This window comes from Sarcophilus harrisii, chromosome 4 (genome assembly GCF_902635505.1).
Source record: "Sarcophilus harrisii chromosome 4, mSarHar1.11, whole genome shotgun sequence".
Lineage (NCBI taxonomy): Eukaryota > Metazoa > Chordata > Mammalia > Dasyuromorphia > Dasyuridae > Sarcophilus > Sarcophilus harrisii.
The window spans coordinates 83,645,068-83,717,156 of NC_045429.1; the positions used below are offsets into that span (position 1 = coordinate 83,645,068).

General features: G+C 32.9%; 1 protein-coding gene across 1 annotated transcript; it reads left to right on the forward strand.

The window, feature by feature from the left end:
• The first annotated feature begins 25,285 nt into the window (after positions 1 to 25,285).
• Positions 25,286 to 52,542, forward strand: RGS13 (regulator of G protein signaling 13). The gene is made up of 3 exons (XM_003767538.3): positions 25,286 to 25,376; positions 43,261 to 43,427; positions 47,888 to 52,542. The coding sequence occupies exons 1-3, from the start codon at positions 25,286 to 25,288 to the stop codon at positions 48,071 to 48,073; spliced, it is 444 nt and encodes a 147-aa protein (XP_003767586.1). The 3' UTR covers positions 48,074 to 52,542.
• Positions 52,543 to 72,089: the final 19,547 nt, after the last annotated feature.

A 72,089-nucleotide genomic window follows, 5' to 3' on the forward strand; every position in this document is an offset into this window, starting at 1 on the left:
AGAGCAAATTCAAATCATGCTTTTTACTCATACCATGAGTCATATGGATATCAATGGAAACTTTACAATGCAATTATCTGATTCTTTAAGTGTCATAGGAAGATAGAACTCATAAGAGGAATAAGTTGCTTGATTCCTAAGAAAATCTAAATATTAAAAAATCATTTTCTGTTAATTTTTCTTTTATTGTAGAAAATCAAGAGTGGTAACAATTAGTCGTGATGTTTGTCCTCAAAATAGGTTGGGACCCACAAAAGGTAAAGTTCTCTTGTCTATTTGAGGCCTCAGAAGGTACTTAAGTTTACATCTTCGCTCTCTTATTTATTACTACCTATGAGATTTAGGCAGAGGCAAAATCACTTCACTTCCTGAGTCCTGGATTTCTTCAACTATAAAATAAAGGTTAGATCAGATGATCTCAAATGTAACTTACAACTCTTGCTCTATGATACTATAAGTCCATATATGAACAGATGCTAAATGAAATGAGCAGAACCAAGAAATCATTCTACACAGCAACAGCAATATTATATGATGATTAATTCTGATAGACATGACTCTTTCCAATAATAATATGATAAAGTCAGTTCCAATGATCTTGTGATGAAAAGAGCCATTTATACCCAGAGAGAATATTGTGGGAACGGATCACAACATAGCATTTTCACTCTTTTGTTGTTGTTTGCTTGCATATTGTTTTCTTTCTCATTATTTTTCCCTTTTTGATCCAATTTTTCTTGTGCAGCAAAATAATTGTATAAATATATATATATATACATATATTGGATTTAATATATACTTTAACATGTTTAACATATGTTGGAGAAGGAGGGGAAAATTTGGAAAAAGGTTTTCCAAGAGTCAATGTTGAAAAATTATCCATGGATATGTTTTGAAAATAAAAAGCTTTAATAAACAAAAGATAATTATTGGAGCCATAAGGGCCCAGATCAATATACTCCAGTCAGAAGCAATAACAGAGTTGATCTGATAATAGTTAACAGTTAATGAACTGGAGATGAAAGATTAGGAATGATAGGAGATTATGGATGAATTAAACAGAGAGCAAGAAGTGAAATATAGCCTGGCCACGGCTAAAATGGTTTTCAAAAACAATCACCAATCAGGAAAGACCCAAAGCAGAAGTTTCTTTAGGATACTTCTCAAAAACCATCTAAATATCAACTGAAATAATATAGGAAAAATGTTTTGCAAACTTTAAAGGGTTAACATTAATCATTATAATTGATGTATGGTTTTTAACTGGCATATATTCCATCTAACTATAATATTATTCCATTCAATTTTTTTTCTATTTCATCTATAGAGATTATAGATTTTGATATTAAACTATATTAACATAAAAATGCTGAATCCAGAACAAAGGAGGAATAGTCCTAATGAATTTTCTATTCACATTAGACTATACTTGAAATAATGTGTGCCACATATCAGAAACAGATGAATAAGCTAGCTTGGAGGAAAAAAAAATTAGGGAGGTAAGCATAACAAGTTCACATAAATTAAGGATTGTCTAGTGAAAGAAGAATTTGATTTGCTCTGCTTGAGATGAGAAATGGATATAAATTCCTAGAAGGCAAGTTTTGGTTCAATAAGCGGGAGAACTTCCTAACAATTAGAGCTATTCAGTGTGATCCTATGCAAGTCATTTAACCCCCATTGCTTCAACAAACAAACAAACAAAACAATCAGAACTATTCAGAACATAAATGGGCTACTTTGGAAGGTAGTAAGGAAGAAAATGACTAGTAATGTTCAAGCAAAACCCAGGAGACTGTTTATAGTTTTGGAAAGAGTTGGACAAGACTTTCAAAGTGCTTACTGACCATAAAATTATGTAAGAACGTTTTTATCTTAAACAGTTATTCATCAAATTATAGCTATAACTGAACAAAAAGACAAAGAGAGATATAACATACCTTGGGGAAACTGCAAGCAGAACCACGGTAGGTCTAGATATCTACTCTGTGGCATTTTATATTTTAGAGTTCACAATATCACTATGGGCTTTCCCCAGAAGGGTAGAATTAAATATGCACACAATTAATCAGTCTGAAGCAATACAAAGAGCTAGGAAAGCCAAATATAATTATACCTACGAATTATATTTGCATGTCTCTCTATTTGTAGTGGCAACTTGAAATGTCGCTGTAAAGAGACAGGAACTGATTAACAGTACTGCAACACAGATGTCCTTGTTTCGCCTTTTCAAAAAGCTGTTTTTTTCATTTTCTAAAATAGTATGCTATTTTAAAGTGGCAACATAAATCAAGCACATACAGCATTGTCAATAGAAAAATTAAAGCTCATCAGGCCATTTTCATCTTAAGTGGCCCCATGGGAGTGATGAGAAACTGGTACTTGGCCTGGCAAACAGGAACCAGTGTCCTGTTTTACATGCTGTATTGCTTAAAACCACCAAAAAAAAATCAAGAAAACAAAAAAAAAAAATCTGATTCCTGTCCAATTCTAATACCTGTTTCCTTTAACATGAATCCACAAATGTGATACAGCAATCTTAGGCTGATTAAGAGAGGCTCTTTAGAGAGACTATCGTGCAATACTGAGAAAGAATTACATGTAATATGTGTCTCCCTACACATCATCATCTCCTTCAGTCTTGTTGAGCAGAAAACAGGAAAGTTAATATTAAGGTGCTTACCACTAGGGGCTCACAGATTTTCCTGTCCCTCTAACAACTCTATATTGAGACTGTTTCACTTGGTGTATGCTTTCTGGACAGAGACATTGATTTCCTAAAGCCACAAATTTAGAGTGGAAAATCATCTAGTCTAAACCCCTAAATTTACAGGTAAGGAAAATGGAGTCCAGAGGAGTCACACAAGTAATTAGAGGCAGAGATAGGCTTTTTGTCCAGATCTTTTCACTTTTGCACTCTTTAGGGACATCTAATTTGCCAAGAATATTAGGACTTCATTCTCATAATTTATAATATTTTTGTCTTTTAGAAACTATGGCATCACAATGAAAAATGTGTTTACCTGTTGCATTTAAAATGGAAAACAGTTATATGGTTCTATTGTTGCATTTGTAAATTTTAAACCTTAAAATTTAAATTTTAGTTGAATTTTAAAATGAATCATTTATATACTATTTTAGAACCTAACAAAATATGAAGACTATAAAAAATTAGATTCAGAAAATAAAATTATATCAATTATGTTGTAAATATATGATTCTATGAATTTATCAATGCAATAGATTAATATAATTAATGAAATAAATCATTTATAAATTAATATGATAATGTAGTACATATAATATAAAAGCAAAAATTAATTTTGAGGAAATTTGTTGCTAGTCTGTTGAAGGATATAATTTAAAGAAAAGGACATGTCCAATCTGAGCTCAGGATTCATAGAAGCTGATGTGAAGTTTAGATATGATAGTGCCTGGGGGACCTCTCCAATCTTGGTAAAAGTTTACTTCCTCAGTGATATTGTCCACCCACAGATGTCACAGGATATCAAAAGCCAAAGTAAGGTTGCACTTGAAGGATGATGATTGAAGAGGGTGAGTTTGAATACAACATATAAGCAAAAAGTTCAAAAACCTTTGCAATTATCAAAAGAAAACAACATTAAAAGATAGCAGAACCCAAATTATTTGAAGTGAATAGTCTTGTTTCTTGTTCATGTTGGTGGTGGTAATGGTAATGGTGGCCTTTAATTATCAAAAAAATTTTTTAAAAAGGATCGATGATATCAGGAAGGTTGATATCTTGACTTGCAAGGAAATTAGATTTAAGTGAATCAGAGATGTGCAAAGTTAGCAACTTCACCCTCTCCTTCTGTCAGTTGAGTCCAGTGGCAAGACATGTCAGAATTCAATGAGAGACCTTGGCTCTTTTAAGCTAAGGTCTTTCTCAGGTCCCAGTTTGTCTGAGTCAAAGTCCATTCACTGATTAAAAGGAGGTTAGGATTGAGATAAATGACGGCTTAGTTTTTCTTCCCCAAAATTCTCTTGTTTCTTAAGAGAGGGCAAAATACATTTTCTTACTAGAGACATGGGTGATTACAAATGTGGAATGGATATAACACTATCAGATTTGATTACTTTGTTGTTCTGTTTAATGGTTTTTCCTAGTTAAAATAGGGTGTGTGGAAGGAAGGAAGATCAGGCAATAACTATAATATATATATATATATATATATATATATATATATATTTAAAGGACCAATTCTTTTTAAACTTTTATTTAACAGAAAAAAGACAAATAAAAGCCAATTTAGTTTATGTTTATTAAGCGATATATTTCCACTAACCTTGGGGAATCTATAACTAGTACATCTATTAGATAAATTTATAGAATCATTTGATAGAAAAGTAGTTGAGCTCAAAACACTAAACATTCTCTTATCATCAAAAATATTCAAAAGTTGGCTGTTTATGTTATTCAAATTAATGATTTATACATATATTTCACCATTTTCCTACATAAAATGGATCTGTCAGTCAACAAGCATGGTTTTCTGGTAATAAGTTACTATATTCATTTTCCAAATAGATACCAAACTGATAGACCTAAAACAAAGATAGGACACATCCAGTTTAGAATTTCTCATTTTATCCTGGAGTCTCTAAAGAGCCATTGAAGATTTTTGATTTGGAGTAGGGGAGGGTATGATAAGGTCATATCTGTATATCCAGACTCAAAATTGTTATCTGTGTGGAAGTTGGAGGGAGTAACTTATTGCCATAGAATTATGTTATAAATTAGAGAAAGGGGAAAAAGTGAGAATTATTAAGCTATACCTCTGAAATCTAGTTCCCAATTATCATCTTAAACTAATTTCATAATATTTACCTTTGTACAATTTGCATAGTAATAAAAACAATCTTGAAACTGTTTGCTATAAACAACTATTCCTCTATTGGTTCCATGTTTCAGTACAAATAGATCTGTATTTGGTATGCATTTTCTCCTTTTTAGGTCTTTTTGTTCATTTTTCTTTTTCATTCTAGGTGAAGAGAGTGGAATCTCTAATGTAGACCTAGAGAACTATGCAAACCATACAGATATAGAAATACAGGGAATCTAACTCTTGTGTTGTAGCCAGCTCAGTACTGGAAGCCTCAAGGAACATAAGATAAATCTTTTGTATTGACCTTTGAGACTGTAGCTCAGCAGAAGCCACTCTCTCAAATCAAATCTATTACATTCTCATTCTCCCTGATTCACTGAGAGATTTGGGGTTGATATTGTTTTTTTTCTTTGTCATACTCATGAGCCCCCATCAGTCAATTCCCCTGGGTCACTTTAGGGACCCAATAATTAACACACCCAGTTTCACTGAACTACTTAATGTCAAATTAACTTTTAAAAGTTTTTTTTAACTTCAAAGATATAGCAACAACAACAAAAAATAATAAAACAAAACATGAAAATGTTTTTTAGCAATTTTTTCCCACAATGCCTCCAAAATATAATCCTCTCTTAACTCCCATATCACCTTCATCCATTAAAAAAAAATTAGTCCCCTGCATTCGCTGATCTAGGCCACATTTCTTTTAACCTCACAGTTAGCAGCAGATATTATCTTATTAATATGTTGTGGAAAATTAGATGACAGGGGGCGCACAGGAACTCACCCTTTATCTATAGATAAGGAAATTGAGAAACTGAAAGGTCAAGTGACTTAAAAGGGATTGCAGTGAGTCAGCAAAGAGACCCAAACTCAGTTACTTTTCATAGCCCAGGGCTCACAAACTGATCAAATGTTACTGGTCAGGAGATCTTAACAACTCACATGATTGTTCTCCAATCTTACTGGCACTAAATGACCTTCCCTTCAGTTTCCATGGTATGGTTGACTGCTGTATCCCTTCTACATCTCCACTCAGTTTCTCCTCTGTTATGACTCCCTAATTTTCTCAGCAATAAATGATCTTCCCTTCATTTTCCATGGTATGGTTGACGGTCATATCCCTTCTACATCTTCATTCAGTTTCTCCTCTGTTATGACTCTTTAATTTTCTAAGCACTAAATCACCTTCTCTTTATTTTCCATGGTATGGTTGACAGTTGCATGCCATCTATAGTTCCACTCAATTTCTCCTCTGTCATGACTCCCTAACCTGCTCAGCCCTAAATTACCTTCTCTTCAGTTTCCATGGTATGGAAACTGCATCCCTTCTACATCTTCAGTCAATTTCCCCCCCTATTTTGACTGCCTAACTTGCTCAGCTCAGGTTCCTCATAAACAATAAGTTTCTCCACCATCATCAGACCACTTCACACACCTTTCTCCTCAGCAAACTTAGGAAGTGCTCATTAGCAAGAATAATACCTGTGACAGGAATACAATGGTGTTAACTTCAGGGGAAGTATCCCCAATTCTATGAATGATAACTGTCAGAAATCCAAATATATTTTAGCACTGAGAACCCATAATCATGAAGGCTGGAATCTACTATTGTTCTACTGGTCTCACCCCTCCTTTGGTATTAGGAAAAGTAAATATGAAAATTCTAATCACTTACAAATACACTAATCTGTCTACCTCCTGTGCCCAGGCTCTTAGATTCATAGAAAATTCGAGCAGGAAATGGGTCTTAGAGATGATCCAGTCCTGTTCAGTAAATGGCAGTTGTTCCCTATTATGTGGAGAGTTGAACATAAAAATGTCTCAGTTTAGCATATAAAGGCCTTCACAGCCTGGCTCCAACTTACCTTTCTAGTCTTATGATACATTTCCTTTTCACTCATTCTATACTTCAGTCAAACTGGCCTTCTTGCTCACAAATAATTTCCTGTTGTTCAGTTGTTTGTCACGTCTGACTCCTCATGACCCCATTTGAAATTTTCTTGGCAAAGTTACTGGAATGGTTAGTCATTTCTTTCTCTAGCTCATTTTACAGATGAGGAAACTGAGGAAACAGAATTAAGGGACTTGCCCAGGAAATGTCTGGAATGAGATTTGAACTCAGGAAAATGAGTCTTCCTGAGTGAAGGCCTGATTCACTATCCAATGAACCCTGTAATTGCTGTCATAAATGACATTTCATCACAATTTTCTGTTTCCTTCTTTCTAGGCTATCCCTTCTTTCTAGGAATACATTCCAACACATTCCAACATCAACTTCAGTTACTTCAAAACCCCAGTTCAAGTACCATGATTCAGATGAAACTTTGCCTGATTCTCATGTCTTCCAGACAGTCAGACCACCACAGATTTAGAGTTGGATTTTGAAGTCCTCTATGTCAAACATCCTCATTTTATAGAGTTGGAAACTAAGGTTTGATTATGCAAAATCACTTCCTGAAGATCAGGCTGTTAATGAGTGAGAAAGCCTAGTTTTGAAGGAAGGTCTTCTAACTTTAGGACAAGTGCTATATCCTATAGCTTTCCATATATTTTTACGGAGACTTTTCAGGAAATCTTTCAAGAATACCAGGACAACTATTCCATTATTTGGGAATACACAACTTGTATTTTCCCAAACATATTCTATGACTTTTCTGGTTCTATGAATTGCCTGCCTTCTACCACTGCATCTATTTCTAGTGTTAATGGTGACAATTCACATTTGTATTTAATTATATAGAGCTTTATTGCTGAAATATTCCTGGTTTCTGCTGTCTCCTAGATCCTCCATGTTCTTTCCTCCCATATAACCAATTTTTTAAACCTCCTGGGCAAAAGAAAATCTCTTTATTAAAATTAATTTTTCTGGATACAAGCAATGTGTCCCAAATCCATATATGTGAATATTCATTTAATAAGAAGTTGGGTTTCCCTTCAGTTGATCTTTTCATCAGTCTTCCTTATAAAAAGTCTAACTAAAAAACACTAACTAGATTCTTATGATGAAAATAATCTTTTCTGGATAAAGTTTATCTTATGGAGTCTCTACCTGACTCATTTAATTGCTCTCTCCGTATCTTCCTTCCCTTAAGGAAGCTCTACAAAGCATAGGTACCCTATATTCATTCTAGTAGATCAAGAGAACATTAGAGCTGAAGGGACTCTTCTATGAACTCTAAACTGTTTGTTCTTCCTAACCTCAGTATCTTCATACTATTTCTGTTCTACCTTTGTCTCAAAGATTATATACTTATATGACACAGGTAGATGATGGAAGATGCACCAGAATTAGAAACAAAAATCAAAGAAAATCTAGCTGTTACTTTGTGACTGTTACCACACTCTTTGAGTCTCAGGAGTGTTGTGAGTAAGCTATGACAAAGACAGATAGAGAGAGAGAGAGACAGAGACAGAGACAGAGAGAAACAGAGAGAGAGACAGAGACAGAGAGACAGAGAGAGACAGAGAAAGAGAGAGAGAGAGAGAGAGAGAGAGAGAGATGTGTGATATATAGCTAAAATAGGTGTTCAGTACTTACTACTTCGCAGTCACTGTGCTAAATTTTGAGGCTAAAAAGATAAATAAACAAGATAGCCCCAACCCTCAAAGAACTTACACTATGTAGATGCAAATTTATAGCCTCCTTTTTCATTTCTCTAAAAATCCTAGCATAACATAAATATGATACATACTTAAATTACCTAAAATATCATCACCCACACTGGAGATCCCATGGAACTGCTTCTGGGGAGCAGGAATCATGTAAGCATGGACTTTATGTTTTAGTCTATCATGCAGTTGGAAGCAGCCTTTTTCCACTAGCTGTATAGCTGGAACTGGCTGGGTCTTTTAAAATTACCTGACAGGGAGACTTTCTCTCTTTCTAGTAGCTCCCAGGATTAAAGACTCTCAACAGGTGATAAGATGTTATAAGAAAAAAAAGGGCTTGAGGCCATCTCCACTTCCTCCATATGAGCCCAAGAAATAGCCTACAGCACTTGATTAGGAGTCTGAAGACCCATATTCTAGTCCCTATCCTGGCTTTACCTTGCCATGTGACCTTGAGTCACATAATACCTCTTTAGAACCGAGTTTCATTATGAATGAAAAGGGGAAAAAAAGATGAATGAAACAACATATACTAAGAACATACTAAATGTCAGGCATTGTGCTAAACTCTGGGTATATAAAGGTAAAAGACTGATTCCTGCCCTTAAGGAGGTTGTATTTTATTGGGGGAGATCACACATATGGAGGAGTGGTCTAGGGAAAGGTATTTTGTAAAAAAGGGCAGTGAGTAGAGCCCTATGAGTAATTAAATTCAACATTAAGATCTTCAGAGAAAATAGAATACATCTATACCATGAGGAGATTGGGCTAGCTGATCTGTAAGGTCTCCTTCCAATTCTGAAACTAGCTGGTTCACTTTTTTTTTTCCATTTGACTCTTAAGTTTCTTCATCTCTGAAACGGAGATAATACTCTACCTGCCTTACAGGAGTATTGGGACAAAAATGCTTTGTGATCTTAAAAGGAAATATAAATGTGGATTTCTATTATAATTTCAATCACACTAACCATAATTTTCATCACTTAGCTCTCTTCCAACTCTAAATAATTATGTCTATAAATGAATTTTGTTAATGTGTGAGCACCAGAAGGGAATCCTTAGAAAGTCCCACATGTACATTTTAAATATAGTATTGTGGAAAAATAACTTTGTCTTTATTAATAAAAATCATGAGTGTCTCTCATGATGCTTATTTTAAGTCTCTGGAAATGTTTTTGGGGAAAGAGCATCCTTTCAGCATTCATCAAATATTATTGAGTGCCATTCACATATTAATTCAGCCTGCCCTCTTAAAAATTAAAAAAAAATTAAATACAGAAAAGACTGATGATAGTTTAATGATTTGGAAACCCTCATCTCTCTTCCAGGAAAACAGTCATTTAATGTCTCATCATGCTGCACCAACAGACCATCTGTAAGCTTAGACAGGACTGCTGTATAGCAGATGTGCCAGCCTATGGCAATAAATGGCAAGCTGGAAATAGATTCTCTTCATCCCTGGGGAATATAATTCTAGTAGCTATGCAGAACAATGAAATATTCCTTATTTTTCAATTGTTTCATAATGCCCTTTTTTTAGTCTCCTTTCTTAGGAATGTTTGTCTCTGAATAGTATTTCTGGGTTTTGTGGAGTACTACTTTATATCTGTTTCTAAACTACAGAGCTTATCATTCTTCCTATCAGTCATTCACATGATTAAGACTTGTAAAAAAAAGTAATATTATCAGATTTATGAATATCTGAAGCTGCTGCATACATTTAGACATTTTTGGATGTCTACATTTATTTTTCAAATACAGATATACCTTGTTTCATGCCTATGTTTAATGAAGGGGAACTTAGCAAAACCCAAAAGATTGGGTTTTGGAGACAGGGAGCCCTGGGTTCAAAACCTACCTTCAAGATTATTAGCAATGTGACCTCTTAACTTCTCAATATTCCATGAGTCTCTAAGCTACAAATACTGCATTATATTCATACTGCACTGTTGGAGGGAGGTTTTACACTAGCAGTTCTCACTGCCCCCCCCAAAATGACTGTGGGAAAGAAAGAATTCCATTTTCTCAATTAAAGCATATTTTAAATGTGTTAAGGGAGTTCCCTATTTTCGAGTAAGTCTACAGTGATTCTTTTTATAAATCCAATGCTTTGGTAAAGAATAACCCCCTACCTGATTATTTCATAAAACAAAATTCTATAAAATTAGTGAGCTTTCCTTAAATAGATTGCAATAAATAATACCCAGAAATGTTCCTTTAGCTATGTACAATCCTGTCTAACTCTACTTTCATTCCCTCCCTCACAAATCATTCTTCACAATACTGACAGATAAATTTTCCTTAGCTATGCTTCTGTTCACTCTTCTATAAACTTTATGATACCTCTTTATTTCCCACCAAATATAGTTCAGACTCTGATTTCTGGCATTCAAGACACTGATTAATGGGGCAAATGACATCATTACCCCATTCCTCATTTTTTTCTTGCTCTAGCTCTTCCTTTTAGGAGACTGAGATTTCAGAGCTCTTACTTTTGAAAGGGAAAATATCTCAGTTTTTGGATTTTGTCATGTTTTCATCATTTTGTTGGGTTTTTTTTTTGTCTTTTGTCTTTAAAAAATAAAGTTATACAAAGCTTGTGGATTAAACAAAATAAATTTCTAAATTTAAACAAAAATAAATAAATAATACCCAGATATCTTCCATTTTCTTCAGAAACATACTTAAGTTTAAAATGGATATTCATTTTAGTTCATTTCAGTGACAAATAAGGGAAGAAGCAATTTATTATAAATGAACCCACAATAAGTTTGATAGTCCAAATATTAGGCATAATTTGTGTAGACATAGCCTTATAGTTACTTGCTTTTTTCCCCCAAGAAGTTTTATATTGACATATGTGGTTTTTACTCTAAGCTGCACATTTCACAAAGTGAAATGAGCATATAAGATATACAATGCTTCCTGTTTTGAACCAGCAGGAAATAAAAGGGATGTTTTCATCTGCCATGCCCCAGCATGTATCTCTCATCCAGCCAGATCTCCAAAGTGCAGAGACTTATAAACATTTATGTTAATTCCATCAGTGTAAAAGGATGAAAATGTTAACATGTGAAGAAAAGTATTAGGTCCCAGAAAAAAAAAAAAAACTTACTCTTAACAGCTGACCTTAAAGAGACTAGGCACCTCTCCAAAGTTATAAATCTCTAAAAAGGAACATTTTGATAAAATGCTCAGAATGGGAATTGTAAAAAAGGATTTTATGTTCAATTTGGGTTAGGTTATAGGGGAAAGTTGACATTTTTATTTTATTAACATCAATTAGTATTCCATTCTAAAACCACATGGAATGATTAAATATCTAAACATATACACAAAGCTTGATTATTTCTGGGTTTTTTTCAATAACCACCTAAAAGAAAATTTTACTACCATAAGCCATTCTAGACAATCAGACACCATATAGCCCAAACTGAGTTTATCAGGTTTCCCCACAACTCTGCTCCTGATTTTGAATTTATTATCAGGGGCCTGTCATCGAGTCTTCCCAGTTTCAGAAAACTTTTTCTTGCTTTCCTATCCCTCATCTATCATCAAAATCAGTTACTGAATCTTATTTATTCTGCCTCAACCAAATCTAGCTCCTTCTCTTTATTTCAGATGCATATAGTCAACCATAGGTTCTCACAATTACATGGTTGTACAACAACCTTCTATTATTATTCTATTAAGTCATTCTAACTCTATCTTAATTTCCTTCCCTACAAATCATTCTTCACAATACTGACAGATAAATTTTCCTTAACTATACTTCTTCTACAAATTCTAGGATATCTCTTTATTTCCTACCAAATATAGTGCAGACTCTGATTCCTGGTATTCAAGGAACTAATTAATTACCACTGTACCTTTTGGATCTTCAATTCAATTCAGGAAGGGAAGAAGCATGCGTTTTATAAAATAAATACCTACTAGATTCAGGTACTGTGCTAATTGCTTTATAAATATCGTTCACTCTTTTTTCTTCTAACATTCCTTCAAGATAGTGCCATTATTGTCTCCATCTCTTTTCTTAAAATTGGAGAAACTTAGGCAAACAAAGCTAGTTTGGTAGAAACCATTTAACTAGAAAGATGGGGATAATTATAAGGAATATTATGAAAGTGGAATCAGTAAGATGTGGGAACTGATGGGATATGGGGGTGAAAGATAATAAAGAGCCAGTAATGACCTGAAGCTTGTAGTTCCCAATGTTTGGAAGTGTTTAACTAGAAATAAGGAGGAAATGTGGATTTAAGAGTATTCTATTTTGAACATGTTGAGTTTGAGATCCTTGGGCACTCACAGGTAATATTTGTCAAATGGCTGAAGTCTAGAAACTCAGGAAAGATATCAGGATTAAATCTACAGATTTTGAAGTTTATAACATAGAGATAATGGTTGAATAGAGAGGTACTGATAAAATAACCAAGGTGAAGGTATAAAGAAAAAAGAAGAAAAGAGAACTTAATAAAGTAGGGCCAAGATGATAGAACAGAGAAAGCACTCAGCTGAGCTCTCTCTCAACACTCCTCTCCAAATAACTTTAAAATAATGACTCAAATCAAATTTTGTACTGTCAGAGTCAAGAAAAAAGACAGAGTAAGACACCTCAAGGCAACTTAAGAAGTCAGGAAGGAGAGATCTCTGACTGCTAGTCCAGAGCCTATGTGAATGTTATATCTGTGATGGAACTAAGTGTGATGACAGTAGCATCAGTAGCAATAAAAACCTTGGGAACTCTCAAGTCAAGTTGAAAGCCATGATCAAAGAAAAGGCCTATACATCATCTTTCAAAAAGTCAAAACTATGCTGAAGGAATATAAAATTGTATATCTGATCCTGTAATATCACTAGTAGTTTTCTTTCCCAAAGGGATCAAAGAAAAGGGAAAATAATTGATTAGTACAAAATATTTATAGCAGCTCATTGTGGTGACAAAGAATTGTAAATTGAGGGGATACACAGCAATTCAGCAATGACTGAACAAGTTGTAGTATAAAATTCCGTAGGAATACTATTGTGCTATAAGAAATGATGAGTAGGATGGATTCAAAAAAAAAAAAAAAAACAACTGAGAATATATATGAACTTATTCAAAGTGAAGTGAATAGACCAGAAAAATATTGTACATAGTAACAGCAATGTTATAAGGTTGATCAACTTTGAAAATCTTAGCTACTCTTATCAAGACAATGACCCAAGACAATTTGAGTCCAGGAGAATAAATAAGAGGTGTTAGAATAGTCTAGACAAGAATTGGGGAAGGATGTGAGCTGGTTTGGTAGAAGTCATTTAACTAGAAAGAGGGGGGTAGTTATTCTGAATATTATGAAAGTGGAATCAATAAGATGTGGCAACTGATGAGCTATGAGGGAACCCATGATTTAAAAAACCTAAAAAGAGAACTGATGATTTATCAGTGAAGATTGAAAAATACTTTTTTTAAAGCTTTCTTATATTTTTCTTATGTGTGTATGTTTTCTTTTGCAACATGCCTAATATGAACATATGTTTAATCAGTCTCATATTGCCTGCCTTCTCAAAGTATAGGGACAGACAAAAGAGAGTGAAAGAAATTGGAATTCAATTTTTTAAAATGTTTAAAAATATATATGATTGAGAAATATTTAAATAAATAAATAATTTTTTTTAAAAAAAGTAAAGTTGACAGCACAGAGTTCTAGGATACATGCAGTGCAGGAGTAACTATCCCAATATGGATTCAGAAAAGGAAACAGAAGAAAAGATTTCACCAAAACAAAAAGACAAAGAAAACATTGTTATAAAAACCCAAGGAGAAAAGAGTATCCAGGAATAAGAGGTGGTCAGTAATGTCAGATAAATTAAGAAGATGAAGACTGAGAAAATCCATTGGATTTCTCAAATAAGAAATCACTGGTAATCTTAGTAAAATAAGTTTTTGTTGAATAAGTTCAGGAGACAGAGCACAAGGGGTTATAAAATGAATAGATATATGAAACAAGGAACTAAAATAACCAGTCTAGACAACTTTTTTGCCCCCTAGGAGTTTGATGAAGAAGAAAAAGATAGATATATATAGAATAATAGCCTGGGGGAGGGGGAAGGCCAACAGGCTCAATTGAAAACAATTTAAGAATGTAGCAATTCTGGGCATGTGTGTTAGACAGCAAAGAAAGAGCTAATCTCTTTATTAAAAGGTTTTGAAAACTAAAAGAGATTATGGAAGAAGCAAACTATTCACCTTCATATTTATCTCAGGAAAAATGTAGTCCTAGGAGATCTTCTTCCCTCCTTTCAATTAAGCTGTTTTTATACTTAGAATGCCCTCCAATCCTCTCCAGCACATCATTACATTTACTGAATTCGTAACCACCCTTAAAAAAAATTAAAACTCTGACACCTTCAGGAAGCCTAAACTTAGCTAATAATCTCTAGCTGTCCTATATTCCTGGATTCCACTCTCTTCTCACCTTATAGATCTAGCATCATCTATTTCAGTTCTTAAATATTACAAAAGAAGAAACAGAAATGCTGGGATTTAAAGCAAAGCCTCACAGGTAGTAACTGGAAGAATCATGATTTGAGCTCAGGCATTGATGAATATGCAGATAACTACAATATTATGCTACAGCAAATATCCTTCTTCTAGACTAAAAGCTCCATGAATCAAGCAAGCAACAAGGATTTATTAAGCATCTACCTTATTTGGGGTACTTTGCTAGCCATTAGAGATACAAGAACAGAGGTCCCAGTCCTGGAGGAGTTTACATTCTTGCTAAAGGAGAGAAAATGTTCATATTATAGGTCCATAGCAAATAGAACCAAGTTTATTTGGGGAACAAGATACTAGCAACTGAGGGATTAAGAAAAGCTTCATGTATCAGGTGTTCAGAGATGGGTGTGAAAAAAGGGTAGAATCCAAGAATACAGCAACGCTGGTACAGAGGCATAGAAATAAGATTTGGAGGTCCACTTATGAAAAACAGTAAAAAGACCAGTTTTGTGGGAACATAGTAAATGAGAAAAATCAATAATATATAATAAAGTTAAAAATATAGGTTGGAACCAATGTATAAACAGACTCTCAATGCCAAACAATAAAGTTTATGTTTGATACTAGAGATTAGAAAGCCTTTGGAGTTTATTGAGTAGGGGAATAGCATAGTCAGACCTCAGCTGTGAGAAAAATCACTTTGATACATGAAGAGTGAGGAGAGACTTAATGGTAAATCAATTAGTAAGCTATTGGTGATAATGAAATGCTGTAAAGTACTGAATTAGGACCGTGACTATGAGTGGAAAGACACTGACAGTCAGTCGCAAGAGATAACATGGAAACAAAAAGTAAGATTTGACAAATGACTGGAATGGTCTAGGTGTTCAGAAATCAATAATGACAATGAGGTTGTACATCTACGTGACAGGAAACAGAGGTATTATTGAAACAAACAGGGAAGTTCAGAAGAGGGGTGGGTTTGGGGACAATATACTGAGGTATGTTTTCAACACTCTTGAGATGCCCACAGGACTTCAAATTTGAAGTGTCAAGGAAACAATTAGAGATGTAGTATTGGACCTCAGAAGAGAAACTAAAGCTGAATAAATAGATCTGAGAGTCATCAGCATAAAGCTAATAATTAAATCCATGGGAACTTGAGATCACTAAAAGAGAGTAAAGAAAGAAGAAAAAAGGGTTCTAGTTCTGGTCTTGAGAGTACAATCAGGTGTCTGCTGGAACCAGCTGCAAGACTTGAGAGAGCTGACTGAAATTTTTCTGAAAAGTTGTTAAACATTTACCAAGATGTTTCTGTGTTCTTCTATAAATATCCATTTAACTCAACAGGACTACAATAGAAGGCTCAGAGAATGTAGTCATTACCAAACTGGAAGCCTAGTGACAATAAGATAGTAATTAATAATAACAATAAAACAAAATTAAAAGCCATTTATATAGTGCTTTAAGTTTTTCAAAGTGCTTTATATTCATTATCTTATTTAAGTCTCACAGTACTCCTGGGTATATCCACAGTTAAGTAATAAATTAAGGATAATGATTATAGTCAGAGCAATATCCTACTTGCTCTCTCCATGAAAGTTAAAATAATTTTGTTTTGTTTTTCCTTAAACGTTATTGAGACTTTCCTTGAAACTTGGTTAGCTTCAAAAAGTTATCAAACTGTGCATACCCTTTGATCCAGCAGTGTTACTACTGGCCTTATATCCCAAAGAGATCATAAAGAAGGGAAAGGGACCTGTATGTGCATGAATGTTTGTGGCAGCCCTTTTTGTAGTAGCCAGAAAATGGAAAATGAATGGATGCCCATCAATTGGAGAATGGTTGAATAAATTGTGGTATATGAATATTATGGAATATTATTGTCTGGTAAGAAATGACCAACAGGATGATTTCAGAAAGGCCTGGAGACACCAGTGAGGAGACTGGTGAAGTGAGAGAACACTGGAGTGGTGAGGTAATAGGAGTCAAGTATCACTTATGGTATGATTTCCATGGGAGCTGGAGACAGCCTTTAAAAGTATTTCATTTGAAGGGGAAATTAACAATGCTATTTGCCACCAGTCTTATGATAGGGTGCCTTTAATTAAAGCAGAAACTGATACTGAGTGAAACAATCAGGGCCAGGAGATCGTTATATACTTTAACAATAACACTATATGATGACCAATTCTGATGGACCTGACCATCCTCAGCAATAAGATCAACCAAATCAGTTCCAATGGAGCAATAATGAACTGAACCAGCTACACCCAGAGAAAGAACTCTGGGAGATGACTAAAAACCATTACATTGAATTCCCAATCCCTATATTTTTGCCCACCTGCATTTTTTATTTCCTTCACAGGCTAATTGTACAATATTTCAGAGTCCAATTCTTTTTGTACAGCAAAATAACGGTTTGGTCATGTATACTTATTGTGTATCTAATTTATATTTTAATATATTTAATATCTACTGGTCATCCTGCCATCTGGGGGAAGAGGTCGGGGGAAGGAGGGGAAAAATTGGAACAAGAGGTTTGGCGATTGTCAATGCTGTAAAGTTACTTAAACATATAACCTGTAAATAAAAGGCTATTAAATTTTTTTAAAGAAGAAGAAGAAGAAGAAGGAGGAGGAGGAGGAGGAGGAGGAGGAAGAGGAAGAAGAGGAAGAGGAAGAGGAAGAAGAAGAAGAAGAAGGGGAAGGAGAAGAAGGAGAAGGAGAAGGAGAAGGAGAAGGAGAAGGAGGAAGAAGAAGGAAGAGGAGAAGAAGGAAGAGGAAGAAGAGGAAGAAGAATAGGAAGAAGAGGAAGAAGAGGAAGAAGGAGAAGGAGAAGAAGGAGGAGAAGAAGGAAGAGGAAGAAGAAGGAAGAGGAGAAGAAGGAAGAGGAAGAGGAAGAAGAAGAAGAAGAAACTTGGTTAGCTTAAGTAAGGGCTGAGATGTTATTGCTACTTTCTCATCTCCTCGACATTAAGCAACCTCAAGAAGCTTCATACACTCAAGAAATTTTTAATGCCTATCCTTGCTCTTATAGCTAAATAAATCTTCTTTTATTAATTATCTACAAATATTTCATTTTATTCCAATGTTGAAGCTAAATTATCAGAGAATTGACCCGAATAGCCCACAATAATGATAGGATAACACCATGAAGAAACCAGAAGAGGAGCTAATCTTGAAATAGTAACTGAAAATGTGCTTAGAGAACCATATATTTATTCTTTGATTTATTCCAACCTGTTCTCTAGATCTGCGATTCAATTCAACAAACATTAATTAAGTGCCTTAATCAATACTTTTAAATAAGATACTTCACAAGGTAAGAATACAGGAATGTAGAACAAACACATCTAAGTATGAGATCCTTTAGAGTATTCTAAAGTTAAAAATAAAAAGTTTTTTTAATTTATAAGAAAATTTAAAAAAACATACAGTCAAGTGTACAGTTTTCCTAATAAACTTTCCCATTTTCTCCAATTCTATGTACCATCACTCCATTTGAAAATGAATTTTGCTTTAGAAAATGAAGAATCTGAAGAATTCAGAGGAACATGGGTAAACTTGCATGAAATAATGCTGAGGAAAGAAAGCAGAACCAAAAACACACATGTGTGTGTTATGCACAATGACTACAGTAATGCAAATTTAAAATGAGCTAAAATGAAGATGAATCCTGCATAATTATAGTGACCTATCAGTACCAAGAGAAGCAATGAAAAAAGCTCATATTAATTCTTTCCATTTATTTTGGAGGTGGAGAACAGTAGCTATCTAATGCTGCTAATGGAAATTAATGCAGTTCCTGTGTTTAACTGGTTTTGCTTAACTCTTTCATTATTTTTAGAAAATATTCACCGAATAAGTTCAGGAAGTGGCATAACAGGCACATAAATAAACACTTAAATATGTTTTGACTAACTAGAGGAGTAGCTCTAAGTGATGTAAAAGCAAAAGGAAACAATGAAACTTTTTAAAACATTTTAAGTTATTTTTTTTAAATCAGAAGATATTCTTCTGTTTGGTGCCATGGATTTAAAAAAAAAAACAGCTTTACACAGTAGAGGGCCTCTATATCTTTTATAACAGCTATTACTTTTGACTCTCAGCAGATGAGATTTTGCTTTGGCCTATTTTGGTCTTCTCCAGTGTAAATTGTTTTCAGATAAATAAGTAATTTTTCACTACAAGCAGAATGAAATACTGAACTGATAAGCTAGTTTTGGAGAAAGAATAGGAACTCTTCAAACATTCATGACTGGTTCCCAAGTTTGTTGATTTACATGTTCACTTTTTCTTTTTTTTTTTTTTGAAAATTCCTCAACAATGCTTATCAAATTGATTTGAACTGAGTGTATTAAATGGCTTTCTGAAGTATTCAATATTCAACTGTATATTGTATTAGGACATATTAACTAAATCTAATTCCCATGGCATTTTAAATCTTCCTATAGGTTTTAGAATCATCTCATTTTGTTATTTTTAGATCACAACTAAGAACAAATATTTATTTTGTACAATGCCAAGTTTCTTATTTGAAAGCATTCACAAAACTGCTTTTGTTCAAGTTTGTTTGCATACTGCATTAAAATAAAAACCTATTTGAATAAATTACCCAGGCAAATCCAACAGTTGTGAAACAAGAGTTTGCTTGCAAATTAACTCCATCTCTAAAGGCTGAAATGTTATAGGTAAAAGAGATATAAAACCATTCATGGGGTCAGGAACAGACTCAATTATACTGAAACTCCATTCTCCCTTTCTCTTAAACTCTATCTGTCCCCCAAACCCTTTTGTAGAGATAAAGTTCGAGTTAAAAGAAATGGCTAGGAATGGAGAAAATAAGTCACAAAATCACAGAAGAATACAGGTGAAAAGGGTGAAAGATTGTTCCATTCTTTGTGCCTTTATGACAGGGAATTCCCTGACTTCTTACACATGCATATGAATCTTGAGAGGTTTTTATAGTCCCAGGTACCAACTATCCAATTTAGTTTGGTTCCTAGAGGCATAATATTAAAGGATCTAGAATTGGAAGAGATCTTGAACATCATAGTTTCATAAATTAAGAACTAGAATTAAGAGCTTTATTAGTCATCTAATACAGAAGTGTCAGATGAAAATCTACCAGCCACATGTAACTCATCATATTCCCAAATACTGGTCTGAGCCAAATTAAAATGTAATTGGGAAATATTTAACAAAATAAATAAAAACAATAAACCAAAGATAATATTACTATGTGTTTTTTTTTAATGTGGGCAATAGAGCCAGAAAAATCGTATATATAGTTAAGCGCTTTAACACTACTTTTATAGATTAACTTTTTTCATTTTACATTTCATTTTACATTTACATTACATTTTACAAATGAGTAACCTAAGACTAATGACACCCTAATGTCACTCAGGTTGTAATTAGCAGGGACACAATTCATCTACAGCCTCTCACTCCAAATTCAATGTTTTTTATTCTATGTTCTTTATATTGCACCTCTCCTTTCTCATTAAGCAACTGTGATTTGTAAGCAATCACCCTGACTCACATAACCTACAGAATATACTAACTAGACATTGTAAACATAGTTTAAAATACACAGCATAGTCATTTTAAAATCTCTGAAACAGAAGAAAACAGGAACAGGAACAGCTGTTTATTCTCTCTTGTTGGTCAGAAAATCTGCAAAGCTGAAGCAGTCAGGAGACTGGTGAAGTGAGAGAACACTGGAGTGGTGAGGTAATAGGAGTCAAGTATCACTTATGGTATGATTTCCATGGGAGCTGGAGACAGCCTTTAAAAGTATTTCATTTGAAGGGGAAATTAACAATGCTATTTGCCACCAGTCTTATGATAGGGTGAGTATGATAAAACCAATGATTTTTGCTAAAAATCATTGCTTTCGCTGATATTTTAGTAAGTTTATGATATTCATTATTTTGTATTGTTAAATGTGTAAAAAAACAACATAGTCATGTGTGGTATTTCAAAGGATGTTTTAATTAGGAATGTACCTCCCTCATTTGCTGTATAGGAGAAAATCTAAGGTCCTCAAGAGTCAGAATGGTTAGTTAATGAAGGTCTGGATGTGGAATCAGATCATATTAATCCAAGTCCTGGGTTTAAGTCAGGATCTGACTCTTAGATTGATTAAAGAAATGAAGGATGGTAAGCCTAGGCAGAAAAGACTTAAGGATGACTTGAAGGGAAGGGGGGGAGGTTATATTTGTTTTGTCAGCTCTCAGAGAGGAAAACTAGCAGCAATCAGCAGAAAGTTATAAAGACAAATTTTGGCTTAGTAAAGCCAAATAGGTAAACATTGCCTAACACTTAGAACTAAGCAGAAGTGAAATGGGCTGCGTCTGGATATAGCAAGTTCTCCTAACTGAAGGTCTCCCAAGTTGTATGACCTGTTTTACAATCTGATGCAGAGGCAACTATTTCTGGTATGAGTTGGAACTACAGGGTCTTTCAGGTTGTACCTCTAAAATTCTGTCATTCCATACCTTACAAAATGTATCACTATCCTAAGTTCCTTATTTGTAAAGTTTATAATTGTGGAATAATTATACATTTCAGATTTATGATAAAAGAATTTCTCAATTCTCCCGTTCTTAAAAAAAAAAAAACAACTTTTTTTTTAAGCAATTGGGGTTAAGTGACTTGCCCAGGGTCATACAGCTAGGAAATGTTAAGTGTCTGAGACCAGATTTGAATGTAGGTCCTTCTGACTTCAGGGCTGGTGCTCTATCTACTCACCACCTAGTTGCCCCTCTCCAGACAACTATTAATTGCCAACTTCATGCTGATTTGAATGGGTAAAGATATTTTCTTCATAGGAAGATTTTTATCCTACTAGAATCACAGGTGTCATTTTCCTTTGACCCCCAGAAGATAGCCCTATAACTCAATTGGGTATTATAAAAAAAGTGTTTGTATGAAATCTTTAAGAAAAAATATTAATGGAGGGGAGAGTTTTGATGGAATTTTCAAAATTCAACAAGATTTATGAGAACAGAAGTAAAGAGGAAAAATATTCTTATTTTGACATGTCAACTTTTATTTAGAGAATATGCCCCAATGAATTAATTTAATAATGCATTAATAAAGGGATTTTAAAAAAGGATTATGTGAAAGAAATTAAAAATGAAAAAGAGACAATGAGGAAGATGGATGGAAGAAGACAGAGAAAAAATGTAAAATGTAGTAAGAAAATATTGTAATTTTAATTAGGATGAGAACAACTCTGACTGCAAGACTGGTTTCAACAAAAAGAGAGAACATCTCTAGTCTGGATAAATTAATATGACTAGAAGTAAGCTGAATCCCAGTAGAAAAAAATAGGTAAACAAGACTCAGAAGCAATTTAGCACTATATCCCTGTGTCTGATAATCACAAAACACAAACCATTGAAGGAAGTATTCCATTTTTTTTATTTCTGCTGAGAATGTTAAAAATTAATTTGGCAGAAAGTAGGTACAGACCAGCAACTTATACTATATATTCCTATAAACTCCAATTGGATATGTGATCTAATCATTTGATTAAAAAAAAACTAAATGTGAACACAAAGAGGCACTTCTTAGCTCTTTGAGTAGGAAGAGAGTTCTTAACCTTACAGAAGTTTGGAGTAAAAAAAAATAATAATTTGATTAGATACAATTAGCAATTTTTGCACAAAGAAAAACAGTTTTTAAAAAGAAACAAAAATTTTTGAGTGGGATAAAAAATCTCTCCTTTAATTAAATGTCTTTTATATAGATAAGATATTATATATAGTATGTATGCATGAATATATTATGTATGTATGGAATTGAATCAAATATAAAAACATCTATTCACCAATAGGAAAGAGGGAAATTAATGAGAAAAGTAGTTTCAAATTAAAAAAAAGTAAGATAACAATAATCATATAAAAATACTGTTGAATTACTGCTAATAAAAGTTCAAATTAAAACAGATTTTACATCAGTCTGGTTAAATTGAAAAGAATACTAAAAGATGGAAATAGGAATTTGCCTAGGGTTGAAAGAAAAGAGACGGGACCTCAAGAGCTATTAGAAGGAATTTGTGACACAAGGACAATAGATATAAAGAGAAAGAAAAAATAGGAGTAAACTATGAGTGAAACAGGAGAGACCAAAGAGCATCATTGGCCTTACAGGAACTTTGAAATAGAAGATTCAGTATGAAACCATCAGGAGAATTAGAGGAAATTCTAAGAAAAGACTTTAGGAGTACTGGAAGAAACATTTTAAATTTTATGTAGCTCAATCCTTTGGTACAGTGGAAATCCTGGTACAGACATCCTTTGCACTTACCCAAACGCAAATGAACTAAGATCCAGCAAAAAAAAAAAAAAATGTATTACAGATTCTAATCTGAGAAGCAGCAGCTCTGTCAAACAGCTTCCTTTTTTTTTTTTTTTTAACTATTTCTGCCCTTTTAAAAGCTGCCAAGTGAGTTACAGCAACAGTCCAAAACAACTAAACTAAACCTTAGAAGTGAAGCTACCTCTGCCAATTAGTCAATAAACATTATTATGAATTTACTAACTGCCAGGTACTGTGCTAAGTGATAGGAATAAATCAAAAGGCAAAAAACAAGAAAATCACAATATAATAGAGGAAAACACCAAATAAAAAAAGGGAAATGAAAGTTGAAGGGGGGATGGAGAAGAGGGAAGGTACCTGTTGCAGGGGAATAACAATGTCCACGAGCGCAACCGAGTAAGAAATAATGAGATTATTGCCCTGGATCCCTCCTTAAATGGAGGATTGAGAGGATGGCTCTACAGAGATTTCTATTTACACTTCTACTCTAGACATTGGGAATGTCCCTTGTTCCTAGCTACCAGGTGCATCTTGTCATTTTAAAGCAACTTCTAGAACCTCAATCTAATTTTTTGTTTCATCTGGCCTGTCCCAACCAATGCCTAGAACCTCCATGCTTGTGACATAAACGATAGAAAAAACAAATTTTAAAGGTCTCAGCCAGAACTGCATTCCCCATCCTAGCCTCCATCAAACCTAATAACTTCTGAGACTTCTTCAGGAAATTGTTCTGGTGTGAAAAAAACAATAGGACTTTTGTTGATACTTCTTCCATTTCTGAAACTCAAAGACACAGTGCAACCTGAGTCCGCATCTTTTTCTTAGTGTCACCTGTTTCTCTTCCATCTATCCCTTCCTTTGGCTATATTAGTATGTTTTTGAACTATAAGAAATTATGAATACTGGAACTTGAGAAGACTTGTGTGACTGATAAAGAGGAAAGAAAGTGGAACAAAGAGAGCATATAAATCTATGAGAACAATGACCACAGTGCTATGAGAAAAATACTAAAAATATATCAGAATTCAAATTAATTAAATGATCAATATCAATTCAAAAGACTGATGATGAAACACAGATAACAACATCAAAAATTTTGAGCTAAAAGGAATAAATACTTCAGAACCTACTTTTTTGTTGATTTCAAAACTTTTCATTCTCAAATAATGCTCCCCCATAGCAATAGTTTCTTTAGCATTCAATAAGAACTTGAGGGAACTCCATCCCCTTCCATACAAAGAAGAAATAATTTTCTTGACTTGTATTTTTGACCTATCATTTCCTTTAGATTTTTAAAATTATATTTCAATAAATATTAGTTTCAATTTAGTTTATTTCAGAGCATTTAAAAACAGTTGCTCCAAAAATTAACCAATTGATTAATCAAAAGGTATTTGTTGAGATCCTGTCTTCAAGTCCTGAATATCATAGTGGATTCTTTGCAGAGTCTAAAAGGAAACATAAGACAAAATCTTTACACATAGAGATTAACAATTTAATTAGAGGGAAAAAAAGTATAGACATAAAGCAAGGAATAAGATCACATGTTGATAAAAGATTATTATTTATATGTCTATAAAATGAGTACAAAATATGTACAGAAATATTTCTAGCAGTTCTTTTTTTGATGGCAAAAACCTAGAAGCAAAAGATTTATACATCAATTGGGAAATGGAAGAATAAATTATGGGTATAAATGTAATGAAGTGTTGTCTTTTAATTTGTGCAAAAATTGGATTTAAGTGAGACAGAGTTGCAGGAAGATGTCAACCTCACTGTCTCTAGCAGAGTTATCACTGTCCAGTGGCAGAACTGAGTCAAGACAACTGGTGATGATTTGAGATGAAATGGATGACCTTGCTGTCTTCATTGTCTAACCAAACTCTAAGTGTTTCACATCTGATTGTTTCATCTGGTCATTGGAATAAATTGTTCTAATCCACCCATTCCACCAGAGGAAGTCTTTACATGCTTGGGGTAGATAACTGCCTAATTCATGATTGGGTTTGAGACCCATGGGTTGCCCTAAACGTGGTTTAGCCCGTCTGCCAAAATGGTTTATTGGGAAATGGCTAATGTGCATGGTACAGCTTCTTGAAGCCACAGGTGATTGGTAGATGGACAAAGATGGACACCTTGAAGAAATGAAGACAGAGGTAGTTTCAGAGAAAACTGAGAAAGCTCATATGATATGATGCAGAGTATCTTAATAATGACTCAGGAAAATTTGTAATACCAAATTCTCATACAATCAAACATATGTGTGTGTATACACACATTTAATTGCCTGCTCTCCAAGTAGAGACTATATATATATATATATATATATATATATATATATATATATATATAACTAAATATGTATGCATGTATGTGTGTGTATATATAGCAATACCAGGAATCAAGGGAAGAAAGTTAGGAACCTAGAATTGGGGATTGAGAGTGGTTGATATTAGGAGGGAGAGAAAAGATTCCTAATTGAAGGCTGGTTGATGTTAAACTCCCCACTTTCAGGACATAGTGATTCAGGGGGTTTTGAGGCTCCCTGGGGCTTCTCCCATTTTGCAAGTTAGCAGGTGACAATTTCTTACAGAATGGAATATCCTTTCTCTAATCAACTTTTAGAGGGCTTGACTATGCCCACTAAGGGTAAATTAGACTAGGTAAGCATAGTTAAATTCATTCCTTCCTTTATTTATAAATGTGTGTATATGAAGTCTACTTTTCAGTGGCATCTAACCTTGTAGTTATTTCTAAAACACTCTTCTAGCTCACCAACTAAGAACTGAGTACATAATGGAGAATAATTAATAAAGTTCACAGAGTTCTATATGTAAAATTCCCAGCAATTCAGTTAACATCAGCCCTTCTGGACATTATTTTTTATTAGGTTTTACTTCATTATCTTCTACATTCTTGGAATTTTCAATCAGTGGATAGATGCAATATCCTAAAAATTCAAATTTATGTCCCTCCCCAAAGGTATGAATAACCAAAAAAAAAAATCACCTTTGCACTAAATCCCAAATAATACTTATACTTAAGATAAGTTTCCAGAATCAGGTCCATGATATCTGGAAGTTATTATTCAGTTGTTTTAGTTATATCCAACTTCATGACTCAATATGGATAATATTGTACCTAACATTTTAATTTTTATTGTTTTCATATTGGATAAATGATTTTGAATATTTGAATTTCTATTCCATAAGTAAGCAATAGTTTTCTTCTTCTTTATAAGATTATTTCTCTGTCACTGTTACTCTAGAGTTTGATAACTGTGTCTACATGAATTGAATCTAACATTAATAGCTAGTGATATATTCAATCAATTCTGCTAATCTTTGGTTTGTCTTGATCCCAATAATTTTGGGAAATTTTAGTGTATAATTTCCTATAATATGGTAGTCTGAAAGATTTTTTAGGGAACCTGAGGGCGCTTAAATTCTCTCTTCCATTTTTTGCCATGTATTCTTCTGTCATCTATGCTTATAAAGAGCAAACTTTTTTTTAGGTGAATTATCCTTTCATCTTTTTTCTTTTAACTAATTACTCATTCTGCTTCGGCTGGTATGCTTGACATAATAGCACTTTTGATATTAATAGCTTCCTCATGAATTTGTAATGGGTATATATACATATATACATTCATATATATATATAACAAGAATATGAATATGTAAACAACTTGAAAGTGTAAGTCTGACAACCTAATACTTAGTGATGAACATGCATGATAACCTTGACCAAATGACATTTTTGTACTAGTCAAAATAGCCAGATCTGTTTATCTTGAATTATTACCCTCATGTATGACATCAATATATTCATATATTATATCAGGATAGGAACTGATTGGTCAAGTTTCCCTTAAAAGTGAGTCATGCTGAGCCCACTTTACCATTTGATCATGAAAGAATGGCTGATTGCTGTAGCAGAAACTTAGTTTCAGCCAAGGCAGAACAGAATCAGGAAAGCCCACTCTGATAATGATTAGAAATCTGAGTGTAACTACATTATGAGTCTCTGGCTTCCTGGAGCCCAGAAAAAAATAACTTGTCCAGAAGGTGGTCTCTTGTCCCAGCCAGTACTGCATAGCTCCTTGCACCACTATCCCTCAGAACTCTGATTCATAATTAGTTTTCCTGCCATCTTGCTATCATAAGATTATTTCAGATAGTTTGAATGTGACTTTGAGTGTGACATTGTTATTGCATCTCTCAAGGAACTTAGGATATTTTAGAACTTAGATGATTTCCATTGTGTTTTGTAAGAATGAAACTAGGGGTTTTTCTCCTATTAAGTAATAGAATGAAGTAATTGAACAGAATAACAAAGAACATATCTATTGATTGAAGTAAATAAAAGTAACTTGACTAAAACATATACTCCTTTGCCTTTGTTTGGATCATACATTCTTAATTTAGACTACTCTTTTATAGCCAACACAACAAATACAAAAGAATAATTCTACTTCTCATTAATTCAATGTTTTTATTTAAATTTTCTTCAGATCACTACATGCTTTTAAGTTTCATTATCATTTTGTCTTGTTCCCTTTTTTTTTTTTTTGCAATTTTTTCTTTTACTGAAGATAGCACTTCTTTGCGAGGGTCAAATCTATTTTATTTTTACTATCCCCAATTCCTACTGTAATTCCCCCTACATTGTTTATTATTCAATTTTGTTGATCTTGTAAAAATTCCAAGTTTGTTTCTCTAATCATCTTTTTTCTCTCTGTTCTTTTTCTTTTAACTCATAATACTTATTCAATGTATTAGATTTTTCTGGTTAATTATTTGTTTTTATTGTCCCTCTGCAGTTTCTGAGAGGCTATTCTTTTTTGGTTACCCTATCTTTTCCCTGCTAGCTCTTGTTAAAATGTTGCACAGCCATATTTCTATTCTTGTGATAAATATTGTCAATCTAAGATTTCTAAAGACCTCTCATTTCCATCTAACCAAAAGTCTAGGAATATTATTTTAGAATCATGGGGATCAGCAGAAGGGTATTTTAACAATCCAAGTGAGAGATTATAATTGCCTGTGTGAGTGAAAAGATGCAATTAGAATAAGGAAGGTGTCTGTGTGAGAAGCCAGAGATGTTATAGAAATAGAATGGTCAATTTGTAAACTGATTAGAAGTAGAATAAGAGAAAGAGGAAAGTTTCAAAATTTACTGAGCTAGGAGAATGGTGCTGCCATCAACAAAAATAAGGAAGTTGAAAAGAGGAATAGATTTAGTAGAGTAGACAATAATTTTAACTGCCAAGATGAAGTCAAGACTACCAACTACCACTCAAATTGTCTGTCTTTTAGTCTATTGTACTTCCCATTATAGCGTGTAAGATTTTGCTTTGTTTTGTTTTGTTGGGGGATTTTTGTTTGTTTGTTTTTAAGAACCAGAATGTCCAGATCAAGACAGCATCAATTTTCTTGTACTGAGAGACTTCCCCAGGAAAACTATTTTCATTTCTGGGCATAAAATTTTGAGATATTACCCAAACAAAGAGCAGATAGAAGGAAAGCAAATTGTTGAAATGTTTGGAAGATAAGAAACATGAGGAAGAACTGAAAGAAAAGGTGAAGATTAAGCTGAAGGAGAGAGGACTGCATAGAAACATGGAGATTCTTCAAATATTTCAGCAGTTTGCATATGGAAGAAAGTTTAGACAATTTGTTACAGTTACAGAAGGCAGAACTAGAGCTAATGGAATGATATTTCAGTAGGCAGACTTTAGCTCAGAATAAGGGAGAACTGAAACTATAGGAGATATCTTAAAATACAAGAAAGGCCACCTCCCTAAGAAAATGCCGTTCTGTCACTGAATATTCAAGAAAAGATTGGACTGGCCCCCAGCAAACCTACCAATTTATATGACATTGTGACATAGCTACCAGACTAAGAATTAGGAGACTTGGAGTATAATTCCATCTGTACATTCATGTGACCTTAAATAAATTCATCTCCTCTCTCAATTTTTATCTTCTTATCTTTAAATTGGGAAGATCAGATTATGTTATCCTTAAGGTCCCCTCAAAATTGTGAGTCTGCTAATCAGTGAAAAGTGAGAATTGTCTGTGATTCAAGGAATCTTGCTTTAAGTAGATTAGACAAGATAACTCAGGTTCCTTTATAAAACTAAGGTCCTATCATCTTCATATCATACTCATATATTTAATTTTAAAATTATCTTGGAAAAAATCCAACACTTAAATTTATACATATATAAAGTTTGGATTGTTGGGTTTTTGTTTTTTGTTTTTTTTTTGTTTTTTTTTTTTTGCAAAGTATTTTCAGATTTAGGACATATAAATTTAAGTTTCAATCATTGAAACATTTAGTGATTACAAATATTCTAAGAAACTTGAGAAAACATTTTAAAAGTCTACAGTTTAAGTAATTAATCATCTAATTTTATAAGATTCCTTAATATTCTGTGATAAGTACTGGTTATACAGAAAATGGGGGGCAGCACTTGGCACGTCTTCAAGCATGTTTCATTATGTTTTCAAAAGAGGATTTAACATTTAGATGCACAATTCATAAGTTTAGAAGATATAAAACATTACTCATAAAATATCTGACTTTTTAAAGTTTTTTATCTATTGCTTGTGATAATCTGACCATTTCAGCTGGTCTGATCTTGTTAGATGAAAGTTCTTTTATCAGTGATATATCAGATTCCTGCAGAACTACTTTTCATATTCAATAAAGCTTCACTTTGCATAGATACAGAAGAATACAGGCATGTGGATTGTGTGTGGAAAAAACAGAGCATTCATGCGGTAGTCTAGTGTGTTCAAAAAGGTATTTCAGAGAGGTGGGAGAAAAATAAAAGAAGAGCCTGCTTGTCTCATGGAATTTCAAAACTTGACTCCATGAATATTTCTTGAAGTAGAAGCAATTAAACAACATGTTCTGTACAAGACACATCCGTAAGTATCAGACTGCACATGATTGTTAAATGCCTTATAGCTGAATGCTTACTTTATATAAACAAAGACTAGTAGTTGTTGATTCCCAGTTTTTCACGTTGGGACACAGAAACTTTTGCTGAAAGAGTGGACTGATTTCTTCTACGAATAAAAAAGAAGTTAGAAGACATTGATCTTTTGTCTGGTCTAGGCTGAGCTTGCTGAAAATGAAATTCATATCATCAATAGTAAGATCTATTTTTTTGGCAAAGTTCCAATAGTAAATGAAGTTTTTCATTGGACAATAACAAAATCCTGCAGCTTCAGGATATAGTATGTTCTTTTTTGTGTTCTATGAGTGTGTGTGCATGTGTATGTGTGTGTGTCAGATAAAGAGATATTTTCAGTAAATCATTCTAAAACTATTTTGAAAATCAGCCATTTCCAGATGTTTCAAGGTTTTAAAAGTCACATTGATTCTAGTTGAGGATAATTTTGAGGGTTCATTTTTATCTGTTGACCTTGATTATATGGAATGACTCCATTCTTTTATGTTATGTGTAATCTTAAATAGGTACCAGTAGTTTTAAATAACAAAAATGTTATATTTTGCTGCAGATAAAATGTTTTTTGCTTTTAATTTGGTATTAGAATAGATAAATGAAATTATTAAGAATTTTATTTCTTCTTTAATACAAGATTAATGACATAGAATCACATGGAATCATAGAATTTTATATGAGAGTACCCATCTAGTTTAACCCACACTCAGGAAGATTCATCAGACAACAAACCCAGCATGTTGTTATCTAGTTTCTGCTTGATTGTCTTCCTAGAGAAGAACTCAGTATCTCCCAAGGCATTATTTTACATTTTGATATAATTCAAATTGATAAGAAGTTTCTTTTTGTCCCTTGATATTAAACAAAATTTTTCACCTTTGCCACTTCACCCATTGCTTCTGGTACTCCCTGTAGGGTGAAATAGAATAAATCCAATCCCCTTTTCACAATACAACATAGGAAAACATTCTAAACTCCCTATGCTATATCTTAAAAGACCTAAATATAAGGATTTAAGGTTTATATAAATATAACATTTTCAAGTAAATTCAAGTAAATATAAATGATAAAATGAACATTACTGACATTGCAGGCATCCATATAAACTTTCATTTGACATCTTCACAGGAAGATTTAAACATACTAAATACTTTAAAAAATCTTTTAAGTGATTAACAAAAACAAGGTTTTTACCTTTTACTTGGGTTTTCAAATTTATACATAAAGTTCCTTTAAGAAGAAAGAGGAAGAAGGAAAAATGTATGTAAGAATGATAAAGGCATGCTTCACCAAATATAATTACAAAACTCACAAAATGATGAAGCAGGAATTTTGAAAATATTCACACATAAAATTATTCAAACAATCACTCAAAAGAGTCAATGAACCTAAAATAAAGCTAATGATAATCCAGCATTTATGAACTGGAAAACTCATTTGCTTAAACCCTAAGCCAGGGTATTTGTAGAAATTGTTGCCAAGTATGCATTCTCCAGGAAGCACTCAATGACCTATTTTATTAGCATTATTTTTGTTTTATTTTATTTTTAGGTCAATGGAATGTTTCCACATATCATATAAGCCAATATGAGAGGAAAATACATTGTTGATTTGAGATTTTGTGAGTAAAACCACAAATTAAGGTAATTGTGATATGATACACTTTTATTATCTTGAATAGTAATTTTGAATTATTTTTTTTCTACCTAAGATTCAGAAAGAATTTAGGTCAGTTATTAGTTTTTGTCTAAACAGTTTTTAGCAATTTGATTCATTGAATAATTTTGGGTATACAATTAAACTGAATAAAATATTCATGAAGATATACAATTTAGGTCATTACTAGGAAAATTAAATTCAATTAAACTATCAAAAGATTCCAAATTTTCCAAAACCATAGTGTGTCCTTTTAGTAATAGAATAGTATAGTTGTAATGAACTTTGTCATTTAATAAAGTGCCTGTTTTAGATTTCTTTAGAACTGCTTAAAGGAAAAAAATTATTTCAGTATCTTAATTTGGTAATAAATTTCTTGAAAGATTTGAATGTGAATGTTGAAAATTTCATTTTTGCTATCTTATTATTAGTGTAATACAGATAACCAACATGGCACATTTTTAACTATACTTTTTTTTATAGATACATCTATTTTAATTTTGTTGTTTTCCTCAATTTTCTTATAAAAAAAAAAAAAAAAGCTTTTTCCTCAGCTTAAAAACTGACTTCTTCATCTTGCCATATAAAATTCCAGAAACTTAACCTAGAATTCCTTTCATTGTGAAGCAATGTGAAGAAAATCAATTTTTCACTGAGGGTGTACATTTAACCATAACTGTCAGAAATGTTGCAAGATACAGGTTATAGTGGTAAATCTGGGGCAGAGCAAAGATATGGTTTCAGATTAACATTTTTTGAACTAATGATCTCAAATAATTTTGTAATATGGATTTCAGTTTACTGAATTTTTAAATGGTGTATTTGTCTAGGTAACCCCATTTGCTTATTTGAAAAGAAATGTGAATTTAAAATTCTTGTTACTCAATTCCTATTTAACATAATATTTCATTTATTATTAAATAATCAGAGAGTTAGAATAAGCCACAGCTGGTCTTGGAATTAGGGATTCACATTCTCCCTCTAAAACATTCAGTGCAATCAAGGACAAATTACTTAAGTTAGTGCCTTGGACAACTATTTAAGTCTCTAGCCTACAAATGACTTACTGATCTGCTTTGATAGAGAGTTTCCATCCCTAGAAATTGCTTATACTGAAAAAAATCACAGATCTGGTCTAAAGAAATAAATGAAAAATAAAATCTATAAATTTAAACACTCTGTACCACTTGACTTACTTTTTCATTAAAAACAATCAAAGGAATAAGATAAAAAAGATTAGTATTTGGGCTGTTATTTTTATTAGAAGAGCCTCCCACGCATATTTTAGGACAACTCTATTTTTTACAGTTAGAATCACATACCCTTATCACAGTGCTAACCACAAATAAATACTTATTGAAGTGAAACAACCACAATTAGATCTCACATATATAGTGTAAAGAATAAGAAAAAAAAATTGAATTTGATTTTAATTGAAATTTTAACAAAAATTTGGATTACATTTTGGAAAAAAAGCAGACAAGTGAAAAATCTAGAAAGTTTTTTGAGAATTTCTTCTAAAAGGTAACTATTACAGAGCAATGTAATGACAGTGTAATTTTCTATTATGTCTTCAGTATCCATGTGATGCAATGATAACTGATGTACATAAGGATGAGACTAGGACATTGCAAGATATGAAAGTGTTTAATGTCACTATAGTGTTAGTGCCTTCATTTGAAAACTTCCAGGCTATGAAATGCATTACTTCTGTAAAGTAGCCATTTCTAATTTTGGAAAGATCTAAATAATAATAAGGTTGTCCATATAATGAGACTAAATCTGACTCTGTAGCCTCCATATATTGTTGTAGTGGATAGAGTACAGGACTTGGAATCAGAAATCTGCAGACAAAAGTAAAAATCAGCTTTTGGATTACTTTAAATACTATGCTGATGAGTTTGAATTTTATTTTAGATGTAGTAAGATACAATGACAATGAATATCTTTGAATGGAGGAGGATAACATGATCACATATTTGTTTTAGAAATACCAATTGTCAGTTGCTTAGAAACTGGATTGGAAATGGGAAAGACTGGAGGCAAGAAAACCAATTAGAATATTTGCAATAGTCCACGTAAGAGATGATGAAAGACAGAAAAAGTCAGACTGGAGAGAACAAATAGATTTGAAAGATAGTGTGGAGATAGGACAGTGAGATTTTGCAATTGCTGGTATATAAGGGTTGAGGTAGAAGGAAGAATCATTAATTTCAAGGTTGAAAAGTTGAGTAACCAGAAGGATTACAGTGTTTTTTTTTAATAATAATAATAAATGGGCAATTTGAAATAATGAGACATCAAATTACTTGAAACTGAGAAATACATCTGTAATTGATCTACCAGTATAACATTCTGCCAGAAAAAGAAATGAGAATAGCATGATGTGGCCTGTTCTCAATGAACTCATGATAGCTCATTAAGTACCTGGTCATCTGGTTGTACTGGTCATCAATTACTTTTCAAAACAAATCATTCTTTTAATTATGTTTTCCAGAATTTTGACAAGAATCAAAGTCCAAGATCGCTGGCTAATTCTATATAAAGTTCCCTTTTTGAAAACTGGAAAATTATTTGCCTAAATCTAACCCCTAAACTATTCTTCATGAATGTTTAAAAATTATTAACAGTGGATCAGAACTAGCTCAATCATGAGATGCAGTTTGCTTAATTCTGTTGACATGAATCCATTGAATATAGCTATATATATATATATATATATATATATATATATTCTTACTAATTTATGCCATTTCAAATTTTTGCAAGCAATTTTTATCCTATCCTTCCAAATCCAAAGATCACTTTTTATTGGTAGCTTAAACAGAACCAGAATACAATAATTCTGACTTCTCTGTACCATCTATCGTCATTAGTTTACACATCATAAACTACATATTCCTACTTTTATCTTTTCTTTTCTCCTTTATAATTTAATCATAGAATCCTTTCTGAGTTCACTCTTCCAAATTACACTGAGGGATTACTGCACTGTGTAATACTATCACTTACAACCTTCCATCTGGTATAGTCCTTATAATATTAATTAAACACTTGGTGCTAATTAGGTTTAATAAAAAGAGTAGTTATTGAAAAAATATAGCAAGGACAAAGGTGATGAAAATATTTCTCAAGCTAGAAGTATACTTTCCCTTTTGTATACATTCACCTGCTAGGGAAAATGGACTCAAATTTGGGAAGTTCAATTGTATAGAGAGAATGTATGGCCTACGGATAAATTTTTACTTTTGCCTTCAGCGTTTTTCATCCCTTAAAATTCACATTGATTTTTTTCAAGGTGAGGCACTCCCTTGCTCAGTTATGCTAGTTCCAAGTGTATGACTCAGTGCTAGATCAACCTACTTCTGACCCCTCTTAATCCTAGTGCCTTTCCTTTACTAATTATTTCATATTTATCCTGCATATAGTTTGAGACATATGTATGTGTTTATGTATATATATATATATATAATATATATATATATAATATGTGCATATGTATATATATGTGTATATATTTGTGTGCATATATACACATGTTTGTATATATATATAGAGAGAGAGAGAGAGAGAGATATTTGTTTGCATGTTACCTCCCCATTCAATTTTTAGCTCCTTGAAAGCAGAAACTGTCTTTTGCCTCTTTTTACATCCCCAGTGCTTAGCACAACATCTGGCATACAGTAGACATGTAATAAATATTTATTGATGCATTACTTGATAAGATAATCAATCAGGTCCCTCCTTAGGGCTGATACTTTAGTGGATTTAGATACTTTTGCTGCCAGTTCCAATGGCCTCTATTACTGACTCCATTGAAGATCTCTCTGATGACTCTTCCTTTCAAAACTCAACAAGTCCAATCTCCAGACACCTAGTCACCCTAAGATCAAGAAAAACAAACAAACAAAAAAAAAATCATGTGCTTGTGGCAACTGATAAGGAAACAGCTCCCTCAGCAGATATTTTATAGTAAGTAATCCTCATCACGCAGAAGCACTCAAAGAAGAGAATTTGTTGTATGCACATTTAGTTGCTCAAAGAAGAGAATTTGTTGTATGTACATTTAGTTTGGGCTACCATTGTCTTCAGTGATTAATTCTTCTTGCACTTCAGCTAACTAGATAGCAATTCATCATCACATGACTCATGACTTCTCCTTTAATCACAGCTGGAAAGCAACCCCATAAAGATCCACTCACTAGTTTGACAGCAGGCAGAAAATATTATGCATACTCTGTATAATCCATTAGGAAGAGCATAGCTGGCCATTCTCCAGTGATTGGGTCTTCATTGGCCATTCCCCCATTACATTTAATACAAAACAAAATATGTTTTTGTTTTTAAGATTCACTTTTGAAGCAGCCACTTTTAAGCTAAAATCAATCCTGACAGTATTCTGACTCTTTTGTAATCATCTTCAGTTATTTGTCTTTTGTTTACAATTCTGGATATTTTGAGCTTTTTTCTTTCATATCAGTTGATTGAGGAGTTGCATGTATATTTACATTGGTCCCTATAGATGTGTACTCTTTCTTATTGTTCTTTGGAATAATTTATTTTTCTATTGTCAGAATTCATTTCTTAAGATCTTTCCATTCCACTTTGGTCAATCTTCCTTGAATGATTTTAGGTCATGGTATTATATCTATCCTTTTTCCAAACTGTTTTTAATCCAATCTCCCCAAATCATAAGGGCACATCAGGCTATATCCTCCTTCCTCTCATTTCTCTAATGAACATTGAAATAGACTAGTCACTTCTCCTAGAGTTACTATCACTTCTATATCAGTAATCATTTTCTCTCTTTTTTTATCTAATTCAGACCCAAAATAGCAGTTTCACTGGTTAGTTTCTCTTCCTTTAGAATAGTACATTAATGTTCTCTATTCTACACTGAATTTTTATATTAAGGCTCCTTGTACATTAGAATGCATGCCACCAGATTGCAAGGTCTTTTTTATTTTTATATTGTTTAAAGAAAATTATTTTTTATTTAACAGAAATCTAATTTCTCCCTGTGATATTATTTGATGAAAAAAAAATGAAAAACCAAATTTCTTGTAACAAATATCATGTGGTTAAGCAAACAGAGACTCATCATATGCTCTGAATCCATCACCTCTCTGTCCAAAGATTGGTAGCAGACTTTATCCTAAATCCTTTAGAATTATGCATGGTCATTGAATTAATCAGAGTTCTTACAGTTTCTAAAACTGTTTGTTTTTACAGCATTGCTCTTATTTATATATGTGGTTCTTCTGGTTTTGCTTAATTCATTCTTCTTCATCTTATGCAGATTTACATAGAAATCTAGACGGTTCAGTAGATAGGTAATTGGACCTAGAGTAAGGAAAAGCTGGATTCAAATATCTCAAATATTTAAAGCCATGTGTCTTAAATCAAGTCATTTAACAACTATCTTACTCATTTTCCTAAACTATAAAATGGAGGCAATATAATAGCACCTATTATCCAGGGTTGTTGTGAGGATCAAATGATATAATATATGTAATATAAGTCTTCAAAATTGTTTGTACAATATTGAGGTTATTAAAGTGTTCTAGTTTTCTTATTTTACTCTGAATCAGTTTGAACAAAATTTTGCCTATGACTTTTCAATTTATTTCCACTATTTATTTAGCCATTCCCTAATTAGTGAGCATCCCCTTCATTTCCAATTTTTTGCTTTCACAAAAAAGAGTTGTCATAGATATTTTTGTCCCTATAGGACCTTTCCCTCTCTGAAAATGCATAAGATCAAATTATTGATCAAGTATTGAATTTAGGATACTACTAAGAACCATTCTAATTTTAAAAAAAGGATAATTTTCTTTAGCTGATTTTTTTTGCTCATAGCAAGTCATACAGACTACTATAGGAATGGTGGTGTCATGAATTAACAAAGTAGAATGCATACTCACACTAATGAAATCAAATCTTTTTAAATATTGGAGTATCATAATAGGTGAAGTCACATAAAAGACAACATAAAAAATTTGAATGAAAAAAAAATGTGGCCCTGTCATACTAAAAGTAAGGAGAAACTTGGAGGATAATCAAAATAGGGCTCTGAGAGCTATGAAATGTTAAAAGACCCAGAGGAAATCCGACAATTTGTCATATAAATCTTCTCATAGATGATTCTTGGAAACACATGGACAAGTATCACACATATTGAGAAGTTATGGATGGGAAACAATCTGTACTGAGAGAGATAAATGAGATCATTGATTCACTGAAATATTAATATATGTTCACTCTATTTACCAGAAGATTTGATAGACTTTGTCCCTGCTTTAATGAGAAAATTGATGTTATCTGCCATGATTTTCCTCTTCTATCTTATTGTATCCCTCAAAATCTAGTTTATGGTATCCTTTTATTATAGCTTCTGATAAAGACATGGCTCTTTTCTTCACCAAATTCTACCACTCCATTTTTATGCTTGTTTCCATGCTTTCTCATCTCTCTCAGATTATTACTCCTTTAATCATTCCTCCTCTGTCTCTTATAAAGAAGCTTAGATTTTCCCATACCTACAAATAGTTTAATTTAGCCTTGCATTCTCCTCAATTGTTATTCCATTCTTCTCCCTTTCATAGTCACACTTAGAAGTTGTTTCTATTTTCTCATCTGAATCTCAGAAAGAAAGAAAGAGAAGAAAGGAATTAAGGAAGGAAGGAAGAGTGAGAAAAGAAAGAGAGAGAAAGAACGAGAGAAAAAAAGAGCATTGTTGTAATCAGGAGAATTATGAGTGTAATCCAGCTTCTGAAACATATTATTTGTGTGACTATGCCCCTCTCTCAGCAATATTATAATCATCTCCTAATTGATCTACCAGCTTCCATTTTCTCCCTCTATGCTTCAAATATCTGCCAAAGCAATATTCCTCTGCACATATTACTCCTTTCTGCATACTGTGCATTCCAACTATTTTAGCTTGCCAGCTATTTCCTAAACTTCACCTCCTCTTTCTGCCTACCTCTGTGCAATCTGTCCTCCTGAAATGCTTAATTTCCCTCAAGGATGTAACTTCCTAGGCCTTTTCTACCCTCTCTGAAGGGAACAGCTATTTATTCTTACATTCCTATATTTCTGTCCTCAGTGCTAAGAACAGTATTTTACATGTTTTTGTTATTTACCAAATGTCAGATTCATTGAATTTAAAAGCAGAATTATCTTTCCCCCCACTTATTATGAACTAACAAGAACTTATCACAATTGCCACAGACTACCTTTTCACTTCTACCTAGACACTTGCAAACATGTGCTAATTAGCAAAATTGAGAACCATCTTCACTTGATAGGTTGGTTATTTCCATACACAGATTACATCAAATTGTAATCTATTAAACCATTGTCAGATCAGACAAAAAGACGGAAAGATCCTTTCTTTCACTTGTTTCATATACAGATTTAACACACTTGGCTCTGAAACTCACAAAAAGACATAGTAGGACAGAGTTTCTTAAATTTTTTTTCAAATTATGATCCCTTTTTGTCCAAAAAATATTTACATAACCCCAAGAATATAGTTATATAAAATATGTATACAAATCAAATACTTCTTTTTAATTTTGCTACCCCCCCATAGTCAATTATAAGACTCCATATGAGGTCTAAACTCATGTTTTAAGAAGCTTTGAACTACGGAACTACAACCATTCATACACAAAAATAAAAGAAGATAGTTGTTGGGGCATCTCTATTAAGATATTCTTAATAAGGGACCATCAGTTATTGCTTGAAGACTTTCAGTAAGACAGGACCCAGAACTTCCCAAAATAGTCCATGCCTCTTGTATTTACTTTGAATTGTTAGGAAAATTTTCCTGACTTTTCTGAATTAGTTTCTTCGCAGTTTCTAAAAGAAATTGGCATGTGTGGGTTAGTAATTTTTCCCCCTCCTTAAAATATGAGATGAGTTGGCAAACCTTGTATTCATGGAGATGCTTTAATGGGGATGGCAAATCATAGACCCTTAGATACTTGGTTAACCACTATGGGATAGGCATCCTTAATTTAATTTAATATAGATTAGGAACAGGACTATTTAGGGCATTGTCAAAATCATGATTTATACTTCTGATCATTAGTCTGATCTATCTTGTCCTATAGAAATCACAGTGATTGGATTTTACCCCAAATATGAATTACAATTTAGAAAGTTGGAGCAGGGTCATTCATATAAAAAAAATTTTCATAGATAGTTTTGCTAAGAAACAATACATAGGATGAGAAAGGAAACCAATTATACTGAAATGCAATTTTCAATTTTCTTTTAAGTTAATAGATTCCATACTAAAAATCCTTAAGGATAAGCAGTGGATGCTGAAGTCAAAGTTTAAAGCTCAGCTCTGGCTTTTACTGACTCTGTAATGCTTGGCAAGTCAATTAACCTCTCAGGGTCCACAGATAATCTCCAAATTCTGTTATAGAAAAATTGCCATCTGAATTGGTGGCGGCAGTTTCTTCAGTGGTAGTTCTATAAACTATTGATGGCAAGTTTAAATATCAATGGTATACTTCTGTTAGTACAAATACACCTGTACATACACTTATTTATTTAGTGCCAATTATGTGCTAGGAACTATACTAAAGTGCTAGGAATTCAAAAACAAACATGAAATAATTTCCATCCTCTATTAACTCAGTATATGCATCTGAAAGTTATTCTTCATTTTCATAATCTAGTACTTTAAATATCTAGAATATTAACTTCTTGAAAATAAGAAAAGCAAAAATTCCTTTTAAAAATTTTTTGTTCTTGTAAACTCATTGAAAGCAGGGATTGATTTTTATTTTTTAATTGTATTTCAAGTCTATAGAATAGGGCCTTGAGCATATAATTACTGCCTAATAAAAATTGTTGGAATTGAGTTAGAAAATATATTAATTTAAGGTATCATTATTAATGAAAGGTTTTGCTGTTGCTTTTTTGAACTAAATTCTTCTACCCAAATTATAGGTTCTTGCCTGGGTGAGTTAGATGACTGAGAATACATGGAGGTAGCTCTCAAGGAATAGTCCCCTTCCAAGGAGAGTAGACTAGATGTTGTGAATAGATTTACAAAAAGAAACTTGGCTGTTAAGTCTGAATTATAGTTGTCAAGGATGATTAGGAGCTATAAGATGGAATGCTTTGTGTGGAAAACAGACCAAATAGCAGTTTGGCTGGACCATAGAGAACATACAGGAAGGTGATGAATAATGTATCTGGAAAAGTAAACTGGAGTCAGCTTTTTTTTTTTTTTTTTTAAGTTTTAAATACCAAATAAAGGAGTTTGTATTTTAGCTTTAAAACAATAGAAAATCACTGGAGCTTTTTGATTAGTGGAGTTAGATAGAACTTTATCTGGGGAATTAAGACAATTTAGGTTACCAAAATGGTACTGAGGCTGAGGTTTCTAAATAAAGGCGTATTACTTTGCCCAATATCATTAAAAGCATTATGACCATACCCAGTGCTAAATCCTGAGAATCTTCCCTAGACTCTAGGTGGAGTCTTGATTTCTTGCTTTGCCCTCACTTGCCAACTCAATCCTCCATCTCAGGGACTCTGCTTCCATTCCATTCAGCTTAAAGCTTGATGGCCACCTATAATACTGTGTTGCCCAACCAGGCCTGTAGGATAAAAGGCAGGTTCTTAGAACAAGTAGTCCAAAAAATTACAGAGGATAAATAAATGTATCCCTGACTGGCAAAGAAATTGGTTTAGAAGGTAAGATATCATAGACTAGAAGTGATAGCATATTAAATTCAATATCCTAAAAGAAGATGGGGCAGCTATCATACCCAGTGGGTAGAGCATCAGGACTGAAGTCAGGAAGACCTAAGTTCAAATACACTGTGAGATATTTATTATCTGTGTGACCCTGGGTAAATCACTTAACTCTGTTTGCCTCAATTTCTACATTTGTAAAATGAGGTGGAGAAAGGAAAAATGCAGAGCACACCAAGAAAATCCCAAATGTGGTCATAAAGAATTGTCTAGCTGAAATGAGTAAATAACAAAGGAAAGGGAAATCAAAGAAATTTATCACAAAGATAATTTAGGAAAGGGAAACCATGACAAAATGTAGGAATTAGAGGGTGGGGGAATGAAAGAAAATATTTTAAAAATCAGAAGAAGCCTGGAAATGATTAAGAAATACTGAAAAATAGAAAAAAGTGCAAGATCATAACTCCTAGGTCCTTAAAAAATCCCATCATATAAGTAATTGGTCAAAGAGATCATTGTGGAAAATAAAGGCTGGTGCAAATAAAGAAAACTGGGAAACCCATAAAGTTTGGAAAGGTTTACTATTAGCTAGGAAAAGGCAAGGCAAAAATAATTTTGAGGTACAGGGTGCAAGGGGTTCTATCTGCCACAAAATTACTAGGCCAGTAGTTGGAATTGAAAACCTGTCAGATTTGACTACTGTCTCTTTACCTCATTCATACCAAGGAGATCTCAGTGACTCCTTCACTCACAGCATCCAGTACAGGGAGTGAAGTTTCCAACCTTGGGAGTTTTGAAAGTCAGGAAAGTGAACTAGAGAAATCCAGATGTCAGAGGTAGGCCTTCTACATTGCCCTTCAGGTTTCTAGGATAATCTGAAGATTTTATTTATTTTTCTGTTTTACTGCTTCTCACACAAGCTGCTTCCCCTTCCTCATTGATAAGTGGTGCATGTTCACCTGCCTTTTCTGGTTCTAAAAATAATGTTCTCTATATCTTAGATAAAACTCCATTCCTAATGTATTAATCGATGCCCAGTTTAACACCAGAAGGCTGACTATATATTTGGGGCCTTCATTAGCTTTAATCTTCCAGTTTACCTCGAGATGCGAAACTCTAATCTACAATTCACATTTTACTTTATTCAATACAAAAATTAAAATGAAATAGTCTCTGCTGTCAATAGGCTTATATGCTATGAGAAGGAAACAACATAACTACAGATAAATAGATATTAAATGAATACAAAACAAATATGAAATCTGGGAGGTAAAAAGGAGGGAGGGCTGCTAACAAGAAAGAGAAAAGCAACTCAGTGCTTGTCTGATTTTTCACATTGCTTCACTATGCTGATCTATCTTGGCTCCTATGTCCACTCTTGGCTACCCATGTGTTTGACTTAATCTAAGACCTAAAGCTTCCTTACAAGACATGCAAAATATATTTGGGTGCCCCAGATGAAAGATCCTCCATGGATAATAACAATATCAATCTATATTTCAAAACTATAAATTATTTATTCTTGAGTTTCAGACCTTTGATTCAAACTATTAATTCAATTTTTATTCAATATTTTTTCAATTTTGTTCCTTAATATTGACCCATGGAAAATAATTTATTGATTACTTTTAGATGGTCCAATAATCTATGCAGCATACTTAAAAATGGAGCACAGTGAGGAGAACATGAAATTCTGGCTGGCGTGTGAGACATACAAAAAAAGTGCATCACGATTTATCAGAATCTCTAAAGCCAAGAAGCTTTACAAGACTTATATTCAACCTCAATCCCCTAGAGAGGTAAATATTATACTTAGTAATAATAATCACATATATTATTCTCAATATATGAGTAACTAAAGATATATAAATAATCCAATAATAACTGAAATTATTGCAAGAAAATATATTTATGCCTCTAAGAAGGAAAGATGGTGGTTATGAAAAGGAAGATTCTCAAGTAACTGATCCTTTTCTTCTGATATTAAAAAAATTGTAAATATCACAAGAAAGAACTTAACCTATGAAAAATAAGACTTTTGATTACTTTTATTCCCTGAGACACTATGTGGATACAGCATAACAAAGAGGGAAAAGCATCTGAAAATCAAAAAACCTGGATGCTGATTCTGTCGTTAATTAGCTTTATGCATTTGATTTAAGAAAAAAAAAACAAAAATTCTCCCTGACAATTAGAACTATCCTGAAATTGGGCTATCTGGGGAAATAGTAGGTTGTCTTTTGGATATATTTAAACAAAAGTTAGATATATTGTAAAGAGGAATCTCTTTTCATATAAAATTTGATCTATAGAGTCTCTTCCAACTCTGAAGTTCCTTAATTCTATTACATCAGGTCTTTATGTACATCTCTCATCTGCTAAATGAAAAGATAAATAACATTCCATAAGTTATTGCATCATGTTTGTGAAACGAAAATTAGGATGTGGAAATACTTTTGAAAAGTACGTATGTAGCTCTATGCATGTACAGATGTCAAATAGCATTGTATCATTCTAACACTGCAATCCCTCAAAATGATTACATCTACTATAATTAATGTGATGACTTTACTATGCAATATGAGGCTATTTAAGCAATCATTATGTTATATTTTAATTCTATGCTAAAAACACTTATTAATTACATGCTATATTCAGAACTCTCTGCCTAATGTAGTTAGTGATACAAAATGTAGATAAGATTCAGGCAATGAATATCTTATAGAACCTACAATTTAGTGAATGAACATGACACCCACAAAAATATTTATAAGGCGAAATAATGTGATAGGTATGTTAAGAGATGTGAACAAAGTGATAACATAGCATAATTTTGTGAAGATGTGGGATGTGACTAGATTTATTCATATAGAATATGCATAATTTAGAGAAGTATGAAAGATGGATTAGATAGAGAATAAATAGAGTCAGGAAATCCTGTTGATAGATCATTAGAATAGTCCAAATAGGTCACAATGAACGCCTGAATAAATATGGTAACACCATCTTTACGCAATAGAGTAAAAAAATGATTCATAAGACATTGAAGACACTTTAAATAGAACTTAAAATAATTGAAAATGAAAGGTAAGAGTCAGGAATGAGTCAGTGGCAATATCAAGATTTTGAACATAGGTGATAACACAGATGGTAGTGTTGTAGATTAAAAAATAAAGTCAAAATGAAAAACAGATTTTAGGAAAAAGGTTGAAAACCCAATTTTTGAAATGTTGAGTTTAGGTGTGGGGCAGGGATGGTGTGTTAACATAGGTAGTGGCCCAAAATGGCTGAAGGGCAGCATGATAAGCCCTGTGAAAGCTATATGAGGAATTCTTACTAGGGAAAAGCCCAGAGCCCCAGGACAGAAGCAATAGTGCTGGTTAGGGAAAAGGTAACAGCAAAGGTTGGGGTGAACATAGAAGATGGCTCAAAAATAAGAGACTAAAGATGAAATTCTAGTATGAGAAATAAAAAGGGTGATTTTGACTAAACTATAGAGCATAAGTAGGGGAATGAAATATAATGAGGCTGAAAATTTAGATTGGATGCAATTGAGAGGTTTGAAAAGCCCAGTGGAGTAATTTACATTTTATTCTGGATGGGTAGGTAATCAGTAGAATTTATTAAGTATAGAGTGACATGGTCAGATCTGTGCTTAAGAAAAATCACTTTGGCTTCTATATGAAAAATGAATTAGAATGTAGAGAAAATGGAGTCAGACCAGTTAGAAAGCTAAGCAATAAACCAAGTGAGAAATAATGAATGCAAATACCAAAGAGATACCTGTAAGAGTAGAAAGAAGAGGTCAGGTAAGAAATGAATTCTGTGGGTAGACAAAGCAAGGCTTGGCAATTGATCAGTTGATGAATGGGTGTAAAAGAGGGGAGAAAAACAAGACATCGATGTTAAGAACCCAGGAGAATAGAAGAATTATGGTACTTTTGGACAGAAATAAGAAAATCCAGTAAAGGAGTGGATTTAGGAGGAAAATGTAATGTATTATATTTTGGACATGTTTAAGCTATTTTAAAAACATCCATTTGGAAATTTATAATAAGCAGTCACTGATGACCAAGATATTGAGACAGGATAAATAAATTTATACAAATTTATTTAATACATTTATTCATTATATATAAATTTTTATAAATTACATAAATTATATAATTTATGAGTCATACAAATGAGAATTAAATGCATGCATGTTCAAATCAACATGAAAGGGGAGAGAAAGAAAGAGAGAGAGAGAGAGAGAGAGAGAGAGGCGGAGATAGAAAGAGAGAGAGTTTAAAATTAAAAATGGAAGAAAAGAAAGACAAGGACAAAGACTTTGTGTTATCTCCACAATTAAGGGTTGTGATATGAATGATCCAGCAACAGAGAATGAGAAGGAATGGTCAGGCCAGTAGGAGAAAAACCAGGAGACAGTAGTGTCATGACAACTCTAGAGGAATATCCAGAAATAGAAGGTAATCAAAAGTATTAAATGAAGTATAGAGGGAAGAATATCAGATTTGACAAAGAGAGTATTGAAGTATCTAGAAGGATTAGAATCAAATCAATTGTATGTGTTACCACTAAATCCAAGAAAGGAAAGAGTTTCCATTTGAAAGAGTGGGTTGAGTGTCAAGTGTTGTAAGATATCAATGTAAATAAATACTGCAATTCACTGAAATTAGTGATTAGGATATTATTAATTGTGGAGTCATTTTAGTAAAGTGGTTGAAAGGATTGAAGAGATTAATGTTGATAAAGTAAACCAAGTTATTGGTATAGGCAACTTTTTAAAGAAGTTTGGCAGAGAAAGGAGGAAAGACAGGATGGTTGGAGGTGAGGTCAGAGTTAAAAACACATATTTAGGAATTACCTAATTAGATGTGACCATCAAAGCCATGGAAATGAATAAGAGATTGTCAAGGTAGAAAGTGTAAAGAGAGAACAAACCTTAAGAACCTTTAATTCAAGTATCCAGAATTTTAATAATGTATTTTAACTGGGTTCTAGATTTTTATAGATGGGAAAATTAAAGTTTTAAAAGAAGGGAGACGATCATACAAATAAGGTATGAAAATTCAGGCCTTCTGGCTTTTGGTCCAAAGCACAAGTCTCTTACTACCTCACTAACTGCACAATGATGAAGATACAAAGAGGTGGTGGATTGATCTAAGCTTATAGATAAGGTAGATAAAACAGTGAATTTTGAATTGCAGTATCTAATCTAAGATCCAGTTTTGGTACTTGATTTTAGAAAGACCATTTCTTGGTCTTAGTTTTCTTGTTTGTAAAAACAAAGGGATCAGAACAGATCAGAACAGAATCAGATCTTCAATGTGTATTCAAGCTATAAAACCATAAGGTTCTGTCACTTTGCCAGTCTTTATGATACTGGAATCTATTGCCCACCTAAATTTAAAATTAGCAAGTCATGAGGAAAATCCTAAAGGTACTATTCTCTATCCATATCTATTTTTAATGCAATGAAGGGTGGGAATGGGGTGCAACATCAAATGTGAGGGGATTCACAGGAGTCCTAGATGATGAATAGAGGATGTGGTACAGAAGTTCCTATTGAAAAGGGTCAAGGATTGAGAATAGAATGTGAAAATTGTAACTCTCCACAGAACCCAACTTTGTTGACTAATAACCCAAAAGCCTTTAGTTCACTAAAGCCACTTTCTTCATTCCCCTCCCCCACTTCTCCTCATTCTCTTCTCAATTTGGGACATACTCCATGTAATGAGGTTGTTTGCTAATATTCAGGAAAAGAGACTATTAGCATCACTATAAGATCATTCATTTCCCTTTTCCTTAAGGATCCTTTATCTCAACATTTCCCTATTCTTCACACCAAAGTTAAAAAAAAAAAACTACTTATTTTTCTTTTCTTTTTTTTTTTTGTTTTCTTTGTTCTAATATTTGTGAGTATTTTTTCCATTGTGAGCATGGTTATTTACAAGAGAAAGAAAGAAAGAAAGAAAAGAGAAAGAAAGAAAGAAAGAAAGAAAGAAAGAAAGAAAGAAAGAAAGAAAGAAAGAAAGAAAGAAAGAAAGAAAGAAAGAAAGAAAGAAAGAAAGAAAGAAAGAGAAAGGAAAGAAAGAAAAGTGAAAGGAAAGAAAGAAAGAAAGTAAACATTGTCTCATAATTATTTTTTTTTGGTAGCTAAGAAATAATACTGGGAAAAATATTGTAAAGGTTTAAAAGTTTAATTTGCCAATGTTTGGGCATGTTCTATGAACCTTCATGTCATTTAATTTTTCAGATTAATATTGACAGCCCCACCAGAGAAGCCATCATTAAAAATATTCAAGAACCCACACAGAATTGTTTTGATGAAGCTCAAAAAATTGTATACATGCACATGGAGAGAGATTCCTACCCCAGATTCCTAAGGTCAGAATTATACCAAAACCTCATCGAAAGTCTGCAGTTGGACAGCCACACCTGAAAAGCAAAAATGCCATTTCAGAAACTGAATATGGTAAATAAAAAGCACTTTCTTTGTTCTGTTAACACCCTCTATATAACAAAATTAACAGAGGAAAGTGAGTAAAGGATGAATTTGTAGCTTCCAAATAGGCAATCTGCAAACTTTAGAAATAAAAGATAAATCCAGTATAATGTTATTATCATGTCAAATGGATTATAACACAGAGAAATCATGTACCTACCTCCCAGGGATGTTGTAAAGATAAAATAAAATTTTTGTAAAGTACTTTGCAAACTCTTAAGTACTATTTAAATGCTAGCTAGCTAATATTTGATTTAATAATTTATATTTAAGGCAGATGTTAGAATTATCTCCATAACACCAACATTAAAGAGGTTCTACTAGAGTGAATTTATCTATTGATCACGTTCCTGGAACACACACACACACACACACACACATACACTCTCTCTCTCTCTCTCTCTCTCTCTCTCTCTCTCTCTCTCTCTTCAGGACTTCAAAAGTTGTACTTAGATAAAGACTAGCTCTAAAGTAAATTATGTACTATAAAGAAAATATTCTTTAATAAATTTGCTTAATGAAATACATCCATAAAAACCAAGCACAAATTAAAACCTTAGTAACAATAACAAAGGTGTGGTCTTAGAAACTATGTAACTTGAATAGTATCTCATGTATGTGATATTTTACATGCATACTTTTCCATTGCTTTGTAACTTACTAAACTTCAATCATTATACACTGCATGTACAAAATGTATTATGTTTCCTAGTTGCATAACTAAGGGATTTTTTCTATTTATACTGGAATACATTTTAAATATGAAAAAATATGTCCTATTTCTGGGTTTTTTAAAAATAATGATATGAATGTATCAGGCCAGACTCTGATATATGAATTGTTCTCTGATCTTATTGATATAAATAGTGCCTTCTCCTCTCCCTCCCTCCTCTAGACAGACTATAGTGCTTCCATCCCAAGGCTCACCCCATGCAATTATTATCCTACTTTTTATAACATATAGATGGATAAATTAAACAATATTCTAATGACCTTTGCCTGTATCTTTTAGTATTTTGTGGATCACACTGGCCATTAAATATTTCTGTTTATATGAAAGAAGGAAGAAATAGATTTTGGTACAAATTAAAATTTACATATCACATCAATCAGAAACATACATCACTCTTCCCTTAGTGCCAATCGCATGGGAAGATGTGAGAAATATAGCACATGTATGTGAAATTACTTCCCTGGAACAATCACAGATATTAAAAGAACACTTTGTCCAGCACTATCTTTTTGCAAAGTTCAGTTCAAAAAACATTTATAAAGTACCCATGATGTACAAGACATTAGTATAAGGTATACCACAATAAAGATTAGCTCCTTCCTTCCAGCAACTTTTACTCTATTGATGGACAACAGTTGGAATTGATATTTTTCAGTGTATTCATGGTAACCTATTGGTGAAGACCATTTTGAGGAGAGGACTTGTGACTTTTCTTAAATCACAGAAGTAGGTTACTATTTTTAATACACAGTAAGCATTTAATAAATGTATCTAGAATTGAAATTGATTCAAATTTAATTTCATTAGTCTACTAATAATAACTGTTGATATTTATAGAGAAATTCTGTGAAATAGATGTTATAGATATTATTATCCCCAGTTTAGAGGTGAGTAACATGAGACTCAGGGAAGTGATGATTGGCCTGTAGTCACACAGTTGATAAGTGGTGGAGCTAACATTTTGAACCCAAGTTTTCTTGCTTCCATGCCCAGAAAGCTTTTTACTAAATTATGCTGCCTTTCCACACTCCTGAGGAGTTCATATTTTGAAGGACTATTTAAATATATAACATTTTTTCCTTCTTGGGATCATTTTTAAATATTCCTATTTTAATTTGGTAAAATGCTTCCCAATGGTCTTGATGCTTCTAATAAGTGAATCCTTCTTTTAGTTCATGGGGGTATATCAGCTCTTTTATATCACCAGGTCACATATCTTGAAGATATTTAAAAAATCAATACCCAGAAAGATTAATTCACTTTCAAACATAAATGAACAATTTACTTCTTTTAAATGATCAAGATCCAGGATTTCTAATATATACATATATATATATGTATATATATATATATATACATATATATATAAAGGTTTTGAATGAATAATGTTTTCTCCTCCTTAAAAATAAATAATAAAAAATTACAACAATAATAGAAATCATAATCCCTGATTTGCTAATCAGAACATATCCTACCTCTATATCTGAGACGAGGAATACCCAAAATAAAATATAAAATGAAATCACTCATTAAATGGAACATATTTGCTACGCTAAGAAGTTTTGAAATCTTTAGTCATATAGAAATTCAGAAATAGAAAGGACTTTTCCTTATGGGAGCATTATATCCAACACCTCATTTTATAGAAAAAGAAAATGAGGCACAGAGAAGTTAAATGATTTACTAAGATCACACAACTAGTAAATTTCTGAGGGTAACTTAAGTCACCATAATTCCAAGTCCACCATCTATTCACAATGTTACCTCATTGCTTAGTAAATCTACTTATGCTATAAAGATGCATTGGATCAGACTGGCATGAGTATCCATTATATTTGATATCACAGACTCTTGGCTATATTTCTTACTAGATATGTGATTTAAAATTAATCATTTTTATATCTCTGGGCCTCAGTTTCATTGTCCATTAATGGGTCTAATAATCCTTACACCTAAAGGTGGCAGACCATAATTCTTTTTCTCAAATTTGGACTCACAGTTTTGAAAGTCTGGAAACTATTTTTTTTTTTTTTTTTTGCTGCTTTTGATTGTTTTTGTTGTTGTTGTTTTCAGTTCTCTCAAGGATGACCTACAGGACAGAATCATTCTAACCAAATTAAGAATATATTAACTCACAATGGATTAAAGGACAATTTGTCTTCTTATGATAAGAAACAATCATAAGAGCTAGTATTTAATAATATTTTCAGATTTGCAAAGCTCTCTATAAACATTACTTCATTTTAACTTCTCAACAACCCTGAAAAGTAGGTGCTATTATTACCCCCATCTTACAGATAAGGAAACCGAGGCAGTTTCCTCAGTTTCCTCAGTTCCTCAGATATTTGACCACGATCACACAGCTAGTATCGGAGGTGAGATTGAATTCTAGTTTTTCTGACTCTAGGACTCTACCTACTGTGCCATCTAGGTGCTTCTGCCAAAGAGGTCTGCCACTATCATGGAAGGTGTATATAATTAAGTCCAAATAAAGACAGATTTCCTATAGATAATAACCTTTGTTGGTAACATAGTATTCATTGAATCAAGGCTCAAAATACCAAAGAGCTTCCTGAAGAAATTTATCAACCACTCAAAAGAGCTTGACATCTATAACCCTACAGGTCTGTGTGAACACACAGGGACTTCAGGGAAGAGATCACAGGTTACAAAGTTTTATTCATTTTACCAGTCAAAGATTTAAAAAAATAACATTTTGGTGAAATTATTTGAAATACATTTGATCAATTTTCCTCTGCCAGAAAGTTTGAGTGTGTGTGTGTGTGTGTGTGTGTGTGTGTGTGAGAGAGAGAGAGAGAGACCTAGAAGAATGTCATTTATCCCTTTATTTAGCACTAAATTTTCTCTGTATTTTCTATAAACTGAGATTTTATATCTAATTCTCATAAATTCTGTCAGATTTAGAAAGCTTTTGATGTAGCAACTCACTCATGCCTTCTCTTAGCATTTGCCAGAGAGCTGAATTTTAAAATTGACAGAATGACAATTACTGGAGTGAAGGGAATTTTTGTTTGTTTAATTACCTTTGTTCACTACTTCTCAGAAAACTATATTTAAATGGATGGAAAGCATCTTTGGGTGCTGATTACTTGGAAATAAAAATGCTTAGAAGATTGAAATTTTAAAAATATTCTCTTTGAAGCAATACTAAATATAAAAATAGTGCACTCATGTTTTACTATAATGACCATCAAAACTATGACTTAATTCTAGAGGGATCCTAAGAAAGCCAAAAATACAGTCCCTGCCATCCACAAATCTGTATTCTAATGAAAGAAATAATACATAAATAATTATGCATACCAGGTTTAAATACATGCATTCATTACTCTGTCTTTTATGACAATCTTGGTAAAATTACAAAAGGAATATCAATACAAATGGCTGCTGGTCCAAGGGAAATAGATATTTATCCTATCAAATATCCCTTACATTGCAATGTACTGAATAGGCAGAAAATAGGATGAGCAAAGAATCAGAGGGGAGAAGAAAAACTCATTTTCAACATTATCAGATGAAGTAGGGATGTAATTTTTTTTTCCCAAAAAGTTTGTAAAGGTAGCCTCTGTTTACATGTAAATTTTGAAATGCTGAATTTATGATGGATTCGAGCTGTCAGGATAAGCTTATTAAATTCTATTTGGAGGTCAGAGATATGAGTCCATTTATTAAATGGTTTATTCATTATAATTCCATATTCAAGCAGAGAAATAAAGGAAATTCTTGAATGATTTCCTTGTGAATAGAAAGGTTAAAAATCTTCACTCAAAGAAGATAGCTGAAGCATACATACAGAACAAGAATTTTTCTCACATATATACCCCTTCCATATGTATAGTTTACAATCCATCCATGCCTTCTAGCTAAATGGCTGGACTCAAAGAATGGTTGTTAATGGCTCAATGTCAACTTATCAGGAAGTATCCTTTGGAAATCCTTAGGGATTTATACTTGACCTTGTTTAATTCATGGCCTTATTTGTGGAAATAATGGCATATATCAAATTCATAGATGACACAAAGATGGGAAGAACAGTTGTCCTACTGGAGAACAGAATCAGATCCAAAAAAATCTCTATAGGTAAGTGTAAGGGGCTGAAGCTATTAAGATGAAATTTAATAGGAATAAATGTAAAGTTTTAAACTTAATTACCAAAAAAAAAAAATCTTTGCCTGTACAAGATAAGAAGGCAGAAACAGTTTGCTGTTATTCCTTGGGGAACTGTTTTGTTTTGTTTTCTAAAAAAGACTTGGGAGTTTTAGTGGATTATAAATTCATTAAGTCAACAGTGTGATACAGCAGTCAAAAAAAAAAAATAAAGTAAACCAAAAAAAAAAAAAACTTAATATAATCTTAGACTACATTAAGAGAAATATAGCTTTCAATAATAGAGATTTAATAGGTCCATTCTATTCTATCCCATTCAGACCTCCCTTAAAATTCTGTTCTGAGTGATAGTTTAAGGAAACTGAAATTCTGGTGAGTATCCATTGAAGAGCAACCAAAATGGTAATGGATCTTGAGAATATGTCATATCAGGATAAATTGAAAGAACTGATTTGTTTAGACTAGAAAGGGGAGGATATGATAGTTGTTTTCAAGAGTCTGAAAAGCTGTCATGTCTTGCTTAGTTATACCCAAAAAGAAAAAGCAGAAGTAATAGGTAGAAGTTGTAAAGAGGAAAATTTTGACTCGATGGAAAGAACAATTTTCCTACCAATTAGCATTGTTTCAAAAATAAAATGGCCTGTCTTGAGAGGATGTTTGGAAATTTTTAAGCATGGAATGAATAAGCTCAATAACCAAATCCTTTAAATCTTAGTCTGATAACCTCAATGCTCAGAGAATGATGGTGATGTAAAGATGTCACCAGACAAACAGGCATAATATTCTAATAGAATAAGATAAAATCCAATAGAGATAAATATAAAATCTTAGACTCAGGCACAAAAAAAATCATCAAAAGCATCTCTACAAGATGGGAAAGGAAGAAGAAAAGAGTTCACTATTATGTTGAGAAAGACTACTCCTAGGAATGGACATATGGTTATATCAAGCAATAATGGAGACTTCTGGATCCATTGAAGCAATTCATTCAATTCTGAAGTCAGAACCATTTTAGAAGCAGGAGCTGCTCTAGGTATTTTATAGTACATAAAGAATTTCTATTCCAATAATTCTGATTGTTTTCTTACTCCTCTGATAATCTAGAAAACTGGAAAACATATAGTCCAGAATAGATGATTTCTGATATAAGGAAATCCAGAGACAGAATAACAAAGCAAAGAGAATACAGTAGCATGTCTAAACCATAAGAAGTCTGTGGTATTGAGAAAAAGTAGGTCTGAACAACCAGGCTTTTTCTGGATCTCAAAGTCCACTTTTCTTTTCTTTTCCTTTTTTAATAAAGCTTTTTATTTTCAAAACATATGCACGGATAATTTTTTAATATTGACCCTTGCATAGCCTTGTGTTTCAGATTTCCCCCCACCCATCCCCTAGATGGCAAGTAATCCATTATATGTTATACATGTTAAATATATATTAAATCCAATATGTATAAACATATTTATACAATTCTCTTGTTGCACAAGAAAAATCAGATCAAAAAAGGAAAGAGAATGAGTAAGAAAATAAAATGCATGCAAACAACATCAAAAAGTGAGAATGTTATGTTGTGATCCACATTCAGTTCCCACAGTACTTTCTCTGGGTGTAGATGGCTCTCTTCATCACAGGATTATTGGAACTGCCAAAGTCTATTTTTCAACAATTTATTTCAATAGAAAACAAGTAAGACAAAGATACATAATTTAGTATGTTTGAATGTACAGGCCCTCCTCACCAGTAAGATAAAGTCAAGAAATATGAACATAGACCCTTCAGAGTTAAACTTAAAACAACACAATAACATGTCAGGAAGAAAATCCAACAAAGAGGGAGAATTGCCGTCATTCAAGCATTGTTTTGGTAATGATGTTCTTCTATAACAACTTCCCTTAATTGGTTGCAGACACTTAGGAGAGGGATAGATGTTTGTTTGCTTTTTCATTAAAGAATTAAAATTCTCCTCAGGGGAAGTTATATTTTTCCTCTCCACCTAAGCATCCTTCCACAAGACATTGGCAACAAGTGGAAAGACATCATCCAGGGGCCTTTGATTTTGTTCATAATGCCTCCCAGAGGAGGGCACCCCATACTGACACACTGAGCCTTTGGATTTGGTCTGCTGCATTCCTCACTTTTGAAACTTTTACCACCCCCTGAATTGAAGACCATTTCTTACATATGATCAAAATTGTCAGAAGTTGCATAAATAAACAGACATAATTATATTGCAGCTAGTTTCCTGTGAGTAGAATCTGAATCCAAAATAGTCAATCCAACACAATACAATACATTTCCATCCTATCCAAGCATATAAAACAAAAGGGCTTACCAGTTTAGGATGCCTTTTGTAAAGCCTGAGATGGAAGTGCAAGTAGTCCAATATAAGGAAAGAAGTATGTAGTATCATTTTAAAAAGTCTTATTATTGTCTTCATGAGATATCCCCCAAAACTCATCATTGTAAACCAATATTCTAACAAAGACTAGACAAATATTTAGATGTGTTTGTCATAGCTACCATGCATGAGTACTTAGTAAAAGTTTGCTGATAGTTTCCATGTGTGTGTGTGTGTGTGTTGGTCATGGTGTCACTGAAAGTGAAGAATTTGCTGAGATTTGACTTTTTCTCCTTGGCCTCATAAGGCAGAACAAGTTAGGAATGATGGATAGGCTTTTTCTAGATGCCAGCAGTCAAGCTGAAACTTAATGTAAGCAAGGTCTTCCTGAGAATTTGAATCATCCCAAAGTGGACTGTGCCTCTGGAGATCATGGGTATCCCCTCACTTAGTGTTCAAGCAAAGATTGGTGACCATTTGTCAGGTATGTTGCGGAAAGGATTCTTGTACACTTTTCTACACCATACTCTCTTGTTTTTCTTCAATCTCACTGTGTTCCTTTTGTCTCCTTAACTAAGTACTTTGACCGCCTCTCATGTATCTACTTCCATAAACTAAACTCTGACATCTCTGCAGATGTCTTCCAGTTCTATAGCATTATCCTTGAATTCTCCTCTGAGTTATAGATTTGCAATTCCAACTGTCTTCATATCATCTCCACCTGGATAATATAACAAACTAAAATTATTAGCTTTTGCAAATATATTGTCTATTCCATCTTTTGACTTCAATCTTTCTGACTGACAATACTGTTAATTAAAGTATTCTAGGGTAGCAAGCTTTGCCTCTTCCCTCTGATTCATTTCTCAAATATGATCTGTTGCCATTTTTTTTTTCATTTGTAGCTCTTGCATTTATCCCCTCTCATCCCTATCTCCCTTGTCACTGACTCAGTATAAGCTCTCATTACCCTCCATCTTGTGTAGTTCACTAGATTTCCAACAGGTCTTTTTCCTATTCCATTTCTCATTCCTGCATTCTTTTTCATTCCAGGATCATGATTTTTTTTGCATAGATCTTATTGTTTCCACTATAATAAATTCAGTTAAACTGTAATTTTATCATTCATGTCATTTTATCAGTCATTTATCATAATATCTGGTTCATGACAGCTATGATCCTTCCCATATAAATGTAATTTCAGATTTTCATAATCCTAAATGCCATTCTTCCTTTATAAATGTCAGTGTATTGCTACTGTTTCCTAGAAAATATATACATGCATAAATACTTTTCCAATTGTCTGTTTGCCCATTACTCAGAAGAAAGATATCCTAGTATGTGAAATACTAAACAAAAAGTACTGAATGAATATTAGAATTCATTGTTTCTGGAGTAACTTTAGATTCAGAGACTGAATCAGGAAAATTAAAATTTAAATTAAACAAATTCAGGATATAAACATACTCAATGGTATCTTCATTCTTTGTTTTGTCATGAGGCTCATTATTAATTAATGATCATCTTTACAAGGCATAAGAATTTGGGCAAAGTTTTTGGAGGGTAAAGCCATGAAAGCAAGCTCCTCTGGATGAGAACAGAAACAAAGATAGCCACAGGATGAGTTTGAATTTTAGTCTTCCTTTTCTTTTCTTTGTCCCTCCTTTATACTCTAAACCAATTACAATGCTCAAAGATCTCATCTCAGAGCATAAATTTGAGAGTGGAAGTAACATGTAGGAAGGACATCTCTCCCAATCAATCATTGCTCTAGAATACCTCAGAAACTCAGAGTTGAGACTTTTCTTATATAAAATAAAACTTGGGATCCATTATCAAATACCCATTCTTTCTTTTATCCCATCATAAGGGTTGTATCACCCAAATAGTTCAAAAAGGTTCACTTAGAGATACCCCAAAACTTGCAGCATTCCTCTTCATTAGGTCTTCTAAAGCTTTTATCAGAAATAAAGATTATTCTTTAATAAATCATTCAGATGCTTGTTTTGTGTACAGCCTTTCTCTTTTCCTTTTTCTAGTATGAACACTGATTTTCTATGAAATCACTCCATTAAGAGACATTTGCCACCAAATGTGAGGTTAAAATAGATAGAAGTACTTCATAATTTCTCTCTCCCATTTAAAAACAAAATCTTGTGGACTTAATGTGACTTACTCTCTTCTGTCAAGAAGAAGCTATTATCAAAAAATTCTATTATTAAATAATTCCCAGACTATCTAGAAAAGAACTCTTTAGCAACCGCATTGTCCATCCCCCTACTTCTGGATATCTTCAAACAACCCTTTCAGGTATTGATTAGCATGTCTTTAGGACAGGTCCTGGTTTTCTAAGTCTGGCTTCTGACCTCTCCCTCTGAGTTCCCACCTTTACTTTTCAGGTCTCCTTGAGAAGCCTCAAGAGTAAGCCCACTGTGAGGTACTCTCTCTCCCTCCTAGCATTTTCCTACTACCTTACTCTGATTCACTGGGGTCCTCTAACCTGTCAATGGCTTTCTCTCACTTCATGGAGTTATTTTCTTTCTCCTGATTAATTATGAGTTCCCCTGGGGGTCTTGTCTTTTTCCTTTCTAACTACATGCTCTCCCAATTCTATTTCATACTTACTATTCCTGGTCTCTACTGTATTCCTTCATTTTTCTTCCCATTTCCTTAAATAAAACTACCTTTTGCCAAAGAATGGCCATTGTGAATTTATCACATGTTTATTTCTAACTAGGTATTGTTATCCTGACCACATCACACTTGGAAAAAAAATAGCACTTTTTCTGGGACTTCTATATTTATGATACCATAGCCACAGGATGAGTCTGAATTTTAGTCTTCCTGTAAGAATTTCTTGATTAACTGGGATCTAGACTTCTGTAAACAAAATACAGAAATTAAACTATTGTTAAGACTAAAAATTCAAGACTTTTCACAAACTCCAACTAAATTGATCTCTCTGTACTCATAATATCCCATGTATACTTCTGCTTCCATTCAACCTATTTGTGTGTGTGTGTGTGGAATGTCTTTCTTCATCTCTTCATCTATTGAATTTCTGCTTAGTCCATGGGAGTCAGAGATAAGTTCCATGAAGAGAAAAGGGAATCATTATTAATTAAGTACCAATTATATGTCAAATATGTTACTGGTCACTTTTACAAATACTATCCCTTTTGATCTTTACAATAAACCTGTGAGGTAGTAGTTATTATTGGCAGCAGCAGCATTTTACAATTGAGGAAACTGAGACAGATAAAGGTCAAGTGATTTCCCCAAAGTCACACAGCTAGTAAGTGTCTGGACTCTACTTTGAATTCTAGTCCTCCTGACTAAGATTGTCACTTTATCCACTGTGCCTTCCAGCTGCCCCAAAAGAGAATTGAGGTTCACCCAAAATCACACAGCTATTTATAGGCAGAACATGTATTAGAATCCAGGCTTCCTGACTTTGGGGCTGTTATTCTTTCTACTATATCATGCTGATTATCTAGCACGTATTTTGTTCAATAGGAATATAGTCTATTTTCCAAATTTAAATGGCTATTATGTACAGGATCTTAATATCAAGGCTTGTTATTACAGCTGCTGTTGGTTACTGTTTCTATGAACTGTTACATATTGATGAAAAACATTGTCATTTCTTATCCTTTACTGGGAAAGAGTAATCATGGGAGAGTTGGTATTCAAGTTCCAGTAATAATGATGGTTCTGTTTTGTTTTCGTTTTTTTACCAGAATTTACCAGATGTGTTGTCTAGACCAATTGGCAAACTGTAATGTGGCTATCACATGGCAATTATTAACCTGCCCAACACACCTGCTTAGTCAGAAAAAGTCTCAGTCAGTTATCCCTGGGATTTTAACATAAAGTCTTTACTCCTCTCCTCGCCTGTCATGAAGAATACTGAAATCTTTTGGTTGTAACATTTATGATAATTTTCAATATTATATTATTAGGAACTGTAAGACCAGAGAATCTTAAATATGAAAATTTTTCAATATTATCTTATTTTTCTTATTTTATATAGTATAAAAGAAATAGAATACCAGTAAATCACAACCTTCAACATAAAGTATTTCCTGATTTCCAAACCCCACCCCAACTGCTAATGCCCTCATCTTCATCCTAAACTATCTCTGCATATTTCCAAATATACTTATATTTGTACATATTGCTTCCACCATAGAATATCAGTTGTTGAGAACAGTTTCGTATTTCTCTTTCTATTTTTAGCATAAGGACATGATAGGTATTTTAATAAATATTTGTTTGTGAGTATTTGTTAAATTGGATTGGATCTTTGTCACTTTCAAGTTTTAATATAATTATTTTTAAGTGTAAGTAAACTTGTGGTGGTCATATGAAATGGGGAGCAGATAAACTTAGGGAGGAAGAAGAAAACGAGATTTAAAAGGAAAGCAAACTGAATAGTATAAAATAAGAGAGGGGGGAGAGAGTAAAACCTCAGAAGAATGTCAGGCTCTCAAAACATTACCCATATTTAACCACAGGAAAGCTCAACATTGATTTAACATTTGTAGAAGAGGATTGGCTAGCTAGGTAGTACAGTAAATGGAGTATAGTAAAATTTCTGGGATCATAAAGACCTGAGTTCAAATACGGCCTTACTGGTTGTGTGACCCTGGGCAAGTCATTTAACCCTGTTTGCCTCAGTTTCCTCAAATGTAAATGAGCTGGATAAAAAGTTGAAAAAACACTCCAATATCTTTGCCAAGAAAACTCCAAACAAGTTCATGAAGTGTTGGACAAGACTAAACAACAACAAACTAAAAAAGAGCATCCTCATGATCTCCAAAGCTTGCTTCATTGGTACCCCAAACCATTTATGTTTATTACACTGTCTAACTTCATGAATTGTTGTTCATACTATTTGAAGTGCTAGTTTGAAACCTGTCACATGGATAGTAAATAAAACAGACAAGGAATTCAAATCCATGCTGATTTCTAATCAAATGTTCTGTCTGCTGAGTCTTGGATATAGAGGAATAAGGAAAGTTAAAAAAAAAAAATATAGGGAAGTTGAATGGAATTTAAGGTGTTCTACAAAGTTGATAATAAGAGTATAAGGTATGCAACCATCCAGGACTGTGAGAGATGTATAAAAACCTCTATATCATTATTTATATAAAATAATCATATTGTAAAGGTAAGCTTTTCTTCTTAGTGAGTCAATATTTAATCATTAAACTAATAAACTAACCACTGACCATATGGTTATTTTTGAAACTCAAGAAATGGAAGGGGAAAAAAGTTTCAGAAACTTCATGAGTATTTCATGAATACTTTTGTTGAAAAGAGAGTAGAAAGATTTCTTTGCTCCTCCTCCCCCTCCCCCTTGCAATGTTAAGTTCTGTGATTCTGTGATTTCTTTCCCCTGACAGATCTCAGAGGTTCTACTGGGTGCATGTGGCTAAAAGTTATCTTCCTGATTTTCTGAAGTTTTGCTAAGAAATTCTGTTATTTATCAACCTGATACTATTCCTAAAAATTAAACTTTGGCTCCTCACTAGTTCTTCCTTGTTAAAAAGAGCAAGGCTCAATGACGTTTTTTCAATTAAGCTCTTTGGGTTACAAATATACTAGCTAATGATAGCTGTAACAACAGACTGCCAAATTCACACATCAAAACCTTGCCTATGCTAGCACTCACACTCCAAGTTTAGATGTAGCTGTGATATGATGATGCAGTTTGCACATAAATCATAGTGTTTTAGGGTTGCTGTTAGCCTATGGTACAATCCAAAGATCTGATTGCCTTTAAGTAATCCAAATTTCTTTTATAAGAGAGAGCAAATAAATAAATAGATAATAATCTACCTTACTTATTTCTGATAAAATTTGTCTAATCATACCATACATCTAAAGGCAAATATATAATTTTAAAAATAATTGATCTGGTTATGTTGTTTCATTGTTTTAGAGAAATCCTGATGGTGAAATTCTCTCCACTCTCGAAGATTATGAACTTATCTATAGTTTATAATGTTTGAGGATTGTCTACAAACCTGAAAGAATAAAGGTTACACCTACTGGAAAGAAAGGAGAAAGGACAGTCTTTATCACTATACCATGCTTTTTTTTTTTTTTTAAACAAATATTAACTCATTTGATCTTCACAAACAACCCTGGGAAGTAGATGTAATTATTATTATTTTAAAGTTGAAGACACTGACTTCCCGAGGGTCCCAAAGCTAAGAAATATCTGAGGTCATATTTGAACTTAGATCTTCCTATCTCCAGTCCACACCCATACCTCCAGTACATGTCAAAGATGGTGTATCTCTTTCATGCTTTTTCTCTAATTTTGAAAGAAAAGTATTAATTTTAGAAAAAGCAATTTAAAGAAAATTTTTTTTTCCTTATTAAGAACAAAAAATGTTCAATGAAACTGGTTTTGAACTCTAAATGTTATTTGATTACTTTTGCTTTTTTAACATTTTTCAACTTAGTTCTTAAGGAATTTCACCTTTCTCATTATTTAGAATTTTTCATTCGTATTTTTTAGTCTTAACAATAGTTTAATTTCTGTATTTTGTTTACAGAAGTCTAGATCCCAGTTAATCAAGAAATTCTTTCATTTGATAATACTAGTTACATCATTATCCTCAAAGCACAAATTGAGTTTTCCACTTTTTTTCCACATTCATCTGAATACTTTTTGTTTCTCCAAACATCTCTTCATCTCAGTTTCTTCATCTGTAAAATGGACTGGAGAAGGAAATGGCAAATCACTCTAGTATCTTTACCAAGAAAATCCCAAATAGGTTCAAGAATCATCATATATGATTGACAAATGACTGAACATGAACATACATATGATGTAGTAGAAAGAGAATTGGCTCTGGATCCTGTATCTGATGCTTACTATTAATGGGCTTGGGTAAATCACAAAACTTTACTGAACCCCAGTCTTTTCATCTATAAAATATGGGAAAGGGGATGGAGTAAATAGTCTTGGAAGTCTCAATATATCCTATATATAATTTGCTTTGTATATATCTGTTGGCATGTTTTCTCTCCTATTTGATTCTCTTCTTTGGGGTAAGGAATCTCTTTTGCTTCTTTTTTTTTTATCTTCTAGCTCTTAGCTCAGTACCCAGCATATAGAAGGCATTTGATAAATGTTTATTGACTAATTGACAAATTTCCAAAGCCAATTCCAATGACCTATAATTTCAAAGTTCATCCTCTTTCCTTTCTTGAAAATCACAATTCTCCTTTTTTAATCCTGTCACACCAACCCAATTCTCCATAATCTTTAAAATACCACAGACAATAGTTTACTGATAATGTGAATCAGTTTTTCTAGTACCCTACCATATAACCTACATGTAATAGAATAGAGCCTAGATGAGATAGGAAAGTGTTCTCTTACTATCTTTCTACTTATTTCAGACATTAACTCCCTATTATTCTAAGGTCATTTTCCTTGGCAGAGAAAATAGAAACAAAATAAAAACCATGCAGTTCTACATTCTTTTATTTAAGTAAAATAAACTTGGGAAGGAAAAATTAAATCCCTCAGCAGACCTTCACATAGGTAGAAAGCACAAAGCTTCAGATGTTCATGATAAATTACAGGAACTTCAAAAATAAAACATGATAAGAAATATAAGAACATTGAGATAGTTATAAAAAAAAAGCATGGGGCACTGAAAAGAGTTATGAAAGTCATTTTTGGCATTCTACCATTGGATAGCAGAGTTTTAAAACAAATTATGTGCATTAGGAAGCATGACTAATAAGGAGAAGCTGGCACTGATGAAAGCATGGGACACGTGGACATGAGTAAATTAAACATGTGCAAAAAGATTACAAAGTACCTTGGGTACAACACCAGCTGTTATTCATTTCTGAAAGCTAAAGAATCTGCCCAAACAATAAAAACTTTTATGAGTCCATTTTTCATGAAACTTTTACGAGTCATTTTCATCTTTGTTGGCTTGCTCATTGTATAAACTGAAGACGATTCACTCTGTTCTCTTCATCCAGGATACACCTTTCATGTTTACTGGGATAATAATAAATTGGATCATACAAATCTCCATGAGATAGCATGTGAACATATGTCACAGTAGTCTTCATGGGACAGTGAGCTAAACATATGTCCTATGAAAACTTACCCAAGCACAATGAGAAGAGGAGTGAAAATAGGGTAAATGTGTAAATACCAATACCCATTATCAACAGGGTAAATGTATGAGTACTTATACCCATTCAGAAGAGAACTACAACAAATGTGAGCATCAAAATAGTTCACTGAGACATAGCTACCTTCTGATTACTCATCTGTATTTTATTGAAAATGATGAGTGGCCGGCCAGCTTCTGGGTAGCCTCTCAACTGTTGTTTGCTATGTTCTCAAGGAATGCAAACTAATTTTAACATGTGCCTGAGCAAAATGTAATTAGGAAAGTAAATTTGCTACCCAAAATAGCCATCTGAGACATTTAAGAGACAAACATAAATGCTTTCCAGAATACCCACTCTGATTATCGGCACCATTGCTTCCTGCCATTAGAATGGATAATTAAGGCTTCTCTCTATTTTGATACTTGCATTCCCTCCCCTCCCCTTTTTCCCCCCAGGGGGCACACAATTAAAGCAATGTTAAGAAACTTTGTAATGTTGCTTGGGTTTAAAAAAAAAATAGATTACCAAAAGCTTAATTGAGCTAAATTGAGTTCTGTATTCAGAAAGAAGGCTTTTGTACCTCTTCAGTTTGGGGTAACTGCTCCAGATTCTAGGATTATCTCTGGCTACAGAAATTCCCCCTCCTTGTGTTATATATTTAGTAGACATTCACATTTGTTGAAAATTCACAATTTTTGAATTTCAATTGATATCTCTTTCAAGACCACTGTGTGTAACACATGGCTTACAAAACAAGCAAAAGGGAGCAAGAACAGGAGCTAGATCTAGATTAGTGTGTACGGTAGATTGAAAAGCATCATGAATGAACATTGGACAAAAGCAAGAGATCAAATTGGAAATCACTGGACCAATTGTGATTCATGATCATGACAGAATACTACTGTGCCATAAGAAATAATTTGTTGAATCATCTGAGAAAAACATGCATAGACTTGCATGAAATATTGAAGAGCTAAATGAGCAAAGAAGAACATTGTATATAATAACAGTAATATCATTTAAGAACAACTTTGAATAATTAAGTCATTTTGACTATTATAACGACTTTAAACCACAAAGAACCTACTAAGGAAGATGTTACCTACATGCAAAGAAAGATCTAATAAATAGAAATATGGATGAAATGATTTTACATATATATGTGTATATGTGTATGTGTATAATTTGTGTCTAATGACAACCATCTCAAGGTAAGGCGGGACAGGGAGAAGGGAAGGGAAAAAAAAGAAAGGTAAATGATAGTTTTAGATAGATAATATATATTGAGTCAATGTTATCAAGTACTTTCTAAGAGTCTGATGAGGCAGCTAAATGGCTTAGTGGATGGAACACTAGGCCAAGACCTGAGATCAAACCTAGCCTCAAAGACTTATTATCAGTGTGAGCTCAGGAAAGTCACTTAACATGAACAATAGGGCCCATGGAGTCACGAAGAGTTATATATGATTGCATGACTGCTCAATCACAACAAATGTGCCAGACTCTGTGCTGGCAATATAGACAACTAGTCTCTGGCTTCAAGAAACCCTCATTCTAATGGGGGGAGGTAACACATGAAGAGGAGCTGAAAAGAATGCATGGAGAGGGTGTACTAGTATGATGGGGAGATAGCAGGGAAATGATGTGGAGACCTGGTTAGATATGAGTCAAAATCTCAAGATCAAAGGATATTCAAGTTTCAATGAGGTCTTAAAAATCATGCAAAGCCTACATTTTACATGTAGAAAAACAATCCCTGTATAGTGAAGTAATTTACTTGAGTTCCCATGATTTGCAGTAAGCAGGGTAGAGTTAAAATTCAGGACATTTCATTCCAAATCCAGTGCTATTTACACAAAACTACATCCCCTCCTGTTTTAATGTTATTGTACCTGCCATCTGATAAATTCCTTTTAATGCCTTGTTATCATCTGGAAATAATACTGGATTTGCCTAGAATATCTCAGCAAAATGCAAGCTCCAGGAATTTCTACTGAGTTAGAAAGGGAGACCCAACACCTAAAAATGGCCTGTATGCCCATGGACTGAGTTATAAACTGAGTTAAGTTCAGGAAAACTCGAACAAACTGATGATAGGAAAATAAAATTTTCAGCCATAGCAACCATGAAAGTTCTTTTTTTCAGTAAATTCCCAGATCCTTGAAACTGAAAGCTTCACTCCATGCCAAGGGAAAACAAGTGACAATGTCCCTGTGGTAAAAGAAGAAAAATTTTTTCTGTGCCTTTTTGTCTTTAGGAGTCTTTGTTCTGCTTCCAGACCTCCCTAAGGAGATAGGTGGGATCCCTGAAAAAGTTCCTTTGAGTTTTGTTAAGCAGTTACTAAGGCAACAGGAATTCCATATTGTAACAAGCACAGGAGATCTGATCAGATAAAGAGACAAAGGACCACTCTACATACCTCCTTCATGACCAGTGGCAAACTTTTCCCCCTTTTCTTCAGATTATAACAACTGCTGAATAATAAACTGAATCACAAGTTTAAAAATAGTTCAATATTTTTATTTTTCAAGTAATAAGCATGTTTTGTTATGTCTACTGTGGCCCACATTCAGTAATTTTTTAAGCCAATAAATAAATAAAGTCTTTAGTATATAACTAGATAGTCCAAAAGAACAAATGTCCATATTAGCTAGGTCTGAAAATATGTTTGAATTTTACATTTATAGTTATAAAATATATAAATATACTTCTATTTATAAAATATATTTCTGGTTTCAGAAGATTTTTAATTCTTTTGTATTCATGATTTATTATTATGTTAATTAGAGTTTGGGTGTTTTTCAGAATTTTTTTTTAAATAATGTTACTGTCATTGTATTATTTGTCCTCTCAGTTCAACTCAATTTATTTAGGATCAGAGATTTTCCCAGTTTCTTCCGAAATGGTCCATTTCATCATTTCTTATATCACAACATCTCATTATATATGCCACAATTTCTATTGTTTTTGCAATCTTCAATTCAATTGGATTCAAGTTTAAATTTTATTCTCCCCCAATATGTATATATAAGTGTATATAAATGCATATAAATGCTGTATTTGTACTTATGGAACAAACATTAGTACAACTAGGATAAAAGGTATGAAGAGTTTGGATGGGTAACTTTCCACACGTAGCTCCAAATTGAAATTGAAATAAATTGAATCAGGATTCTGATTCCCACAGGAAAATAAGTAGGAACTAAAAAATGCATGCTGATCTGCATGATGGAAAATTTGGATTATTTTGTTTTAACATTAAAGTTCTTTTTCCTTCCATTCTCCTAAAATTCCAGTGAATCAAAAAGGGATTAAGTAATTGCTTCAGAATGTATAACTGTTATTGTATATTCAATACGATTCAGCAGTCATTTATTAAAAACTTAGTATTCAAGTCATTAGAAAACCATAAAGTGGTAAGGGAACCAGGAGATATTAGGTAACATCAGTGCCTTTAAGTAGCTTATAGTTTCATTGGAGTTCCAAGAAAACACATGAAGATAAAAAAAGATAGAATCATTTACTTTAAAGAACCAAATTCCATTGATGTGGATATTATTTTTACCAACATATGATTTTAATTTAGGTCATTCACACATTTGGGACTAGAAGAGACTTTAAAGATCTTCAAGCTCATCTAGTTCATTTTATAGTCACACAGCTAGTGCCCGAAGCATGCTCTGAAACCAGGTATTCCAGATTCTCCCTATGGCATTCTATCTTTGATAGTGACTATAGTTAAAAATATTACCATTCTATGGCCAAATCCAAAAGAAGCCTTTCTGAACATGGTTAGATTGGTCCTCTGAAAATAAAAACACTAGGATTCTAGTTGAAGTCTTTTCAATCTGGGAGAAATTGAAAGTTTATGCACAATTTAGATAGAAAAGAACCTTATGATCATTTTCATTCCATGATGTACTATCTGATGAGGAACTGACTATGGGGATTACTTCTTTTGAAAGAAGGTCCAGATTTGTGGTTTGATCTGTATGAGGAATTACCCTGGTAGAAACTTCCTTCTACTAACACAGACCAGTAATTCATTTGTAACTTGTACTTTTAGAAAGATGCCTGGGGCACAGAAATTAAGTGAATTGCTGGGATTTGCTAGAATGTTTTAGAGGCAGGCTTTGAACTCAGGCCCTCCTGACAACAAAGCTGGCTCTCACACTATGCTCTATTACCTCTCAGTGTTTTGATTATGAGACTGTAATTATGTTCATTGTGGCATAAGCAGATTGCAATACATTACAAATAATTAGAAAGAAAAATTCTAAAGGATGTCAATGAAATGTATGAGAAAAAATAGTGAGCCAGTCACATAGCAAATGAGAAATAATTTATGGTTGTCCTATGTTCTTCACTGGTAGAAATGTCTGAAGGAAGGTCTTCCAGAACATTAAGAAGTCCCTAGGCCAGATCTATGAGATGAAATGGACAAGAATTGTACAAAATGGGAAGGTATAAATAAGTTGCCATTTGCATTGTAGAAGAGAGAACCCATATTGGCAAGATCACAGATAAATCAAAAACTGGAAGGAATTATAATTAAGTTCTAGACTTAAGGTATACTAACTAGTAAGTAATATAGTTTCAAAGAAAATGGATTCCTTGTATAGGGACCTGCTTACAAATATAATAATTACCATAAGTGATTTTCAGAAATGTTGCCAATTTCATACATTTATGCTAAAATGAGAAGCTGATTGATGATTATCAAAGGATTTTTAGACACAAGAAAATTTACAGATTTTATATTTATTTTTTCTGTTAAAATATAAACTCCTTAAGAGCAGGAATTATTTCATTCTTTATAGTTGTATACCCAGAACCAAATGAATTCCTAACACATAATAGGTGCTTAATAAATGATTATTGATTGAATAAATTTAAAGCTAAAATCTAGATGCCTCAGGAAAAGAAATCTTAACATAAATTTCATAAATAACAAATCAGACTGTAACAGTAAAAGATAGGAAGAAAAAAAGAATGTCATGTATATAATCTTTTTCCAGGTAAGATTTTATAAGTAGGCAAATAAAAAAACAGATAAAACAAAAGGTAAGAATTAGGGGAGAAAATAGAATATATGTACATTCATGTGTAAATCAACACAGCAAGCAAAAGGGGAGGAAATGCACTTTTTCTCTTCTCCCTAATATTTTTTCTCTACTCTTCAAAGGTTTCTGAAATACTCATATATTTTTAAAATATTCTTTTTCATTATAATCCTCTAGCTGATTTCTAATGTCTCTTAATGGTTCCATGCTATTTAACAACTAATTCCTACCTTGTGCCTTTTTTTGAAATAACAAAAAAAAAAAAAAAAAAAGGCTTTTTTACAAAAAGTCATGGAAAAATTGAAAACTATGCTTCTTGCTTTTGCAAGGTCTTTAGACAATATAGAATTGTTATGATGAAAACATATACAAGCTCTTCACTATTTAAAAAAAAAAAAAAGATAAAACCCTTAAAACTGGGTTGGGGAGAATTAAATATTGATAAAGACAAATATTTCCTAAGGAAGAAGGGTAGTTAAACATGGTAATTAAGTGGCCATGAAGATTATGAAATTAAGCATTTTATGAAATAGTCTTCATCTTTTCACCATAACCCTGAATAGCAGTAGTGCTATGGAACACTGAATGGGCATTATATGTTTAGTTAGTCATTCAATAAAGATACTAAGCTTATTAAAGATATTAAACTAACATGTTAGTTTTATGATGTTTACCTGTCTTTAAGGAGATCACATTCTAATATGATTAGTAAATAACGTGGAAAACTGTAAATCAAGAAGGCTTGGGTTCAAATTCTGCCTGGCTAGCTATGTAACATTGGGCAAGACATCTAACTTTTACATGCCTGAATCATTCTCATAATATTCATGAATTTTTTGCCTATGTTACCGAGCAGTCAGAGCACTGGTTCTGAATTTAAGGACAAATGTTCAAATTCCAGTTCGATCTCTTATTCTCCATGTGACTGTCAATCAAATCAGTCAGTGATCAATCTTCCTTTATTCTATTGCCTTTCCTCTATTGATTAACTCCAATAAATTGTATATGCATGTATATATATAAACATATGTATAATATATATATTAGGATAATATTTATAAGACATTTATATAAATGTGTTGTAGGTCACTTGTATCCAACTCTTTGTGACCCCATTTGAGGTTTTCTTGACAAAGATATTGGAGCGTTTTGCTATTTCTTTCTCCAGCTCATTTTACAAATAAGGATCTGAGGAAAATTGAATTAAAAGATTTCCACCAAATCATACAGTTAGTTAATATCTAAGGCCATATCCACTGTCATCTAGTTGCCCTTATATAAATGCTAGCTATTTTTATTATCATTTTAAATAATATATATCCAAAAGCTGGGAGAAAGGGATTTCAGCTCTTTCTCAAACTGCATAGAAGCCTTCCCTCTTATGTGCTATTAGTAAAATCAGGGCAAAAGTAAATTGAGATATATTCAATCTCTTTCTTTTTGCCATTAAAGTGACATTTAACTAAAGCCTTAACTAAATAAAGGATTAAATGGAAGCAAAGCATTTTGTACCCATTTTGAAATTTAGCCCTAGGGTAAAATTGACAAAAATTAAATATAGAAACCTGTTTCCTATGAAGTGATGACCTTTCTTTCTCATTGTCTTTACAGTTTATATTCCTATCTACTTTCATAGGTTGCCAAATCCGGACAACACCCCACTTATAATACTGTATAAGTAGTATAGACATTTATGATTCACTGGGTCTCCCTACATAAAAGCAATAAAAGTTATGCTGGAAAAGACATTCTGTTCCTTCACATGACTTTTAAAAATAGTTTTAATAGGATTTGAATGGAAAGATTGGCTTCATTTGGCCAATGAAGCTTGGGTTTGGAGTTTGTCCAAATAATCTTCCTAACACTTCATGGTGGTCATAGTGAAGTCAGAATTCCTGGATTTCAATCCCATTTCTACTATTTAATGGCTATGTAATCATAGGCAACACATTTCTCCACTGAGGGCCTCAATTACCTTATTTATAAAATGGGGATGTTATGTTAGACCATCTTTAAGGTTCTTTTCAACTCAATTTCTGAGCTAAGTTAATTCAATAAGCATATTTAATATCTACTATGTGAAAAACATTGTGCTAAGAGGTAGGAATCTAAAGAAATGGAGGAAAATAGTCCCTAATCTTGAAGAATTTAAATTCAACCAGATTAATTGACTTCTTGTTTAACTATGCAGAATTTTGTAATCCTCTTCTTCCAAATGAGCATTTCTCAGAAGTCTCCCTGGACATATAACTAAATCCTAATTTGTCACTATTCTATTATTTTTAAAAATATCTTCTTCCCTATATAAGAAACATTAAATATCTTTCCCATTACCTAGTCATTACCTCTCATTTAGACTATTGTAATTTTCTCCTAATTTGTTTCCCAATTTTATGTTTCATCCCTCTCCATCCAGTCTTCTCATACTTTCCAGATTAATTTTCCTTATGTATAGATCTGATCAAGTTATTTAATGTCCAAATTCCATCCCTCAATCTCTGTGATCTAGTGAATAAAATCCAAACAATAAAATTCAACTGATTGTTCAATAAAGACCCTGTATTAGTAGGATTAGCTTTACTCCCATCATTCGGTGTAAAATAACTCCTACCTGCTAAAATCTTATCTGTTCCTTCAAGATTCAGTTCCATGAAATTTGATCATCCCACTCCTCAGACAACATAAATTTTTTGAGAAGGCTGAGAAAAGGATATCCAAGGATGGGATTTGGATTTTTCTATCACAGCTTAAAATATCGTAGTGCGATCATACTGACCAGGAAAGGAGTCACCCTTAATAAAGGCTGTATTTTTTTTGGTAAAAATTCAGGATGCTAAAGTTCTTCTGGGCATGAAAGAAACACAAAGGAATGCAAATGAAATGAGAAAGAGAGACAGAAAGAGAGCAGGGCAGATCCCTGGAGTACATGAATAGCTAATGGGTATGACATGAAAGATAATCCAGCACTGAAAATTAAGGAGAGGTCAGATAAATAGAATGACAATAAAAATACTTTTATAAAATTCCAGAGAGAAGAGAATATCCAGGTGGATAATCTCTAAATTTCCTTAGTACTCCAAAATTTATTATTCTAGACCCATTTGTTTCTATTTTATGATCCCAATATATCTTGCCATGGCTATACAGAGTTAGACTTAAAATAGCACACAAGATTAGATCCAAAGAGTATTCACATCATGTACATTGTAATTTTGATACATATTAAGGAATTTTATAAAAACCTATAGTTAAAAAAAAAACTCAGTTTTATATTAAAAATCTGAGTTAGTTCTCTCACTTCCATAGACATTGTTCAATTTTTTAAAGTTTTATTGATGTATTTTGTTTTTACATTACTAATACCAATTATTCCCACTTCATGAGAGGAGTCTTATAATAAAATAAAACAATTAAAAATATTCTAATACAGGGATCTCATCTGAAAGTGCATGCAGTATTTCACATCTTTAGCACCAACATCCTACTTCTCAATTTTTAAAAATTAATTTTAATTAAATTAACTTTTCTCTC

Coding starts and splice junctions, on each gene's coding strand:
- RGS13 (XM_003767538.3), top strand. CDS start 25,286: ATGGGTTGCCCTAAACGTGGTTTAGCCCGTCTGCCAAAATGGTTTATT. Junction 25,377..43,260: donor ACAGCTTCTTGAAGCCACAG/GTGATTGGTAGA, acceptor GATTACTTTTAG/ATGGTCCAATAATCTATGCA. Junction 43,428..47,887: donor AACCTCAATCCCCTAGAGAG/GTAAATATTATA, acceptor TTAATTTTTCAG/ATTAATATTGACAGCCCCAC.